The sequence below is a fragment of the Nicotiana tomentosiformis genome, chromosome 11 (assembly GCF_000390325.3).
Source record: "Nicotiana tomentosiformis chromosome 11, ASM39032v3, whole genome shotgun sequence".
Classification (NCBI taxonomy): Eukaryota; Viridiplantae; Streptophyta; class Magnoliopsida; order Solanales; family Solanaceae; genus Nicotiana; species Nicotiana tomentosiformis.
This window is the reverse complement of record NC_090822.1, coordinates 87,896,893-87,968,981: the sequence shown is the minus strand read 5'-3', so window position 1 is coordinate 87,968,981 and position 72,089 is coordinate 87,896,893. Positions and strand designations below refer to the sequence as shown.

Sequence of the window (72,089 nt, the reverse complement as noted above, 5' to 3'; positions counted from 1 at the left end):
TAGCGGGGCTCGCGCTATATGCATGCTTTTTATCCACTCCCGACAAAGAAAACAATATTTTATCTCAAAAATAAAAAAGAGACTCACAAGTAGCATCGGAATTGGGTTCAAAGGGCTGATTAGACTTCGAAAGCCATAGCTTAGCATGCTCAATACATTTCTGAAGAGAGTGCTTGTGTGACAAGGGAGAGTTAACAGGGCGTGAAACAAGCAACCCGCTAAGTATCGAAATCAAATCCAAATCTCTTTCGCCTAACAGATCCATCACGTCGTCAGTAGATTCGTCCTCTGGCATACAGTCGTAGCTCAAACAACACGCTCTCTCCATAGTCCTCGTCAGCATCGTCGCTGTTAAATCACTCTGTTGCAACGACTTCACGTCAAACATGCTACCAAAGTACAACAGATTAAGTAAATCTTCAACACTTTCTCCTTTGTTGTTAGGATCATCAATAGGCGTATCGGCGGCGGATTCTGACGGAGGAACTTGGCGTTGTTGTCCAACGGCGAGGTTGATTTCTTCAGCGACGGCTGCAGCGAGTGGCTGACGAAGCTTCTCGAGCTCGTCAATGCCGACGAGAACAGCGGATTTGGAGCGGAAAGTTTCCTCTTGTTCTTTGTTGAGGATTTTGCCTTTGGATAGAGATTCTTCCATTTGGACAATGCGGTTGTATTTCTTGCGAAGAGCACGGAGGCGTTTGTTGATCACGCTGAGTACTGGTCCATCAGAGAGTTCTGATGCCGGTGTAGATGCCATCGGTGGTGGTTCACCGAGGGATGAGGAAGAAATGAGGAGTGCGCCGCCGTGGACGGCGACAAGGGTTTTTGGAGGGTCTGTGGAGTGGAGAGGCAGAGGAGTTGAGACTCTGAGTGGATTAACCTTTCCCAATTTATAAATGAAAACATCTCTACCTTATTTATTTATTTTGGCTTTCCTGTGAGGTTATTTAATTTGGTTCATCTAATAGGTCCACAAAAATTAAAATGCAGCACAGCTTATAAGGTGAATAATAATACTTATAAATTATTAGAAAAATAATCATAAAAATGCTTATGTAAGTATCCAAGGGTATTTTTTATTTTAAATGCTTTTTTATTCATGTATTGCTAATGCTTATTGTCATTTTTTGTCTTATTGCCCATAAAATAATATTATATAATTGTTTTTACAGAAGTTAGGTGAATGTTTAAGCTTACTAGTTAATACTATCAATCTAATGTTTTACTACCATATTTTTTATGCAATCAGCTGAACATAATATTATAGTATTAGTTTATCTGAGATTTTATGTTGAGATTACTTTGTTTGTAATGGAATATTAATACATATTAGATTATAAAGATATTATCATTAAATCTAAACAGCAGATTATTAAGATATTTAATTTTTTAGCATCTGAACAAACATAATTTATTTTTATTTTAATATTCATGAATATAAATATATTAAAAGTTATATAACATATCTATAAAATATTAGAAAAGAATCTTAATTTATATAGTATTATAAAAAAAAGACTATTTAATGAAACACACCACAAAAGCTAGCGCCAAAGGCAGCAAAAAAATGTGTCTATATCCTTATTTTGAGTTGGCATTCTGTAGTCAATAATCACAACTATTGAAAATGATTATTTTAAAATAATCAATTTTCACACCAAAACAACATAGTAAATACAGAAATAAAGTTCAAATTGTGTACGGGTAAAATTGGGGCCAGGTCTACCCTGATTTTCCGATTAGAAAACGGAAGGCGGGCACAGAGCCGGGAAGTTGCAGTTGAGGTCTAAGGCCTTTCGTATCGAGATCTCGGAAGAGTGAACGGTATATCCGACATCGGACATGGTAAAGCGACGCGCCCGAGCCGAGTGCGAGTTCAAAACCTCGGGAGACACGGTGAACGGTTATGCATAACGGATGAGGGCGGATATCACGGCGCGAAATCTCGCTCGATATCGATTATGGATCAACAATTACCCGAAAAATAAGATTTTTACCTTTTTTAGACTTATACTAGGGTTGAAACTCTCCTGCTACATAAATGAGAAGTTTTTCTTGTATCTGACACATTCTAACACGCTATTCAAGGCAATAAAAATTTATTTTTTACCTCCTTGCTACTGTTAAGAATTTTGCTTACTTTTTCTATTCTTCATTCACGAGTAGGCTCGAACCAAGGGTCCAATCGCGGACAAAGTCATTGTTCAACCTAAGTTCAGGCTTGGTCATAACATTGCAACTAGTTTGATCGTTTATTTCGTTTCTAATTCATTTATCTAATATTCTTAATTATTCGTGTCGAATTAAACCACATATCCTTAAAAAATCGCGTACAAATTTAATTGTTACCTAATTTTAGGGTAAACAGTTTTGCGCCTACCGGGCACTAGAAGAGGTAAAGGGCGACCTAAGAAATATTGGGGAGAGGTGACCAGGCAGGATATGGTGAGGCTCCAGATTTCTGAGGACATGGCACTTGATAGAAAGATATGGAGGTCGAGTATTAGGGTTGTAGGTTAGGAGGTAGTTGAGTCTTGCCTTACTTCATACAATTGTAGGACTAGCCAGGTAGGGTTTTTGTCTAAGATAGCTAGTGGCAATGTTGCATCTTACTATTTCGCTTTTCAGTGCAGGACTTATTTGATAGCTATCGCTTTTGCTTTGCATCTTTCTTCTAGATTTCACGGTGTTCTTAATTTTCCTATGATTGTTGTGGTGATACTAATATGTCTCCTTTTGTCCTTCTGTCTTTTTGTTTTCTTGAGCCGAGGGTCATTCGAAAACAACCTCTCTACTTCTTCGGGGTAGGGGTAAGGTCTGCGTACACACTACCCTCTCTAGCAATAATGTGCTTCCTGCACATCCCAACGGTGTTCCAATTACTGACCAGGTCGATGCTAACTCATAGGTGGCCATCAACGTCAACTTGTCAACTCATCCCGAAAATAATATTCGCGGAGGACCCTGACCAAAGGCTCGAGAAGCGCCCGAAGGCGAAGGTGAGTCCTGAGGAAATGAAAATGCTCTAAGTGTTGACGAAATGGGTGGAGTCAGGTGAGAAAAGGATTGAGGCTAATGACAAGACGGTGGAAACATATAATTTTGGGGTCGATCAAATCCCGAAAGCACACATGATATTGAAGTGGCCGGATTCCAAGAAATTTATCCAAAAGCCTTTTCCTCCGAGCACGGCACCAAAGCCGATCCCAAAGAGGTTTCACACGCTCGACATCCCCAAATACAATGGGACCACGGATCCAAATGAACATGTGACCTCCTATACATGAGCGATCAAGGGGAACACCTTGGAAGACGATGAGATCGAGTCTGTGTTATTGAAGAAATTTGGGGAGACTTTGTCGAAAGGAGCAATGATATGGTATCAAAACTTGCCCCCGAATTTCATTGGCTCATTTGCTATGCTTGCAAATGCTTTCGTAAAGGCTTATGCCGGGGCCATCAAATTCGAGACTAGAAAGTCAGATCTCTTCAAGGTCAAACAAATGGATAACGAGATTCTTAAGGACTTCATGTCAAGGTTCCAGATGGAATGGATGGATCTACCACTGGTTGCAGATGATTGGGTCATTCAGGCATTCACTTAGGGGCTCAATCCTCGAAGTTCCTTGTCCTCTCAACAGCTAAAACAAAATTTGGTGGAGTACCCGGCAGTAACCTGGGCCGACGTGTACAACAGGTACCAATCGAAGATCAAGGTCGAGGACGACCAACTAGGGGGCCCTTCTGTATATGTTTACCCCATCAGGGTCGATTATAGATCCACGAGAGCCATTGATCATGAGCCAATACCAATTCGAGATCGGTATCAATCGTACACAACGGATCAAAGGGGAAATGGATCCATGTGTCACCCCACAAGGAATGAAAAGAGAAGCGATCGAGGGCCTAGTGGCTGAGGTCTGATGAGCAAAAATGGGTTCGATAGGCCGCTCAGGAGTAGGGAAGCACTAAGATTATTGGAGTACAACTTCAACGTGGATGCTGCCAGCATTATGTTAGCCATACGGCGCATCAAAGAGACCAAGTGGCCCTGACCATTGCAGTCCGACCCTACACAAAGAGACTCTGATTTGATGTGTAAGTATCATGGCACTCATGGTCATAGGATCGAAGATTGCCGACAGTTGAGATAATAAGTTGCCTGATTATTTAACAACGGGCACCACCAATAGTTCCTGAGCGAGCGAGCAAAAAGCCACTTCAGGTATGCCCAAACAGGTTGAACAAGTGGAACCTCAGCACATGATCAATATGATAATTGGAGGGGTCGAAGTCCCCCGGGGACCAATGATGAAATGCATTGAAGTATCTATCATAAGGGAAAAATATACTCGAGATTATATTCTGGAGGGAGCTATTTCGTTCAACGACGAAGATGCCGAGGGAATCGCACAACCTCACAATGATGCACCGGTAATATTCATACTTATCAATAAATCTCGAGTTAAACGTGTTTTTATTGATTCAGGTAGCTCGGCCAACATCATCAAATCAAGGGTCGTAGTGCAATTGGGTTTACAGGACGAAATCGTACCAGTCCGAGTATTGAAAGGATTTAACATGGCGTGTGAGACCACGAAAGGAGAGATAACCTTGCCAGTAAACACTGCTAGGACAATCCAAGAAATGAAGTTCTACGTGATCGAATGGTACATAAGGTACAACGCTCTGTTCAGAAGGTCGTGGCTTCACAACATGAGGGCGGTACCCTCAACCTTGCACCATACATTGAAATTTCCCATACCGAAGGAAGTCAAAACGGTCTATGGAGAACAGTCGGCCTGAAAGGAGATTTTTCACATTGACGAGGTAATCCCGATGCCCGCAATTTTGACGTCAAGAAACACGGGATCGGCCAGAAAGGAAGAGATTAAATAGCAATCACTGATACCGGCCTCGATTGAACCAGAAAAACAGGGAGACGAGGAGCAGATGAGGAGGACTATTATGGTGTCCCGAGATCATTCATAGCTCCTGATGACACTGACGCCACCAAATCAACGGTTGAAGAGTTGGAACAAGTCATATTAATCGAACATCTATCAGATTGAAAGGTATACCTGGGCACGGGATTAACCCCCGAGATTAGGAAAAAATTTATTAATATTCATAAAGTTAACGTCGATTGTTATGCTGGTCCCATCTTGATATGACAAGGATCCCACCGAGGTAATCACTCACAAGCTCAGTATGGACCCGAAGTTCCATCCGGCTAAGAAGAAGAAGAGACCATAATCCGAGATCAAGCACACATTCATCAAGGATGAGGTATCCAAACTTCTAAAAATAGGATCCATCTTTAAGATGTGTGGATTGGCTAGCTAACGTAGTGGTAGTACCTAAAAAAGGAAATAAACTTAAGATGTGTGTGGATTATAAAAACCTAAGCAAAGCATGCCCTAAGGATTCTTTCCCTTTTCTTAACATTGATCGAATGATTGACGCGATGACCGGGCACGAGATACTCAGTTTTTTCGATGCCTACTCCGGGTACAACCAAATTCGGATGGACCCGAACGATCAATAAAAGACTTCTTTCATAACCAAATTTGGTATATACTGCTATAACGTAATGCCGTTTGGATTAAAGAATGCTGGTGCCACCTACCAACGCTTAGTGAACCGGATGTTTGAAGAACAAATAGGGAAATCAATGAAAGTTTATATTGACGATATGTTGGTCAAATCCCTGTGAGCAGAGGACAATTTGAAAGATTTGCAGGAAACCTTCGACATACTAAGAAAATACAACATGAAGCTAAACCCGAAGAAACGAGCATTCGAGGTCGGTTCGGGCAAATTCCTCGAGTTCATGGTATACAATCGGGGGATAGATATCAACCCTGACAATATAAAGGCCCTAGAGGATATCACCATAGTGGACAACATCTAGGCAGTTCAAAGGCTGACGGGCGTATAACCGCATTAGGCCGGTTCATCTTGAGGTCCTCGGATAAGAGCTATCGATTATTCTCACTATTGAAGAAGAAGAATAACTTTTCCTGGACTGCGGAATGCCAGCAAGCTTTGAAGGACTCAAACGGTACCTGTTGAGCCCCTCTCTGTTGCACACTCCAAAGGCAGCCGAATAGTTGTACCTCTACTTGGTGATGTCCGAGGTGGCGGTAAGTGGTGTCTTAGTCCAGGAGGAAAAAGGTACATAATTTACTATTTACTATATCAGTAGAACCCTAGGCGATGCCGAATTGAGGTATCTTCACCTAGAAAAGTTAGCACTCGCTTTGCTAAGCGCTTCCAGGAAGCTAAAGTCGTAATTTCAATGCCACCATATATGCGTCGTAACCTCCTACACATTGAGGAATATCATCCATAAGCCCGAGCTATCAGGTCAGTTGGCCAAACTGGCCATAGTTATTAGCGGTTACGATATCGAGTACCGACCCCAAACTACCATAAAATCTCAAATTTTAGCAGGCTTCATGGCCGACTTTATGCCGGTCTTAATAACCGAAGTCGAAAAGGAATTACTACTCACCTTGGGGATTAACTCATAAATCTGGACCCTATTCACGGATGGTGCCTCCAACACGAAAGGGTCCGGGCTTGGTATTGTGTTAAAACCTCCTACGGGAAGTGTAATCGGGCAGTCTATTGGAACTATAAAATTAACTAACAATGAAGCCGAGTATGAGGGTATGATTGTAGGTCTAGAATTGGCTAAGAGCCTTGGGGCCGAAGTAATTGAAGCCAAATGTGACTCTCTCCTTATCATAAATTAGGTCAATGGAATATTCGAAGTAAAAGAAGAATGGGTGTGGGGGTACTTAGACAAACTGCAAGTGACCCTGCACCAATTCAAGGAACGGACTTTGCAACATGTACCCCGAGATCAAAACGGTGAGGCTGATGCACTGGCCAACTTGGGGTCGTCTGTCGACTCTAATGGATTCAACTTAGGGGTAGTGGTACAACTGATGAACTTGGTGGAAGAAGAAGGTCACGTCAAAGTAAATTCGAGAAGTTTAACTTGGGATTGGAGAAAACAATACATAGACTACCTTAAAATAGAAAAATTTGTCATCGGATCCCAAGGAATCAACAGCCCTGTGCACCAAGGCTGGCAGATTTTTTTGCTTAGTCAAATGGGCATTGTTCAGGATGTCCTTCTTCGGTCCACTGGCTAGATGATTAGGGCCGTGAGAAATCGAATATGCCATAAGAGACGTTCACGAGGGCCCTTCTGGGAACCATTCGGGGGCAGAATATGTAGTTCGAAAGTTAATCAGAGTTAGCTATTACTGTATTGAAATAGAGAAGGACTGTATCGAGTTGTCGGAGTAACCGGCAAAGGCTCATATAAACTCGAGGGGGGGAAATGATGCACAAACTCAACGTGTGCCAGAGACATGCCCCGATGATCCATCAACCGGGAGAAATGCCCACTCGTGTCCTGTATTCGTAGCTATTTATGAAGTGGGGAATGGACATCATTGGTCCCCTGCCGTGGGCACCGGTAAGGCTCAATTTATATTATTCATAACCGATTACTTTTCCAAATAGGTGGAGGCTCAGGCGTTCGAGAAGGTCCGAGAGAAAGAAGTTATTAACTTCATATAGGATCACATAATATGTCAATTTGGAATACCAGCCGAGGTAATTTGTGACTACGGGAAACAATTCGTCGGCAGCAAGGTGAGTAAGTTTTTCGAAGATCACAAGATGAAGAAGATACTATCAACGCCTTATCACCCTAGCGGGAACGGGAAGGAAAAATCAATGAACAAAACTATACTCCAAAACCTGAAAAAGAGGTTGATCGGTTTGAAGGGAAAATGGAAGGAAATCTTACCCAAAATCCTGTGGGCATACCGTTCGACTTCGAAATCAACCACCAGGGCTACCCTGTTTTCTCTGGTCTACGAAGCTGAAGCCTTGATACCAGTCGAGGTGGGGGAACCTAGCCTCAGGTTCCAGTATGCTACCGAAGAGTCAAATGGCGAGTCCATGATCACGAGCTTATAACTATTAGATGAAAGGCGGGAGGCCGCCATGGTTCGGTTGGCCGCCAGAAGCAGCGAGTAGGAAGGTACTACAACCAAATAGCCAACCTCCGGCATTTTCAAGTCGGGGACTTGGTATTTAGAAAGGTAACACTACACACCAGGAACCCAAACGAAGGGAAGTTGGGCCCGAACATGAAAGGATCGTATCGAGGAGTAAACGACAAAGACTCATATAAACTCGAGGCGGGAAACGGTGCACAACTACCAAACAACTGGAACGTGGCATACTTAAAGCGGTACTACTACTAATGTACGAACTTAATTCCTTTTTAAGTTTGTTACGTTACAGACTAACGTATGCAGGTGGATGGATATGGCTATTAGGTTTGAAAGCACGTGTTGCACTCTTTTTCCCTTGAACCGATTTTGTACCGAAGTAGGTTTTTCGACAAGGTTTTTAACGAGGCAACAAGAAAATGTGCTACCTTAGATTTGAAGAACAACCTTAAATCGGAATCAATAATCGTTTGCATCAGATCGACAATATAAGAGCCCTCACAAGTTGGGCCTCGGATATTGGGGGTCATTACCACTAGATTAAGATTAAGATCTTTAGCAAGGAAACAAAAAATAATTATGTCAAAAGCTAAGACTTGGTGGTTAGAATCTGTTGTAAGGGTCAAACGGTCATGCGAACCGTGCCCACATAGTACACTCTAGCCACGACACAAGGTTTATGCGCCTCCGATCATGTACCCTGCATATTAAGAAATGAAAGAAATTTCTTCTTACCTTACACTTTATTATTGTGCATTTTACTTCTTCGATCCTGGATCCTGTAAAGCCCACTGGCTACCCCTACTGGGGGACTGTCGACCGATAAATATTTGGACGAACCGGGCTACCGAATTCTGGAGGCACAAAGCCTATTAGGCTATGCCCGAACACGAAGGGCTACGACCACCCTAAAAATGGCTCGGAGACGTCCGGAGTCCATACTTAAAAAGTAAGGCCCTTACAAAAATTGAAACCTACTAAAAGGTTACCCTCGTCAAAAATATCATCTAATACACTTAAGTATCTTAAAGGCATTCAATTTTATCGAAGATTCGAAGCCATAAGTAATCCGGAGCCACAATTAAAATCAGGTCCCATTCGGGCCTCCGAAGAACGGACGCTCTAGACTACATTTGATTTTATGATAAGGTATTAAAAACGATACGCAAATAGAAAATTGCAAATATATGGTGGAAAGTAAAGATTCGGTATTGCCAAAAGAGGGAAATTTCATATATTCCAAAAAATATTTACAAAGGCGCGACAAAACGGCCTCAAAATAAATAAAAGAGAAAATACATAAGGAAAAACTAAGGCATTTATGCCTGGTCTTCATCATGACTTGACTCGTCACCGGAACTGTCGGAACCCCCGGAACCCTCGGAGCCCTGAGGCTCATAGAGTTCCTTCGCCTCGGCTTCTTCAATCTTGGCCGAGATGTCAAAACCTTGGGCATGGACCTCCTCGAGGGTCTCTATCCGGGATGGCCGCTTTACGTACTGAATCTTTGTCTTTAAGAGGGCCTCGTCTACTTCCACATCGGCCTTATACTGGGCCAACATTTCCTCAACGTTAGAGGAATCAACAGAAGTTGCCTCCACTTGGACCTCAACATATTATATTCTTGGCCGATGGCACCGTCGCTCCATGTTTTCTCGCAAAAGCGGGTTTCGACGTGTGACAACTCTTTTAAATGGGTATTAAAAGACAAGAGCAACCACTTAATGATTTTGAGATGCGTTAGGGCACCTATTTGCAAGTAACTCTGTTTGACTAGTCCGTGTCACCAAATAACGGTAAGGGCTCAAATTACCTCAAAGAGAATGTGTTAGCCACTCTTCGAGGTCCACAACTGTGGATCCCGGTCGAACTTTAAACTATGTGGATTATGTAATTAGACTAGGTGATCAAATAAATAAAGGGAAATTTAGAAGTTGAAGAGTCTTATTAGGGAACGTGGGAATCGACACAAATCTTAATAACTATAGAGATACAACTACATTGATCCATGTTAAATGACTAAGTATAAATAACAAATACATAAAGAAAAAGGGGGGTCCTAAGTTTTTTAGCCTAAAGTATCACCCCGTACAACATAAGTAATACTTCGCAACTCCTTTGAGGTAGGTGTTGCTCATATTATTCAGCGGGCACAAACTATCATCTCCTGCTACCCGATTACTATGTTAAAGATGTTTACCTAAAGGCGCTCTAATTCAATTCTAGATCGTACCCTATGCGTGCACTACCCGTCCCATACCTATGGTCCATGAGGCTTTGGACCTCTATTTGGGTGGTTCTATAATTCACTTAGGATGCTCAAAATGATAAAACTAGCGCACATTCAAAAACATGTAGGACTACACATAAGTACAATTAAAGGCTCAAGTTAATCTCCGGACATAAATAACAAATGCACGCGGGCAGTTAGGCAGTAGAAAATTTCAGACAAATTAGAGTCATTAAGTCCTATAAGCATGTTTCTATGTGATTCTGATTTTCAGCGTTGTAGCTCTCAACTAACAAATTTGCAGATTAAAGGTATTACAAACTTATAGGTATGACATCTACATTGATAGTGCTATGAGGCAGTAAGGCTATTAAAAAACTCAGGGTTTACGACACTGATTTTATAAACATGTTTCTTAGGCAGGTGACAATATCCTATAGACAAGATTTGTAACAATTGACAAATGCTTTATCCCTAGAGGCATGTCATCTAAGGCGGGGCAGTGTGATGAAAGTAACGGAGGTAGTCGATTGATTGATTAAGGTCTTATAGTCATGATATCTAGGCGAGCAGTATACTAAAAGCAATAGAGGTTACTGGTTGATTGATTAGTTGGATCCTTAGAGACATGGTATATAGACTAGCCAAGCACATTCCATTGCATTCTACAGTTGTCTAAACATGCATAATGAGAAACACGTACAACAAATGCTTAAACTAACATGCTTTGAGTGGTGTACAAGTATTAGACAAGTTAAGTAAAGTGTGTGATTTCCTATAGCCATGCTTTCTATTAGTGTACAACACACTAAACTAAATAACATATAGGGTATGCTGAACGAAATAATAAATATAATACATATACCCTATAGGCATATTTTCTACCCTTTTATGCAAGCATTAGAATACCTCAGCCCTTTCATTAACTTCCCCATCCTTCGTTATTCGAAGTTATTACTACCCGAATGAAATAATACAAATTAAATATGAATAGCTGCAGAAGAAGACAACTATAGGCCCAATGATAGGACCAACACTGATAACCCAGTGCTTCTCCTAGGCAAACTCCAATAGACTCAAAACCCAGCTCATACGACCAACAGTAAGTCTGAATCCAACAGCCAAGACCAATATCACATAGAACAGACACCAAGCCCAAATGAAGGATTCACACATGATTACAAGCAACAGACTATATGTTGAACTAACTAAATAAGGAAGGAAGTCTGCACACCTATTTCTTAGGATTGTAAAGCTAATTATCACCAAGACGTATAGACAAATTCATGTGACATGTTGGCAGGACACACACAAGACGAGTTCATACTTGTATTTTCTAAGTTTAGGGGACATGGTTGATTATAACAGGATAACAAACTACTTCTAAAGAAGTTTCAGACATTAATATGGTCAAAAATAGCTCAATGCAATTTCAAGCAGGGGATCTAATTATGAAAGTTGAAGGATCAACAAAGAACAACCTTAATAGAGTCGTTTTAGCATAAAGACTAACAATATAGGTTCATAACAAGTTAAAGGGTATATCATGTGCAACATTAGCAGAGTTGAGGAGGCATATCACTTAGGTCAACATAGTAAGCATACATGCTTAGTTTTCAAAACAACAAGATTATAGTAAAGCATGAATTAGCCTAAAAGAGACTCAAAACTAGGAATTTATGGCATGAAGGTCTAACACAATCATTGTCAAAGAATGGCAAGTAAACAAGCAAGTAGGCATAGTCTATAGCAGCTAATAAGAATCTTAATTGTGCTGAGTGTAACATAGAGGTTCCCAAGTTAAAAAAATATCATGGTAGAAGGTGTTGCCAGCTTAAGGTCAAGTAGAGCAGATATATTTCAGAACTTAAACTAGTCAACCAGGAACGATAGAAAAAAAACAAGTGTATAAGGATTCAACTGGGAACCTAGGCAATACTAAAGAGCACAGAGTTTGCTACACACCACATTACAATTCTTAAAGCCATATGTTTGGTTAAACATTACGACAACAATTACGGTTTATGTAAGCAGATATAAAAATAGAGTTCACATAAAGGAGTTATCAATAGAAGTTCATTAAGGCAAATGCTGGGTAAGAGATGACTCCATATGAATCTCAATGCGAGAATCCAAAACAACAACAACAACAACAACAACAACAACCCAGTATAATCCCACTAGTGAGGTATGAAGAGGGTAGTGTGTACGTAGACCTTACCCCTACCCTGGGATAGAGAGGCTGTTTCCGATAGACCCTCGGCTCCTTCCCTCCAAGAACTCCCCACCTTGCTCTTGGGGTGACTCGAACTCACAACTTTTTGGTTGGAAGTGGAGGGTGCTTACCACTAGAGCAACCCACTCTTGTCCGAGAATCCAAAACAAGGCATTAGAAAAACTCATAATAAATAGCAGAACAACAAAGCAAACTTAAAGATACAAAGTCATTCAAGCTGAACACATAGGAGTTTAAAGAATTAGGCAGGTTGTGACACTAGGAGATTCAGAACTGCAGAATAGCTATAATGCAGATAAAACTACCAATGATTACAACACAATATTGGAGTCATATTGGTTCAAACAACATGGATATGTGAAGCACTAGAAACAAGCAAAAGAGGATAGAATTGCAAAAGTCAAGACACTCACTAGCTTGCAGATTCAATAAACAAATAGAAGAGAAGGCTGAGTGTCATAAACAACTCAAATATAACCAGCAAAGAGAACAGATAAAAGACCCAAATCCTAGTGCGTTAGAGTTCACATGAGCCTCAAATGAGCTTCGAGCAGTGCTCGCACTAGGGAGGTCGTTAGAGAGGGTTCTGATGGCCTTGGCTTTCAGCCGGCCAAGAGTAGTAGATTCAGAATAGTATCGAGTGAGTGAGAGTATGAGAGAACAACCTTAATAGAGTCTGTTAAAGGGGATTAGGGGAGGGGTTTATATAGTAGTAAAATTGAACGAACAAATAAGGAAATACGGTCGATCAAACATAATAAAGGAAATAATAGCATGTAGAATCAATTTAGAATCGGATTAGGAGAAATATTAGGTAAATTCTAGTTCAATATAGAGAACCAAATAGTTTAAAACATCTCATTAAATCGGACCCATATAACCTGGTAGTGAATGTATCAAGTCAAGAACATGGCTATAATACAGAATTAGAGTCAAATGGATGCATGTTAATGAACTTCCATAAATAAATCAGTACCAAACACATTGTAATGCTTAAGAGATAGTAAGAATCTTTGTGTATGGAGGAAAGGAAAGGAAACAAGGAAGATTTTCATGTGATATCGGATTAGGGCTATGATTTAAGTGAGGCGGCTAGGGTTTGTGAAGTGAGGGGAGGGTTTGAGAGAGCATAGATAGGCTTTTATAACTCTTGTAGATTAAGTAATGATGCAAAAATTATATTTTTAAAGTATATATACTATTTAAAAAATATGAGGGAAAATTGGGTATCTACAACTGCCTCTCTTTACCCGGGAATGATGAAAGAGTTGTCGGGTAAAGAAAATGATGACCAATTTTATCCGAATTGAGTGAGGAATGATGTTTTTTGAAAAATGGGGGTAAACCCTAGTCCTTGAGTTGCCTACATATCCCTGGTGTTACGGGAATAATGCCGTCTGTAGTTCTGGATCCAACGACGAACGAAACTGATAGAGTTGTTATAAGAGTGGTCATATGCTCCGAAAAGGACCTTTTGGGTATGATAGCGTCGTAAGTAATGGATAGGAGCTATGAATGTGAATTTGAACATTATGGATGTATGCAAATATTTGAACGGTTATAGAACAAAGGGTAATCAATTGTTGATCATCAGTTACATTTGAGGTGATCGAAGGATGTGAACGCTGTGAACGGAAACCAGAGCGAGAATTGCTCCTGTTTGTAGAACGGTTACCTCCCGAGTTACTTGCAAAACTTAAAACACGGTGAAATAAAATATATATGGGTTATTGCGACATTTTAAACATGATGCAAATTCCCTTTGGACCATGAAGGTCGCCTTCGAACGATGAGAATGATGTCCTTAGACCATGACGTCTTGGTCCATGAGGTGTATGACAAGGGATTCACCAGCCATGGAATGGTGTCCTCGGGCCATAAAGATGGTACCTCTGGACCATGACGCCTTTGAATAATGATATGCAATTGCGAGAGATCCTCCAGCCATGGTATGATATCTTCAGTCTGTGAGGATGATACCTTCAGACTATGACGCCTTCGGAAAATATGGTGATGTTTCAGCCCATGAGATGCAAAGATGTGTTGATATCGATCGTTTGGGATAGGAAACAGATAATGTTTAGTCATATACGAGAACGAGACGAGACAAGGTTTACTCTTGTGTGAGAGGAGGGCAGTGCTTAGCCCGATGCGAAGAGCGGAGACAATGTTTAGTCTTATGCAAGGAAAGGCAATTCCTAGCCTAATGCAATAATTGAGGCAATGCTTAACCTCATGTAAGGAATGGAGACAGTGTTTAATCTCATGCAAATAAAGGCAGTGCTTAACCTTATGTAATCGTGGAGACAATGCTTAAAGAATGGAGACAACGCTTAGTCTCATGCAAGGAAAGGCAGTGCTTAGCCTTATGCAATAATGGAGGCAATGCTTAGCCTCATGCAAGGAATGGAGACAGTGTTTGGTCTCTGGCAAGGAAAGGCAATGCTTAGCCTTATGCAATAACGGAGGCAATGCTTAGCCTCATGCAAGGAATGAAGACAATGTTTAGTCTCATGCAAAGAAAAGAAGTGCTTAGCCTTATGCAATATTGGAGACAGTGCTTAGTCTCATGAAAATAATGGAGACGGTGCTTAGTCTCTTGCAAAGAGAGGCAGTGCTTAGCCTTATGCAATGTGAGGGCAGTGTTTAGCCCTATGCAAGGAGTGGAGACAATGCTTAGTCTCATGCAAAGAAAGGCAGTGCTTAGCCTTATGTGATGATGAGGGCAGTGATTAGCCCTATGCAAGAAAAGAAAATGGCTAAATGCGAGATAATAAAGCATTTATTAGCTTGATGTGTTTGCTGTTGGCGCCATTTGTCGATATGAAGATAGTGATCTTGCTGTGTGTATGTATTTGCGGACGTTCCTGTTATGTTCATTGTGCCTGCATTCAAAGAAAAGTCATGAGTTTTGCGGGGGGAAAGTTGGTTCGTGCTCTCGATTCCTTCCTTCGCCTTTGGTTTTGTCTGGAGGCCCTGCTTGAGTCACCCCGAGTAACGTCTAGCTGCTATAGAAATACAATTTTCGAAAAACATGCATTTGATAAATTGTTTATAAAAACGTAGTTGTTTGAAATATATGATAATACACAAGAGCAAGTAATTTTGTTGAATTGATGACTGTGACATGCTTTTGAGACATCGCAACCTCCTTAACTCGGAATTTTGAGGATCCTCCTCAAAATTCTGCCCCAGTTGAAATGCGTACTTCTGGCGATACATTCCTTGGCAGTTCCAAACATGATGAGATCGGGCAAACTCGAGTTCTTGCCCCTATTTCTGACCATAGGGGAAATGAAGATTTTATTATGATGTGACCGAATCCACAGGGCTACCTACGTATCCCCTCTTAAACGGGAATCAGGTCAAGCGTAGTTTAGTTATATCAAATAGAAAGTGCGAACATAATCTTAAACGTAGTATCTCTTGACTGCATCTGAATTGATAGGTTTTGGCCAAATCTCTCCATCCATTTCTGCAAGTATAAGTTCTCCTTCTGGTAATACTCGGTGAACCATGTAAGGGCCTTGCCAGTTGGGTGAGAATTTCCCCTTTGCTTTATCCTGATGTGGGAAGATCCGTTTTAGTACCAATTTCCCCGGTGTGAATTGCCTTGACCGCAACTCCTGAACGTTCATATCAATGGCCAACCTAAGTCCCAGGATGCAGGCCTCATATTCTGCCATATTATTGGTGCACAAAAACCTGAGTTTTGCGGATATCGGATGGTGTTGACCGATTTCTGATACTAAGATAATTCTGATACCCACTCCTTTGAAGTTTGCTGCTCCGTCGAAGAACATCTTCCAACCATCGTATGCCTCGGTAATATATTATCCTACAAACGATACCTCCTCGTCGGGAAAATACGTTTTTAATGGTTTGTATTCTCCGTCTACGGGATTTTCTGCCAAGTGAACCGCCAATGCTTGCCCTTTGACTGCCTTCTAAGTTACATAGACGATGTCGAACTCACTTAGTAATATCTGCCACTTTGTTAACTTAACCGTTGGTAGGGGTGTTCATAAAAATCCAAAAAACCGAACCAAACCGTAAACCAAACCAAACCGACCAAAAAAACCGATATTTTTAGGTTTGGTTTGGTTTTGGTTTTAAATTTTAAAAATCGATCAAATTTGGTTTGGTTTTGGTTTTGGTTTTAATTAAAAAAAACCGAACCAAACCGACTATAAAACTTGCTATTTAAATTTATTATTACACCTATATATATGTATATTTTTATATGAAGTTTCTAAAATTTTATGGTACATATTAGTCATTTGTATTTGTAGTCTAGTTCTTTGCTATTATAATAATCTAATTCTTTGCCTTCTAGTTTGATTGGTAGCTTTCTTTTATTAAGTACAAGAATTTATTTCATGTTAAAAATAATCAATTTTTAATTGAGTACTTAAGTTATTCATCATTATTTGAGTCAATTATCATCAATATATCTTGGTAAATGATATATTTCTCAAAGAGCAATTGGTTTGATAGCGTTACATTGAAAATGTATTTGCCGGAATATGCGTTTGGTAGTGTATGTCTCATATTTAAGAAAAAACCGACAATAAACCAAAAAACCGACAAAAATTGAATCGATAAAAAACCGACTTAATTGGTTTGCTTTGGTTTCAATATTTGAAAAACCGACTTACTTGGTTTGGTTTCTTTTTAGGGAAAAACCGACCCAACCGAACCATGAACACCCCTAACCGTTGGCATGGGTTTATGAAAGATATATTTTAGCGGATCCATCCTTGATATGAGATATGTAGTGTACACACAGAAATAATATCTCAACTTCTTGGCTATCAATGTCAAAGCATATCAAGTGCATTCTAATAAAGAGTACCGGGCTTCGTAAGGCATGAACTTCTTACTCAGATAATATATCGCATGCTCCTTCCTTCCAGTTTCATCATGTTGTCCTAGAACACAACCAAAGTCTCCTTCCAACACAGTTGATAAAGTAGTAGAGGTCTTGTTGGTTCTAGTGGGACCAACACAAGCGGTTTAGATAAATACTCCTTCATTTTATCGAAGGCTTTCTCGCATTCTTCAGTCCAACTTGTTGCAACATCTTTCCTCAGCATTTTGAAGATTGGCTCACATATCACCGTTGATTGTGCTATAAAATAACTGTTTAATTGAGGCGCCTTAGAAAACTCATCACATCTTTCTTATTCTTTGGCGGTGGAAAGTCCTGGATAGCTTTGATTTTTGATGGGTCTAACTCGATACCTCGGTGACTGACGATGAAACCTAACAACTTTCCAGTAGGGACTCCGAAGGCACGTTTTGTAGGGTTCAACTTCAAGTTGTATTTTCGAAGCCGATCGAAATATTTCTTCAGGTCTGCTATGTGATCTGGACTTCTTTTAGATTTGATGATAACATCATCCATGCACACCTCTATTTCCTTGTGTATCATGCCTTGGAAGATAGTCGTCATGTCCCTCATGTAGGTGGCCCCAACATTCTTCAAACCAAACATCATCATTTTGTAACAATATATTACCCATGGTGTGGTAAAGGCGGTCTTTTCGGCATCCTCTTCATCCATCCAAATCTGGTGGAATCCTGCGAAGCAATCCATAAAGGATTGGAGCTCATACTTAGCACAATTGTCAATCAGTATGTGTATGTTGGGTAGAGGAAAATCATCCTTAGGACTTGCTCTGTTCAAATCTCGGTAATTGACACATACTCTAACTTTCCCATCTTTCTTTGGAACTGGCACAATATTGGCTAACCAGGTCGGGTATTCGACCAATCGGAGAACCTTGGCTTTGATTTGCTTGGTAACCTCCTCTTTTATCTTCAAACTCATATCTGGCTTGAACTTTCTGAGCTTCTGCTTTACGGGTGGACACATGGGATTGATGGGTAGCTTGTGTGCTACTATGGATATGCTCAAGCCGGTCATATCGGCGTAGGACCATGCAAAGATGTCCTTATACTCCTTTAGGAACCTGATATATTCTTCTTTCTCTGACGGTGATAGATGAATGCTTATACGAGTTTCCTTGACTGTTTTAGAATCCCCTAAGTTAACGACCTCAGTTTCTTCCAAATTAGACTTCAGTTTGTTTTCAAAATCCTCTACTTCTTTGACGATTTCCTCAGGTATTATATCATCCTCCAAATTTTCCGAATCACTGTCCTTATGTTGCGTTGTCTTAATACATGTCATAGTCGTAGGTTCATCGGGATATGTAATAATTATGCTGAAAAGAATGTAGAAAGATAATAATAAATATGAAAAGCAGTAATGCATTAATGCTTTTAAAATGTCAACAAGCACGACTCAATGGCTCGAGTAATTATTTCAAAACAAAACACTGAAAATGTCTTAAATGCTCAAAACTATTTGAAAATAATTCATGCTAATTTTCCAAGATACACAGGAACTCGGCGAGCCCGAGACGATGCAACGGTCTAGTTTTTTAGAACAACTCCCTCTTCCATTGTCTGAATGGTAAGGTCTTCCTCCTCCCCTTCCTCCCCCCTCCCCAACAATTGCACTGCAGTCCATGTCTTTTTCATCTAGAAACAACTTCCTCATATCAACCAAAACCTCATCTTCTTCGGTTCCCCACATCATGTCAGCTTGATGGAATGTTTGGTGCAGCGGTGGTATGGGTTTTTCTAGTGGATAATAAGGGGCACACCATGGCGGTGTCTAATCCTGATATTCTTGCCATGTATATTCATATCCGAGTCCAAAGGTCGTTCCATGATACTGTAGTTGTACAGGTTTGGTGATCCCCTTAAGTTTTTTGCCAAGACCCTTGCCTGGTTCATATCCCGTCCACAATAATATACTTTCTATCTTCTTGCTCCACCATCGATACTTTCCAATTACATTCACCCGTTCAATACGGTGATATATTTCTTCACCTAACTTCCTTCTGTTCTCGATGACTGGAATGGTCTGATTGGTGTAGATGGGGTTGCTTCCATCTCCATGAATGATCACCTCCTGATGATTCCACTCGAACTTCACAACCTGGTGCAGAGTTGAAGCCACTGCCCCGACTGCTTGTATCCATGGCTGTCCCAACAATACATTGTAAGTAGTAGATATATCTAGCACTTGGAACTCAACATCAAACCAAGTTAGACCCATTTGTAGATCGAGGTTGATTTCTTCGATAGTGGCTATCTAAGATCCATCGAACGCCTTCACATTCATGCTTCCCATTCGTATCTTGTGCAGGCCTTTACCCAATCTCTTTAGAGTGCTCAGTGGGCATATGTTCAGACTCGAACCTCCATCTATCAAGACCCTAGATATGAACGTGTCCTCGATTTGCACTGTGATGTGCAACGCCCTATTGTGACTCAGTCCTTCTGGTGGTAACTCATCTTCGTGGAAAGTGATTTTGTGGCTCTCCAATACCTGTCCGACCATATTATCCATCTCTCCACTAATTATGCCGACGAGTACATAAGCTTCACTTAAAACCTTCATCAAAGAATTCTTGTGCGCGTCTGAGTTTTGCAACAGTGATAAGATGGATATCTGAGCAGGAGTCTTGTTCATGTAGTCAATAACAGCGTACTTCATTGCTTGTATCTTCCTCCAGAGATCGTCAGTGCCAGTCTTAACAACAAGCAACTTAGGTGCAACTTCCTTGCTCGTTCCTCCTAGATTCTCACGTGTGTAAACTCTGCCAGTCCTAGTCATACCTTGCACGATACCTGTTTCTTCCATTTTGGCTTTTCCCTTTCTCCTTGCTTTCGCAACATAATCCCACGGGATGGCATCAAACTTGTAAGATGGTGTGGGAGCTACCATTACAGTGAAGGGTATAGCTACCTCAACTTCAAATGGTTCATGGGTTTGCACCACAACTGACGTGAGGGTGACCAGAGATGTTTTAGGAGCGTCTCCCTCTCGAATGAGTCTAATGGACCCTTCCTATCATGACCCAAAATCTCACATGTCGTGATGACGCCTATCTCGATACTAGGCAAGCTGACAACCTCAATAAACCATAATTTATTTTAAGTTTTAAAATATAATATTTAAGGTCAATACAAAATCTCATTAATACCGACATAAAACACTCCCTAAACCCGGTGTCACTGAGTACATGAGAATCTAAATGATAACATAGTCTGACGGATAGAACATTATCTGGAAATATAGAACAGTACAAATAAATGAAAGGAAAAAGAGTCAAAGTCTGCGGTTGCCAAGCAGCTACCTCGATAGTCTCCGCAGATAAAGCTTCGAATAACTAAAACCGCCGTGAACGGAGGTACCTGGATCTGCACACGAGGTGCAGGGTGTAGTATGAGCACAACCAACTCAGCAAGTAACAATACTAAATAAAGAACTGAAGATAGTGACGAGCTTCACAGTTAAGTCCAATTACAGTAATTTCTAACAATAGAAGGTAGGCATGCTTTCCAATTCAACATTTAAAACTCAACAGTAATTTCATATCAAGTTCGACTAGAATAAGAGATAATATCTTTCAGAAGTTTCCAAAACATTGATATATGATAGCTAAAGTGCAACAATAATGAAATCAATGCATCTTCTCAGAAAAATAGTCTCTCAGTCCTCCCATTCACTCCAACCTCACAATCACTCTTTCCTCACAATCACTTATTCTGCTTAATCACTCAGCACTCGATACTCACACTCAATAGGTACTTATGCTTCCTCTTAATCACTCAGCACTCGTCACTTGGCACTCGCACTCAATAGGTACCTGTGGTCACTGGGGGTGTGTACAGACTCCGGAGGGGATCCTTCAGCCCAAGTGCTATAACATGCCAATCATGGCATAAATCAATGAAACATGTTGCACTGTGCAGCTCGATCTCATAAATATCCTCACAATCAGGCCCTCGGCCTCACTCAGTCATCAACCTCTCTAGTCTCTCGGGCTCAAGATGTCATAAAAATCAGCCCAATAATAATAATATGATGTATCAATAAATAGAAACAGAGATCGAGATGTGATATGAAATAAATGAACATGACTGAGTGTGAAATTACAATTTGAACATATAATTCAACCGCAAAATGACCCTAGTGGGTACCAATAATAACAGCATATGCCTTAGCATGATTTTTAATACGAGTCTCAGCTCAATTTCTCTAACGCGTGGAAAATGTACGGATATCAATAGATTATTCAACTACACAATTCCATGAAATTGACCAAGTCACAATTCCTACGGTGCACGCCCACACGCCCGTCACCTAGCATGTGCGTCACCTAAAAACCAATCACATATCACAAAATACGGGGATTCATACCCTTAAGACCAAATTTAGAACTGTTACTTACCTCAATCCAAGCAATTCTTTATTCCGCTATACCTTTGCCTCGCGAATGGGCCTCCGAATGCCTCAAATCTATTCATAATTAATTCGATTCATTCAATACATATTATATGAATTAATTCCATTTGAAAATACTAATTTTCCAAAATAATCCGAAATTAACTCAAAAATCGTCAATGTGGACCACATCTCGGAACTCGACAAAAGTTACAAATGTGAATGCCCATTCAACCACGAGTCCAACCATACCAAATTTATCAAATTCCGACATCAACTCGACCTCCTAATCCTCAAATCAAATTTTTCAATCCCTACGCTCAAACCTTTGAATTTCACCCCAAAAATAAGTAATCTAGTCGGAATATTCGATGATAATTACATATTATTGACTAACAATGACAAAAAGTGACTTACCTCAAGTTTTCCTGTGAATTCTCGCTCAAAAATCACCCAAAAACGAAATTGAAAACTAGGGTATGGAACCTTACCTCTTAGATGAAGAACTTGAGGGATTTCTTGTTGGATTTCAAGGCTTGGACAAGATTTTGATGAACAAAGCACTTGAGCTTCTTCTCTCTCTAGAACACTCTCACTTCTCTCTAAAATATCAGATATTCCCTTCAAAAATAGTCCCTTACGTCTACTTAACGAGATAAGGTCGGATGTAAAGATAGATTAATGGACCATCCAAATTTTGGCCCGGGATACAGACCAAGCTAGGCACGCTCTGTAGCGAGCTACAGACCAGGCTTCCCGAGAGATATAGCACGGTCTAGCGCACTACTGACCTGGCTTCGCAAGGTATATAGCATGGCTTTGTGCGCTACAGACATGGCTTCGCGAGGTCAAAATGATTCAACTCCCAAATGCACTGTTCAACCCAAAAGTTCGAAAATGCAATACAAACTTAGTCGAGGCCTCAAACCATGTCAAACAACATCGAAAATACGAATCGCGCATCGAATTGAATTATGAGTTTTCAAATCTTCCAAATTTTATATTTTTTTGGCCGAAACGTATCAAATCAAGTCCGATTGACCTCAAATTTTGCACACAAGTCATAAATGACATAACAGACCTATAAAAATTTTCAGAACTAGATTCCGACCCCGATATCAAAAAGTCAACTCCCCGGTCAAACTTCCAAACTTAAATTTCTCATTTTCGCCATTTCAAGCCTAATTTAGCTACGGATCTCAAAAAAAGTATCCGGACACACTCCTAAGTCCGAAATCATCATACAGAGCTATTAGAACCATCAAAATTCCATTTTGGGGTCATTTACAAATATTTCATCATCCGGTCAATTATTTCAACTTAACCTTTTATCCATAAGACTAAGTGTCTCAATTCATTCTGAAACTTCACTAGACCCAAACTAATTACCCCGGCAAGTCATATAACAACTGTAAAGCCCAAAATGAGCAGTAAATGGGGAAAAAGACTGAAATGCTCAAAACGACCGATTGAGTCGTTATATTCTCCCTCTCTTAAACAAACGTTCGTCCTCGAATAGGTTTAGAATTATACTTGGTGCCTCAAATAGGTGTGGATATTTGTTCCACATTTCCCGCTCAGTCTCCCAGGTAGCTTCTCCGATTGGCTGGCCTCTCCACTGCACTTTCACTGAAGTTATGTTCTTTGATCTCAACTTTTAAACCTGCCGGTCCAAGATGGCCACCTGCTCCACATCATAAGCCAAATTACCATCCAACTAAACTGTGCTGAAATCCAAAACATGAGACAGATCCCCAACATACTTCCGGAGCATAGATATATGAAATACTGGATGAACCCCCGATATACTAGGTGGCAAAGCAAGTTCATAAGCCACATCTCTAATCCTCTTAAGTATTTCAAACGGTCTAATATACCTACTTTTCAACTTGCCCTTCTTCCTGAATCTCATAATACCCTTCATAGGCGAAACTCGGAGTAGTACCTTCTCTCCTACCATGTAAGCAACATCACGAACCTTTCGGTCGGCATAACTCTTCTGTCTAGACTGCACCGTGCGAAGTCGTTCCTGAATCAATTTAACCTTTTCTAAGGCATCCTGAACTAAATCTGTACCTAATAGCCTAGATTCACCGGGCTCAAACTAACCCACTGGAGATCTACACCGTCTCCCATACAAAGCCTCATACAGAGCCATCTGCATGCTCGACCGATAGCTGTTATTGTAAGCAAACTTTACAAGTGGAAAAAATTGATCCCAAAAACCCCCAAAATCTATAACACAAGCACGTAGAATACCCTCCAGTATCTGAATAGTGTGCTCGGATTGTCCGTCCGTATGAGGGTGAAATGTTGCACTCAATTGAACCTGTGTACCTAATTCTCATTGCACTGCTCTCGAAAACTATGATGTAAACTGTGTGCCAAGAGTTGTTCCTAAACCTTCGAATCCATATTCCACCTTATCACGCACATACCTGGGGGTGATACCACACCACCATATTCCATATAGGCCTGACAATACCACGTAATTGAAGATTATTACTTCAATCTTAGCCCATAAACCTTGGAATTCAATTTCCAACATTCAGAACTTCTTTTCAAGACCCGAATATCACATTTATACACTGTATAAGTATGAACAAAATATATCAAGCCATAGCCATAACTCCAGATATAATCGCATAACATACTACACAATTCGCATACTCGAAGCACCATTCTCGATCACAGTAACTACTCAAAACCAACCCGGTACTAGAATGTGATGACCCAAAAGGTCATCTTATATTTTAGAACTTGAATCTGCGCTCTTAAGCCGTAAAAATCTCATTTTTACCCTCCTCGATTTGCGTGTGCAATTCGGACAGGTTTCCGGAAAGCTTTTATGTTGAAAACTAATAAAAATAAGAATTTTTACCTTAAAAGTTGATTTTAGTTGACTTCGGTCAATATTTTTGGTAAACGGGCCTGGATTCATGCTTTGATGGTCCCGGTAGGTCCGTATCGAATTATGGGACCTGGGCGTATACCCAGAATTGAATTTAGAGGTCCCTACCTTGAGTTATGAATTTTTGATTAGAATTAAAAGTCTAGAAATTATTTATTTTTAAGAATTGATTGATATTTGGCATTGCTAGTATCAGGTCCGTATTTTGGTTCCAGAGCCCGGTACAGGTTCATTATGATATTCAAGACTTGTCTGTGAAATTTGATGAGAAACGAAGTTGATTTGACGTGAATAAGACGTCGAGTTGAGAAAATAGAAAATTTAAAGTGTTCTTGAGAATTTTATTTGATTTGGTACTAAATTCATAGTTCTAGGTGTCATTTTGGCGATTTGATCGCGCGAGCAAGTTCGTATAATATTTTTAGACTTGCGTGCATGTTTGGTTTGGAGCCCCGAGGGCTCGAGTGAGTTTCGGATAGGCCATGGGATGTTTTGAACTTAGAAACTTTTGCTAGTATAACTGAACCTATTGCAGGCCTCTGATCTCGCAATTGCGAGATCAGGCATCGCAAATGCGAACCAAGAAGGTATGGCAATTGCGAGGTTTTTATCGCAATTGCGAAGAAAGCCTAGGCCAGCAGTTCTCGCAATTGCGAGTTTTCTTTCGCATTTGCGAAGGGAGTTGGGGAAGGACAGTGATCGCAAATGCGATTATTTAGTCGCATTTGCGAAGATTCAGTGGTCGCAAATACGACACTTTCCTCGCATTTGCAAAGGCATCGGGACTATGAAGGGAATCGCAATTGCGAGTGTTCCTTCGCATCTGCGAAGCTCAGGTCGCAATTGCGACACCTGCAGCTAAGTAAAAGGGACTTAGACGGGATTTTTCATCCATTTTTCATATTTTCAAAACCCTAAACCTTAAGAGGCGATTTTCCAAAGACCAAATCTTTCCCAAATCATAGGTAAGTGATTCCTAACTCTTTTCTTTCACTCTTTTACATCTTATAACAAGATTTCAACCTAGAATCTAGAATTTTTATGGTAAAATTAGGATTTTTGGGTAGAACTTAGGAATTTCAAAATTTGAGGATTTAGACCTCAATTTGAGGTCGGATTCCAAAACTAATTACATATTCGGGATCGGGGGTGAATGGGTAAAAGGATTTTGGTATGAACCTTGTGTTTTGACCAAGCGGGACCAGGGTTGATTTTTCGACTTTTTGGAGAAAAAATTGGGAAATTTAATTTATGCAATATAATTGATTCCTTTAGCAGTATTTGATATTATTTAGTCATTTTTGAATAGATACGAGTGGTTTGGAGGTGAATTCCAAAGGAAAAGCTGTGATTGAGAATTAATTGGCATGCAGAGCGAGGTAAGTGTTGTGTCTAACTCTGACTTGAGAGAATTAGGAACCTTAGATTACTTGCTAAGTGAAATTCATGTGAGAGGCATATATGTGAGGTGTCGAGTACTTATACGCCACCAATTTACCTGTTTTCCATGTTTCTCAGTTTTTCTTATATTGTCTCATTCCTATGCCTAATTGTGATGTGTTATTCTAGTGTTGTTCAATTTATCGTTCTTATCATGTTTACGGATTTTCTAGTGATAATTGAGTTTTTATTCCAAGGCTGAGATTGATGTTATGGAACCAAATGTTGAAGTAAGGTTTGTACTTGTTATTCTATCTCCCTTTTGATATGTATGCATTGTATTATGGTAAGGGAGGGTGTTAATGCACGAAGGGTGATGCCGTGCCATATTGTGAGTGTTAATGCACGAAGGGTGATGTTGTGCCATATTGTGAGTGTTAATGCATGAAGGGCGATGTCGTGCCATGATATGAGAGTTAATGCACGAAGGGTGATGTCGTGCCGTTTGTATTAATTTTATGGTGAGATTGAGAGTAAAAGCACGAAGGGTGATACCGTGCATCTTTCCTTACTGTATTCACTATTCCTGTTGATTCATGGTATATTGTATCATCCGGTGATCATTCTGTTGTAGTCCTTTATCTTGTATTCCCCTCAGTATGTTCCCCTCCCGACATTTCATGTTTAGTTCTTCATTTCTGTTATGTGTATATACACTGTTAACTTGTACATGTTGATTTGTAGGTGCCTTGCCTTAGCATCGTCACTACTTCGTCGAGGTTAGGCTCGACACTTACCAGTATATGGGGTCGGTTGTACTGATACTGCACTCTATACTTTTTGTGCATATTTTGATACCGGCTCGGGTTGATCGAGATTTTACTATTGGTCCGCTGTCCGAAGACTCAAGCTAGATCTGTCGGCGTACACAGATCTTGAAGTCCGCGTCTATCTTTTCTATTCTATTGTTTCTTTCATTCAGACAATTGTATTTCTTTTAGACTATTACTTGTAGTAAATTCTAGAATGCTCGTGAATTGTGACTCCAGATCCGGGTGGCAGTAATTAATATAGTTTTTATGATATTTCGCACTTATTATATTTCATCTTAGTTAAGTATTGTTAATTACTGAATGGAAATAAGGAATTGGTTTAATAATTCTCTAATGTTGGCTTGCCTAAGAACTGAAATGTTAGGCGCCATCACAGACCCGTCGGTGGGAAATTTCAGGTCGTGACATAGTATTAAACCCTATATCAAATAAAACCTCGTTCTAAAACCTTCGTACACTGCTGATAATGAAAGAAACACGTGAAATCTCATAACCCCTTATCAGATCAACAAGTCATGGAGCTTTCTCGCCCCAACCAGAACCATAATCACTTTCTAAGATGACTTTCAGTATTATCCTCCCAATATACCGTAATAAAATCTGATAGTATCTATTCTAGGTCCAATAACCATATATTATTAAGCACAACTATCCCACAGACATGCCATACTAATACAAATCAAGCCGCAACTGCGCAACCTTGTACCCAAAATAGAAGATGTCTCAAAGAAGAGAACCGTATTGGAAGTTCAACAAGCACCACCACAACTACAATGCAATAAGATCATTATATGTAGTAGAACCAAGACACACGAATTTAATAACAGTAGCCAGCTCTTCTAGAGCTCACATTAACATCACTCGCACGGACAAATCACATACCATAGTATCAATATCTAGACCCGCACATACAACTAATGTGCCAATAATTTCAGTATGTGGATCCGCACGGACAACTCACGTGCCAATAATATAAACCGCCTGGCATGGTCACAGGCCTCCAGTCCAAGCATATCATACATGAGAAATCAAATAAGTACACATGTATATGATAAATGAATTAAGATTCTCATGCTCCTGGACTGGTATAAATAACACGCCACAGAGTAGGCATGTGCAAAATGTGCTATCACAACTCAATTCAGCAAGTTAACGCAGGAATGGCAACTACCAAGGTTATTCAGGGAATTAGCCTTTTTAAAACCTCAAGTATAGCCGAGGTAGTTCTCGAAAAAGCTACGAATATGAGAAACGTTATAACCTTACGCTTAACAGTCAACTCTAGTCATATCTATATCTAAGCATTCTTCCGAGTATGAATACTTTCCCTGATGCCCGTACATGGCTCAAACCTCCCATATGTATGCACGCATGGAGCGCAACTATCACAAATAATTAACGCAATTAGTGCCTCCACTGAGTTTAAATAAAATACTCACCTCAACCAGGTTGCAACCTTGAAACAATTTGTTTCTGAGAACTCCCAGTCCCCCAAATTCATAGAACACATGAACCACTGTAACTGATCACAACTCCAACACTCGAATGACTATCATATCCTTCATGTACGATCGTCCCACTAGGAATACTTCCATAATTCTTCCGTGTTGCATAGCGATAATTGGAATATTAGCAGCGTATCACCCAGGTGAGTACTGCAATACCGATAAACATCCGTAAGTCAAAACACAATGCGCATTCTGAAATACACACCCTTCTCAGGGATTACCGAGCAGTTATAACATAAATCTAAATATTTGAAACTGACCATTCTGTCCAGAATTCGTGACCTTCCCTTTAAGAATAAATTGCCACCATGTACATGTAAATCTTAATCCCGCACAACATACCACATCTATCATGCCATCATGTGACAAGAACGAGAATCTCATTATCAACTCTGAGTCACCAGCAAATTACATACCCGGTCAGTTAGCAACCTCCCTCTTGCTTCATTCTAGGAGGAATTCACAATACAAAACACGTTTTCCACACCGGTAGGCTCAAACCATGGTAGAAACCATCAAGAACAGTTCTCCTTGTCAGAACACTATGATCCTTACCCAAAGTTCACTACAAGATATCATAACATAAAACCATACCGCCCTAAGGCCCATAAGCCACTGTATTCTTCTTAAGCACCACAAAAGTACCACAACCGAGACCCCCACACAGAAAAAGACCTTATGTGGACTTAAAATTATTCCTTTTTACCTTTCTTGCACTGAAATATATAATCCATAGTCATACATAATTACCGCAAGTCCCGGCACCATCCAGTGTAAATAACCGGTTCTGGCAATATACAAATTCTGAAAAAATTTCAACTGACACATATACGTTTTGAATCCATTAGAACCCTTTCTAAAGTCATTCATTATGCTCAAATCTAAATAGCACCGCCCAAACGAGCCAAAAGATATAAGCCCCATTAGCACAACAGACCCCAAAGAAGTAACCTTGCCTTAACACCACTAATCAGATTCATACTTCGTGCGCACTACATCCTTCAAAATAACAATTTTATCATTTTATTATTTTTCATATTTTCATAAAGTGCAATATAACCCACATTCAAGAAATTTTCTTACTCGAGTCATCCCCGATCTCAACCTCCACAAGTCATAACTAATCAAGAAGTATGCCTCGGACCAAAACCAATACCGCACATAATCGTGCAATCAAATCGTAGATAGCAGACTCCCCCGCTTGGCTCAAAACCATACAAAAAAACATCTGATAACTCACCATACCCATAATCTACTATTGTCATAATCTCGCAGTCAATTCCATGTAAATTCGTGACAAGCTCAGGTAACACAAACCATAAAGTACCTCAAATCATCTACTAAGCTCGCCTTCATCCCCGTGACAGTCAAGTCAACTTTCTCAACTAATCCAAACTCAAATCTCAACACATATACCCCGCTGGGAGAAAAGATACCCTCTACTCAACATTATAAGGAACACACATACGTAGATTACTCCGTAGGAGATAACCCACCTGCTTAGCCTCAAATTGGCATCTTACTATACCCTTTCACAACCACAATTACTATGGAATCACTTAATATTTTTGATTTTAAACTCATCAACATGACAAGAAAATCTACTTCTTTCTATAATTAAACAACATGACAGATCCCTCAACGCACTCACAACTCAAGACCTCACATCAAAACAGGAATCAAGTACCCAATAGCAAACTCTTGAGTCACAAGTAAACTTTGTTTGTTTCATTTAACCCATCTGAACACATCCCGCATTCACATTATATTCAACATATAATCATTCAACCGCTCATCGACCCATAAATTCCACTCATAGGGATACTACCAAACACATAAGTCCAAACGTACAAGTTCTCACAATCGAAACTACAGAGCTTAAGCTGCGGTCTAACCCCGGCCTCAAGTCCTCCAGACTGGCCTATCACCAAAACACAGAATACTTATCTTGTACCTCGTTCATGGAATCACAAGATGGTGATGCACAGACGATACCGAGCACTCACAGGCGCACACAAATGCGTGGAAATGATTCAAAGAGTTATGTTTCAAGCTGAATCAATGTCGCACGATAGAATACAAGAAAGTGAAATTTTCTAAGGGTACGCCAGCCTCTCGAAGATAAGTACAGACGTCTCTGTATCGATCCGCAAGACTCTACTAAACTTGCAAGTGACTTGTGAAACCTATGTAACCTAGGCTCTGATACCAACTTGTCACGACCCAAAATCTCACATGTCGTGATAGCGCCTATCTCGATACTAGGCAAGCTGACAACCTCAATAAACCGTAATTTCTTTTAAGTTTAAAAATATAATAATTAAGGTCAATACAAAATCTCATTAATACCGATATAAAACACTTCCAAAACCCGGTGTCATTGAGTACATGAACATCTAAATGATAACATAGTCTGACGGATAGAACATTATCTGGAAATATAGAACAATACAAATAACTGAAAGAAAAGAGAGTCAAAGTCTGCGGATGCCAAGCAGCTACCTCAGTAGTCTCCGCAGATAAAGCTCTGAATAACTAGCAACCGCCGTGATCGGAGGTACCTGGATCTGCACACGAGGTGCAGGGTGTAGTATGAGTACAACTAACTCAGGAAGTAACAATACTAAATAAAGAACTGAAGATAGTGACGAGCTTTACAGCTAAGTCCAATTACAGTAATTTACAACAATAGAAGGTAGGCATGCTTTCATATTCAATATTTAAAACTCAACAGTAATTTCATATCAAGTCGACTGAAACAAGAGATAATATCTTTCAGAAGTTTCCAAAATAGTGATATATGACAGCTAAAGTGCAACAATAATGAAATCAATCCATCTTCTCAGAACAACAGTCCCTCACACCTCCCATTCACTCCAACCTCATAATCACTCTTTCCTCGCAATCACTCATTCCTCTCAATCACTCAGCACTCGACACTCGGCACTAGCACTCAGTAGGTACTTGCGCTCACTAGGGGTGCGTACAGACTCCGGAGGGGCTCCTTCAGCCCAATCGCTATAACAAGATAATCATGGCATAGATCAATGAAACATGCTGCAGCGTGCAACCCGATCCCATAAATATCCTCATAATCAGGCCCTCGACCTCACGCTGTCATCTACCTCTCCAGTCTCTCGGGCTCAAGATGTCATGAAAATCCGCCCAAAAATGATAATATGATGTATCAATAAATAGAAATAGAGACCGAGATATGATATGAAATGAATGAACATGACTCAGTGTGAAATTATAATTTGAACATATAATTCAACCGCAAAAATGACCCAAGTGGGTACCAATAATAACAGAATATGCCTAAGTATGATTTTTAATACGAGTCTCAGCTCAATTTTTCTAACACGTGAAAAATGTACGGATATCAACAGATTATTCAACAATACAGTTTCATGGAATTGACCAAGTCACAATTCCTACGGTGCACGCCCACACGCCCGTCACCTAGCATGTGCGTCACCTAAAAACCAATCACATATCATAAAATCCGGGGTTTCATACCCTCAGGACCAAATTTAGAACTTTTACTTACCTCAATTCGAGCAATTCTTTATTCCGCTTTGCCTTTGCCTCGCGAATCGGCCTCCAAATGCCTCAAATCTATTCACAATTAATTCGATTCATTCAATACATATTATACGAATTAATTCCATATGAAAATACTAATTTTACAACATAAATCTGAAATTAACTCAAATATCGTCAGTGGGGCCCATATCTCGGAACCCGACAAAAGTTACAAAATATGAACGCCCCTTCAACCACGAGTCCAACCATACCAAATTTATCAAATTCTGACATCAACTCGACCTCCAAATCTTCAAATCAAAATTTTAAATCCCTAGGCCCAAACCTTCGAATTTCACCCCAACAACAAGTAATCTAGTCGGAATATATTATTGACTAACAATGAGCACAAGTGATTTACCTCAAGTTTTCCCGTGAATTCTTGCTAAAACATCGCCCAAAATAGAACTGAAAACTAGGGTATGGAACCTTACCTTTTAGATGAAGAACTTGAGGGATTTCTTGTTGAATTTCAAGGCTTGGACAAGATTTTGATGAACAAAGCACTTGAGCTTCTTCCTCTCTCTATAACACTCTCACTTCTCTCTAAAATATCAGATATTCCCTTCAAAAATGGCCCCGTACATCTATTTAACGAGAAAGGGACGGGATTTAAAGAGAGAAGAATGGACCCTCCAAATTCCGAACAGGGCTAGAGACCAAGCTAGGCATGCTCTGTATCAAGCTGCAGACCAAGTTTCGCGAGGGATATAGCACCGTCTAGCATGCTACAGACCTGGCTTCGCGAGGTATATAACATGGTCTAGCGCGCTATAGACCTGGCTTCGCAAGGTCAAAATGATTCAACTCCCCAATGCATTGTTCAACCCAAAATTTAAAAATGCAATACAAACTTAGTCGAGGCCTCAAACCACGTCAAACAACATCGAAATTATGAATCGCGCATCGAATCGAATTATGAGTTTTCAAATCTTCCAAATTCTATATTTTGGACCGAAACGTATCAAATCAAGTCCGATTGACCTCAAAATTTTCACACAAGTCATAAACGACATAACAGACGTATAAAAATTTTCAGAACTAGTTTCCGACCCCGATATCAAAAATTCATTTCCCCGGTCAAACTTCCAAACTTAAATTTCTCATTTTTAGCATTTTAAGCCTAATTTAGCTACAGACCTCAAAATAAATATCCGAACACACTCCTAAGTTCGAAATCATCATACGGAGCTATTGGAACCATCAAAACTCCATTCCAGGGTCGTTTACACATATTTCATCATCCTGCCAACTATTTCAACTTTACTTTTCATTCATGAGACTAAGTGTCTCAATTCATTTTGAAACCTCACCGGACCCAAACCAATTACCCCGACAAGTCATATAACAACTGTAAAGCACAAAATGAGCAGTGAATGGTGAAACAGGACTGAAATGCTCAAAGACCGGCCGGGTCATTACACTTCCTGATCCCACTCCTCATCAGTTTCTATCACGCTCATTCCCATGCCTATGTGATCCGGGAGAGGTTTGTTGAGAACATTTAGTGCAACTTACTTTGCTTGTATAACATTAGTATCGATCAATGTCTGAATCTTGTCTTTCAACGTGCGGCATTCCTCAATGGTATGACCCTTAATGCCTGAATGATAAGCACATGTTTTGTTGGGGTTGATCCATTGGGAGGGATTTTCCACAACAACAGCAGGAATGTGGGTGACATATCTGGTGGCCTTCAGTCTCTCATACAATTGTCTAAGTGGTTTGCAGTCGAAATTTAGACATGGCTTTGGGTAGTTTTAGCGGGCGGGTGGAGGTGAATAGTAATATGCAAGTTGAGTGTTGTAGGAATGGTAGGTGGTGGCAGAGTATTGGTATTTTGGTGGTAAAGGTTGATATGTAGGTGGATGTGTTTGGTATGTGAGGGGAGACTCAGGGCCCTAGGCTACCATCACGGCACCCACTTCTTTCTTCTTTGAGATACCTCCGGATTGCAAGGCTTTATTCGTGGCTGTAGCGCCTCGAAATTTGTTACCATCCCACTCTTGATTCCTTCTTCTATTCTTTCCCCTAATTTGATGATGTCGGAGAACTTGTAGTTTTTGATGACCATCAGCCTTTCGTAATACTACGGATCTTGAGACCTAACAAAGAACTTATTAATTTGTTCTTATTCAAGTGCTGGCCTTACCTTTACTGCCTCTGATCTCCAACGAGTAGCATACTCGCGGAAGGTTTTTGTCGGCTTCTTCTTGAGGTTCTGAATGTAGAAAATGTCTGGCGTGTTTTCCGTGTTAAACATAAATTTATCCATGAAATCTGATGCCATATTCACCCAATTAACCTACTTCTTTGGGTTTTTACTGATATACCAAGACAAAGCGTCTCCTTTAAGGCTTCGCATGAATAGTTTCATGCATATTTATTCACTCATGCCCACTCCTACAAGCTTGTCGCAGTATGTTCTCACATGCACCTTCGGATCACCAGTACCATCGAACATTTCGAACTTGGGAGATTTTTAACCCTCCGACAGTTCCACATCCGGCTGAATACACAACTCCTCATAGTTTAGACCTTCAATGCCTTTCCCACCTTCAATGCTCTCGATTCTCCCTGTGAGTTTCTTGAGTTTCTCTGTCATGTTTCTAATGAACAGGTCCTTCTCAGTTAGTTCGGGTATGTATAGGGTTTGCTGCGAGGTATGGGGTAAGGTTTCCACATATATCATATTGCTTTGATGAGTTCCTGGAACTTGGGTATACGGGTGGTCGTTGGTCGAGTTTTGGGGATCGGGAGTAGGTTGTGGTGCATTTTGGGGAGTGTGATAAGTAGTGGTTTAAGGGTATTGATTTGGATGATGGTGGTGTTGTTGAGGGGTTGGCACTGGTGGAGGTTAAGTTTCTGGAGAGGTGCGAGATTATGATACTGGTATTATGCGGGAGGGTTCCAAACTATGGGTAGTGGATTATGATTTTGTGCATTTTGTGGTGCTGTTTGGTTCTGGGTAGTCGGGTTTTGATGGTTGATGTCGGGAACATTGAGGGTAAGGAAGAGGTTTGCCAGATTTCGGACCTTCTCAAGCTCACCCTGTAATTCCAGGATTTTCTGCTCCAAACATAAGACCAACTTATTCTACCCCGGAGTACTTCTGCTATTTGAAGTTTCAACGTTTTCCGCCACAACAACATTGTCTTTCCTTATACCACTTAGATCATCCGTTTTCCCTTTGCCCTTGCTTTTCGGGTTGCTAGGTGGAGGAGGAGGTGGAAGACCTCTGGATCTGGTGAGGTATGCTGGTGATGCCAGTATGCACGAACCAACCTTTAGGAACGAGAGTAATCAAAAAGAAAGAAAAAGCAAAAGATATACCAAGTCAGTAAGGTGAAATAAAAGAGTGTTCGCAATATTTAAACATGTTTCACAAAGTCATGCAATAATTCGCGTCCTAATTTGGGGACCTCATTGTGCCTGATGTAGGCCTAAGGGACACATAGACTTGGAGAAAATTGGTGCCAACATTAGCTTCATTTCATTAATGCGAAAATGAGCCAAAACAAAATTTTACTAAATCGACAATAATATAATAGAGTTACTAATGGCATTTAGCCTTATTACATAGAAATATAATCTAAGCTAGAAAGTAGTAAAGAACATCATCTCCTAATCTACCGGGTCCCTGAAGGACCTTCTCCATGCTTGGCTCTTTTGACCCCATCAATCAGATTTCCTAGATCGCGCATATCTAACAGTAAGTAAGCTTTTGCCAGATTTCCACCTTTATCGTCGTCCATGCCTTGACAATCCGAGAGTCTCTTTCTCATCTTCCCTTATAGCTCCATCAGTCCTTGTTCCAGGTATTCCAATCTTTCTGTTGACTTAGTGGCAATCTCCATCCATTCCCTTATTGCTTCTATGTTTACTTGGTGTTGCTCCAAATGTTTAGCTTCAGACTCGAACACCCTTTTGCGTAGCCTCTTGTACTTAACTTGTGCCTCGACCACTTCATCTATGATCCTATCCTTCAGATTGACTCCTGGCTTGATATCCCTGCTACATCATCTTCTAGCCATGACATATTGTAGTATATATGACCGGCGTAATACCTGTCTGGCTCAATAGTTTCCCCTTCCACAATGATCTTTGGCTTCCACATGTATTGTGCTTCGAACTTCAACGGAATGATATCTCCCTTGAAATCTGCCTTGTACTAGACTATATTGGAAACCCGAAGTATGACTTGTTTTCTTCCAGCTTGTCTCATTACCCTTATTGGAGCGTAAGGGTAGATACCTCGCAACCTGATCAGCACCAAGTGAGTAGTCCCCTTCGATCTGATGATGAATAAACTACTAGGAAACCATTCAAACATCCAATGTACTTGATCGTCTGTCAGTCTACTGAAGAAACGCACCCAACTTACAATATTTCCAGGCTTTGCAAACTTGTCTGGAATAAATGTCACTTTCTTTGGGTGATGGTTGGATATGTAGTCATTCAATGGCCTTCGCAGAAGCTCTTGATGGTACCCTCATCTCTGAAAGTGTTCCAATAGCCAAACTTGTAGCAATAGATTACAACCCTCAAAGTATCTGAATCCCTGCTTGCACCGATCTAGAGCACTGTACATCTCAGATAAGATCATGGGGATGATAGTGTAAGTTTGTCCCTTGATGCCACCTATTAAGGTCCTGGCGACCATGGCTAAGCGAGTATGAATCCTTCCTCCTTTAATTGGAAATATCAACAACCCAAGAAGCAGACAATGAACACGTAAACCCGGCGGTGCACCCATCCTAAGGAAGTAATGGCTAGTTCATCATGGTGAAGATGATATGGCATACTATGCCCATAACGCTCGTAGAGAAACTTAAAAGGGATGTATGATTTCTTTAGACAGAGCAGTTCATCATTCTTCTTAAAACCCAATATTTTCAGAAACCCGTGGGGAGTACGATTCGATGTACCAGTAATCCCTGACTATCCCATGGAAACTTGGAGAAACCTCCTATTTCTTCTAGGAGAGGAGTCATTTCTATATTGCCAAATTAGAAAACATCTATTTTCTCGTCCCAGAACATGGTGACAACTTCGATCATCTCCTTATTTGGTTGAATGTTCAACAAAGAGGGCAGGTCACAAAGTACTCTCCTCACATGATTCTTGTCAAAAGGTGCAAGGTCTTTCATCAGTCAAGTAGCAAAGGTGGTATATTCTGGACCATACCGAACCTGGGGATTTCGTGATTCATTTTCTGCAAACAAGAAAAAGTTATCCCTTTCCCCCTCCATATTTGACTACTTATGCAATAATGATCACGTTGGCACATTTTCTCCAAGTAATGCACATTATATGATAGTGTCCACTATGATTGTGGAAATCCCGCCAGACTTTGGACAAGGCTCATCTTAGCTGGTTGTTATGTTAACAACACTTCAACCCATACTAGGTTTAGCGTGATGCATGTACATTTCAAATTGGAGTAGCATTTCTTGAAGGGTCTAGACTGGTACTCCCAAGTGGATAACTTGAGAGGGAAAGTCACGGGACCATCGACTGCACTGCTGATCGACTAGTCTACTACAAATAAGCCTTTCCGATTTAAAAAGGGCAACTACAGGAAAGCGCAGACACTCATCAAGCGCCACTATGTTGATAATTGGCACGAGTGGTGTATGATGGGAGCATGATTTATGCAAAAATACTAACACATTGCCAAGTATTTTCATGATAAAAGTACGTAAAGCAGTAAATAGTAAAAGTGAACATAAGGAGAAAAGAAAAGAAAAGAAAGACAAAAGAGAGAAGTTAGTTTAGCTCATGAAAAATGTGCGAGAATGTAATGAAGCAGGTAGGGAAATAGGGATGTGAGAGTCATAATATAGCAGTCTTAGACAAGATGAAGGTGATGGAGAGAGATCATACATGTCATAGCAAATAAAGGAGAATAAAGGAAGGGATGTGCATGTAATAGCAGTTAAAGAAAGTAATCCACATAAGTCAAGTTCATTATGGTAAGAGCCTAAGTATTTCCCAGCAGATTCGCCATGCTGTCGCACTCCGTTTTCTCGCGAAAGCGGGTTTTGACGTGTGACAACTCTTTTAAATGGGTAACTAAAGAGAAGAGTCTCCACCTACCTATTTTGAGGTGTGTTAGGGAACCTATTTGCAAGTAACTCTGTTTGACTAGTCTGTGTCACCAAAGAATGGGTAAGGGATCAAATTACCTAAAAGAGAAGGTGTTAGGAACTCTTCGAGGTCTATAACTATGGGTCCTGACCGAACTTTAAACTATGTGGATTATGTAATTAGACTAGGTAATCAAATAAATAAAGGAAAATTTAGAAGTCGAAGAGTCTTATTAGGGAATATGAGAATCAACACATATCTGAATGGCTACAAAGATACAACTACATTGATCCATGTTAAATGACTAAGTGTAAATAACAAATGCATAAAGAAAGGGGGGGGGGGTCCTAAGTTTTTTAGCCTAAAGGATCACCCCGTGGAATATAAATAATACTTCGCAACTCCTTTGAGGTAGGGGTTGCTCATATTATTCAGCAAACACAAACTATCATCTCCTACTACCCGATTACTATGTTAAAGTTGTTTACCTAAAAGCGCTCTAATTCAATTCTAGGTCGTACCCTATACGTGCACTACCCGTCCCATACCTATGATCCAAGAGGCTTTGGACCTCTATTTGGGTGGTTCTAGATTTCACTTAGGAGGGTCAAAATGATAAAACTAGTGCACATTCAAAAACATGTAGGAATACACATAAGTACAACTAAAGGCTCAAGTTAACCTCCACACATACATAACAAATGCACGCGGGCAGTTAGGCAGTAGACAATTTCTGATACATTAGAGTTATTAAGTCCTTTAGGCATAGTTTCTATGTGATTCTGATTTCCAGTGTTGTATAGGCAACGTTGCAACTTTCAACTAACGAATTTGAAGATTAAAGGTATTATAAACCTATAGGCATCGCATCCACATTGTTTGTGCGATGAGGCAGTAAGGCTGTTCGAAAACTCAGGGTTTACGACACTGATTTTATAAACATGCTTCTTAGGCAGGTGACAATATCCTATAGGCAGGATTTCTAACAACTGAAAATTAAAATTGATTTTAAAATGCTTTATCCCTAGAGGCATGTCATCTAAGGCGGGGCAGTGTGGTGAAAGTAACGGAGGTAGTCGATTGATTGATTAAGGTCCTATAGTCATGATATCAAGGCGAGCAGTATACTAAAAGCAATAGAGGCGACTGATTGATTGATTAGTTGGATCCTTAGAGACATGGTATATAGACTAGCCAAGCACATTCCATTGCATTCTATAGGCATGCTGTCTATAGGCATGCTTTCTATTAGTGTACAACACACTAAACCAAATAACATATACAACAAATGCTTAAACTAACATGATTTGGGTGGTGTACAAGTATTAGACAAGTTAAGTGAAGTGTGTGATTTCCTATAGGCATGCTTTCTATTAGTGTACAACACACTAAACCAAATAACATATATGGCATGCTGAACGAAATAGCAAACAGAACACATAAACCCTATAGGCATGTTTTCTACCCTTTTATGCAAGCATTAGAATACCTCAGCCCCTTTCATTAACTTCCCTATCATTCGTTATTACAAGTTATTACAGCCCGAATGAAATAATACAAAATAAATATGAATAGATGCAGAAGAAGACAACTATAGGCCCAATGATAGGCCCAACATAGATAACCCATTACTTCTCCTAGGCCTTCGATAGCTCTAGTAGATTCAAACCCAGCTCATAAGACCAGCAGTAAGTTTGAATTGAACAGCCAATCCCAATATCACATAGAACATACATCAATCCCAAACGAAGGATTCACACATGATTACAAGCAACATACTATATGTTGAACTAACTAAACAATGAAGGAAGTCTGCACACCTATTTCTTAGGACTGTAAAGCTAATTATCACCAAGACGTATAGATAAATTCATGTGACATGTTGGCAGGACACACACAAGACGAGTTCATGCTTGCATTTTCCAAGTTTAGGGGACATGATTGATTATCACAGGATAACATACTACTTCTAAAGAAGTTTCAAACATTAATATGGTAAAAAAAGCTCAAGGCAATTTCAAGCAGGGGATCTAATTATAAAAGTTGAAGGATCAACAAAGAACAACCTTAATAGAGACGTTTTAGCATAAAGACTAACTATATAGGTTCATAACAAACGAAAGGGTATAGCATGTGCAACATTAGCAGAGTTGAGGAGGCATATCACTTATGTCAACATAGTAAGCATACATGCTTAGTTTTCAGAACAACAAGATTATAGTAAAGCATTAATTAGCCTAAAAGAGACTCAAAACTAGGAATTTAAAGCATGGAGGTCTAACACAATCATAGTCAAATAATGGCAAGTAAACAAGCAAGTAGGCATGGTCTATAGCAGCTAATAGGAATCTTAATTGTGTTGAGTGTAACACAGAGGTTCCCAAGTTCAAAAAATATCATGGTAGAAGATGTTGCCAACTTAAGGTCAAGCAGAGCAGATAGATTTCATAACTTAAACCAGTCAACCAGGCACGATACATAAAAACAAGTGTATAAGGATTCAACTGGGAACCTAGGCAATACTAAAGAGCACGGAGTTTGCTAAAGACCACATTACCATTCTTAAAACCACATGTTTAGTTAAACATTGCGACAACAATTACGGTTCATGTAAGCAGATATAAAAACAATGTTCACATAAAAAAGTTATCAATAAAAGTTCATTAAGGTAAATTCTAGGTAAGAGATGATTCCCTAGGAATCTCAATGCAAGAATCCAAAACAAGGCGTGAGAAAAACTCATAATAAACAGCAGAACCACAAAGCAAACTTAAAGATACAAAGTCATTCAAGCTGAACACATAGGAGTTTAAAGAATTAGGCAGGTTGTGACAGTAGGAGATTCAGAACTGCATAATATCTATAATACATGTAAAATTACCAATGATTACAACACAATACTAGAGTCATATTGGTTCGAACAACATGGATATGCGAAGCACTCGGAACAAGAAAAAGAGGATAGGATTGCAAAAGTCAAGACACTCACCAATTTGTAAATTCAACAAACAAATAGAAGAGAAGGCTAAGTGTCAGAAACAACTTGAATATCACCAGTAAAGAGAACAGCCACAAGACTCAAATCCTAGTGCGTCAGAGTTCAAAGGAGCCTTAAATGAGCTACGAGCAGTGCTCGCACTAGGGAGGTCATTAGAGAGGGTTCCGATGGCCTTGTCTTTCAGCCAGCCAAGAGCAGTAGATTTAGAGTAGTGTCGAGTGAGTGAGAGTATGAGAGAACAACCTTAATAGAGTCCGTTAAAGGGGACTAGGGGAGAGGTTTATATAGTAGTAAAATTGAACGAACAAATAAGAAAAAACAGTTGATCAAACATAATAAAGGAAATAATCGCATGCAGAATCAATTTAGAATCAGATTAGGAGAAAAATTAGGTAAACCCTAGTTCATGATGAGAACCAAATAGTTAAAAACTCTCACTAAATCAGACCCATATAACCTGGTGGTGAATCTATCAAGTCAAAAACATGGCGATAATACATAATCAGAGTCGAATGAACGTCTGTTGATGAACTTCCATAAATCAGTACCAAATACATTGTAATGCTTAAGAGATGGTAAGAATCTCCGTGTATGCAAGAAAGGAAAGGAAATATGGAAGATTTCCATGTGATATCGGATTGGGGCTGTGATTTGAGTGAGGCGGCTAAGGTTTGTGAAGTGAGGGGAAAATTGGATTAGGGGAGGGTTTGAGAGAGTATAGAGGCGGTTGTTGAGGGGAAAATTGGATTAGGGTTTGGGTGAGGGGATATAAGGAAAGGGGTTGGTTTATTATGGGTCGTTGATCATTTGAGATCAAAGGCCAGGATCAAAGGGGAATCGGGGCGAGTTATTTGAAGGGTTCCGACCAGGTTGGCATAAAGGGACGCTTGGTTTAGGTTGTGGGAGTATTGGGCCAACTTTTGGTTCGAAAATTGGCCTAGTTTTGGGCTAGATTTTAAATATAAGAAATTAGGGAAAAACAATTTGTTAAAATAACTAAATAAATATAAAAATTACTATTTGTGAGACTCAATATTTTAAAATAATAGTTGAAGATTACAAAAATATAAATTTTTTTTTTACCCTGAATAAAATGATAAATGCAATTAAGGCTATTATTGCAAAATTATATAAAATAGCTTTAAAATACAACTATAATTATATAAAAATATAATATTATATTATGAGGCATAATAGTGGATGCATATGAAAACGTTGGATGATTAAGTCATCATAAAATAATTTAAGGGGTAATTAATGCATATTCAAGTAATTTAAATGTAAGGAAATCAATTTTAAAGCCTAAAAACAATTATTAAGATACTTGTATAACTATTGTAGATTAAGTAATGGTGCAAAAATGATATTTTGAAAGTATATATATTATTTAAAAAATATGAGGGCAAAATTGGGTATCAACAGTCATCCCGTTCCGTGACGGTCGAGTTCAGCTGTACCCAAAGTTCGTTGATTAGCCGAGACCACTTGTCGGCCTTGTCCTTTGCGACCCGGAGTTGGTCCTTGGTCGATGCCAACTCCTTTTTTCGCAGCCTCAGTTTTCGAAGCCAACAAGTCCATCCTGCCTTTCCACGCTTCGATCGTGGCCTTGACCTCATCCATCTCATTTCGAAGCTAGTCGATCAGGTCTATCTTCTCTTGGACCTGCGAAGTTGCGTCGTTAGTCACCACGAGTAGCTTCTCGTTTTAGCCTCAAAGATCCTTACCTTCTCGATCAGGTCTACGTGCTCCCTCTTCAAAGTCGAGGCCTCCTTCCGGGCCTTTTCCAGCTCCGCTGAGAGAATCGGGAGGTCGTTGAGGGCCTCGTCTTGTTGTTCACTAAGAGCTTTGTACATGTCCTTCTTCCAGACTTGCTCTTTGAGCTCGGACTCAAGCTAGCTGATCTCCAAGAGGGATCGAAGGAAGCTTTTATGATGAAGCACTGAAGCTTGAAAAATAATGAAGACATTAGAACACGCCTAAAACTAAGCAAGGTTCGCAAAGGGATACAAAGGATAGACGCCTTACCCGGTTCAGTGCATGTTGCACCTCAATGAAAAGGCTCAATGCGCACACTTCGTTCATCTTTGCTTGATCCTCCTCGGTCACTAGGCACTGAAGGTGGCTGGCTACGCCCACTGGAGCTGAGATGACCTGGGCGTCCGTTAGCATAGTAAGAATGACTGTTCTCTTACGGTCGGGGTCCACACTGGTGGCAAGGAACTACTTCACTAGTTTCGGGCTCGAGCTTAGCTTGCCCCCCCCGATAGCACATCCTTTTTTTGGACCTCTAGGTGGCCAAGCCCGAAAAAGTCCTCAAACGCAACTATGTCCATGCCATCAAAGAACGTGTTGAGGGCATCATCTAGGCCCTGCGCCGTCTCGTTTGACTTCTCCTTACATGTTTGGGCCTCTTCAAGCATGGACTTAGTATAGGACGGCGTCTCCACGATGTCAATGACACCGAGTACCTCCTTCGGGACAGGAGCGGCTTCTCGAGAGGCCACGACCTCCGTCTCTCCCACTGGCTCCCGAGTTAAAGGGGGATCAACCTCATTGTCTTCTTTCCCGACTGCCGTCTATTTCCCCTCGTTAAGGGTTGACCCATGAGCAATGAACTCAAGGTCATCGTCCTCAGGATAGTCCCTGAGCCGGTAGAGGGAATTTGGTGCTCTTTTTGATTTTTTGGACCCGGATGGTCACCTTCTTCTTTTTCGCCTCGGGGTCCAGGGAGCCCGAGGACTTCCTCTTCTTCTTATTTTTCTACTCTGCGGCAGCCCCGGGCTATCCCAAAGAAGAGGGTTCGGCAAGCGAGGATAGATCCTCATCGTCACCCAATGGCCCGAGCTCGATGGTCTTAGGCAAACCTGTAAGAAGAAAGAAGAATTAGCGATGTGTAAGCCAAGATTATGAAGGTAATCATTCGGGAGGGAGACTCACCACGAGAACGAGCCTCCCACTTGCCCTTTGAGAGCTTGCGCTAAATACGCTCGAAATAAGGCATCTGTTTGCAGATCCCCTCAATCCACTCCTTAAAACGGGGGACTGCATTAGAAATCTGGGCAACCGATGCACAACAACGAACACGAGCAGTTAGAAAAGGAATGAAAGGGAATACAAAATGTTCAATAAGAGAAACACTTATGGTATGCATTCCACTTTTAAAGGAATGGTAGAAATTCGGAGGGGATGAGGTCTTTGGTCTTAACCCAAATGAACCTCCCTTGGCAGCCTCGATCTTAGTCCTCCTCGATGCTCAAAAACAAATACTTACTTGCTCGATGAACGAGCTTGATCAAAGCCCTTCGGAAGATTCAGGACTATATAGACAAAGAAAATGGTCGAGAGTGAACCGAGGCGCTTCAGTGTTGTTTACAAAATATCGAAGGAGGATTACGATCCTCCAAAATGATGGATGGATCTGTTTGAGGCAGACCTCGTACCTTTTACAAATATTGAGGACTACAGATTCTACCGGGGCGAGCGTGAAGGGGCAAGTATAAACACTCGGGTACCCCTCCACGTGCATAGTTATGTCCATGCTGGGCTCGGGGATAACCACCTCCTTGACATCCCAGTTACAATCTACCCAAACTATGAGTAGTGTCTCCTTCGTAACGGGGCAAATGTACTTCCATGCTTCCTCGCCTCGGTCTTGTTGGATGGAGGCCTTCTCGATGTGGAAGTCATTCTTGATATAGCAGCCCCCAGAGACGAAGCTCTTCAAGGGAGGCTCCTGGGCCACCTCAGGACTGATTACCTCGGCACTTGTGGCCGGGTTGGAAGACAAAGGGAGGGTATTCTGAGGCACAAATTTGGAAGTTTTCACCATCAAGTTCTAGGAATATGAATATTTGAAAGAAATTTATCAAGACTAGAAGAAAATCTTAGAAGGTTTGAAGATGGGAGGAAGATATGAATATCTGGGTTATAGATTCAAAAAAAATGTGATGACCCAAAATATCATCTTTAAATTTAATAATTAATTCCGTATTCTAAGACCTCAAAAAGTACTATTTATCATTCCTCGACTTGCGTGCGTAGTCCGTAAAATTTTCCGGAAAGTTTTTATGTGAAAAATGGATTAAAGTATGAATTAGAGCTTTAAAACTAAACTGAGTTGCCTTTAGTCAACATTTTGAGAAAACAGACTCGGATCAGTGTTTTGACAGTTCCGGTAGGTCCGTATCATGATTTGGGACTTGCGCATATGCCCGGAATCAAATTCCGAGGTCCCTAGCCTAAGATATGGAATTTTGATGAAAAATTAAAAGTTTAAGTTCAAATAGTAATCGGATATCGAACTATGTGCAAACGACCCCGGAATAGAATTTTGATGATTCCAACAACTCTGTATGATGATTTTAGACTTAGGAGCTTGATTGGAATTTTATTTGGAAGTCCATAGTGAAATTAGGCTTGAAATGGCTAAAATAGGAATTTAACGTTTGGAAGTTTGACCGGGGAGTTAACTTTTTGATATCGGGGTCGGAATCCAGTGATGAAAATTTTCACAGCTCCGTTATGTCATTTATGACTTGGGTGCAAAATTTGAGGTCAATCAGACTTGATTTGTTAGGTTTCGACATTGAATGTAGAAGTTGGAAATTCTTAAGTTTCATTAAGCTTGAATTGGGGTGTGATTTGTGATTTTAGCATTCTCTAATGTGATTTAAAGTTTCGACTAAGTTCGTATAATGTTTTAGGATCTGAAGGTATATTTGGTTAAGGTCCCGAGGGTCTCGGGTGAATTTCGGATGGTTAACGGATCAAATTCGGACTTAGAAGGAATCTGGGAAATTTTTTTGTCTTCTGGTGTAATCGCACCTGCGAGAAATTGACCGCAGGTGCGATGCCGCAGATGCGGCTCATGTTGTGCAGAAGCGAGAGGAAGGGCGCAGGTGCGGGCAGGCCCGTAGGTGCGATGGAATTTTCCGCACCTGCGAAGGCGCAGATGCAGTCCAAAGCTCGCAGAAGCGCAGGAAGCTGGGCTGAGTAATTTCCGCAGATGCGGGACGGCAGGTGCGAGAATTTTGTCCACAGGCGCGAAAGCACTGGGCAGTGTACATAACAGAAGGGTCTGAGAAATTTTGTCATTTTTGATATTTCCAAAAGCAGGTGAGGCGATAATTGAGCGAGAAATTACGGAAAATCTTGAGGTAAGTCACATGTGATCATTATTAGTCAATTATATTGGATTATCATTGAATATTTCGAATAGATTACATGTTTTTGGGGTGAAATTAGAGGATTTGGGCCTAGGGATTTCAAAATGAGAATTTGAGATTTGGAGGTCAAGTTGATGTCGGATTTTAGTAAAAATGGTATGGTTGGACTCGTGGTTGAATGAGGGTTCGTATTTCGTAACTTTTACCGGATTTCGAGACGTGGGCCCCACGAGCCATTTTTGAGTTAATTTTGAATTTTATTGAAAAATGTAGTATTTCTTTATGGAATTGATTCTATAATTTTTGTTGACTGTATCGAATTAATTATGACTAGATACGAGTCGATCGAGGTCGGAAAATTGAGAAAAAGGCATACTACGTGATTAAATTGGAGCAAGTCGAGGTAAGTGACTTGTCTAACCTTGTGTGGGAGAAAATTTCCCCTAGGATTGGTATTGAAGTGATAAATTGTAATGTGTTGAAAGACGTATACACGAGGTGACGAGTGTGTACACGGGCTAAATGTGAAAGATTATATTTTTAAATTATGTAGATCATTGTTGCGCATTTATTAAATTATTTTATCTTGTTATATTCTTCATCATTGATCTGAGATATATACTTTAAATTTGTTTGACCTTTTTCTGCTAATTATTTTACCTGTTTAGTTGAAACTTGATTTCTTTTATACTGTGCATTTTTTTAAAGTTGATTTTCTTTAAATTAAATATTATTAATATGAAGTATTTGATATTTTTAAATTTGATATTGAAGCAACGTATTAAAGAGTTTGAAATATTATTTTCCTGAATTATTTATTCTTGAATATTTTCGTAAGATTTTTGTACTCATTGTAATGGAGCCGTGAGCTCTTTATTGTGGAAAAATATTGTTGTTGAATTATTTTGGCAAGTTAAATTATTTGAGCAGTAGAGGTGCAAATTGTGATATATTGTGATATGGATACACATGTGGTGGTATAAGGTCTGGGTATTGAAACGCATGCAGTGAGATAAGGGTGGCTTGATACGTGTGGCTGGTAGGGGAAACTACTAGAAGTCATACGGTGCGATAAGGATGGCTAAAACGCGGGATGCTATTTCGGAAAAAAATATTTTCTTTAAAATAAATTATGAAGGCTCCCACGGTGAGATAAGGAAATGAGATATTGTGAATTTATTTATGATTTGGGACTACGAGGCGGTACTTCGGGAGTGCCCTTGTTGATATTGATTTATAGCCGCAGTTGCCTTTGATTATTTGTTGTGATTTTCTTGAAGTTGAAAGGAAATTTTGTTTTGTTTCCACGATATATTAATTGCCATTATTTGGTGTAATTAAATGTGACATACTATTTGATTCATTTCCATTGTCATTTTATCTTATTATATTGTTTAAACCTTTTACCATGTCATTATTTATTCTCCAGTAGGGCCTGACCTGACCTCGTTACTACTCTACCGAGGTTAGGCTTGACACTTACTAGGTACCGCTATGGTGTATTCATACTACGCTTCTGTACATCTTTTTGTGCAGATCTAGGTACATCTTATCAGACCAGGCATCAGTAAACTAACTGTACGAGGAGACTTTGAGGTATATCTGCAAGCGTCCGCAGACTCTGGAGTCCCCTTCTATCTTACTATGTTGTCTCCCTTATTTGTTTTAGACTCTGATGTATCGAGACATGGAGAATAAATTCTTAGAAGCTTCTGACTTATTTCTACCGGGTTTTAGGAGTTGAAATTATTTGAATTGTAGTTTATTTATTTAAGATATTTATTATTATTTCGCATTGATAGGCTTACCTAGTCTTAGAGACTAGGTATCATCACGACATCCTACAGAGGAAATTTGGGGACAGAAAATCTATGAAGATTTCAAGAGAATCTATGAAGATATGAAGGAGTAATGAATGAAGATTTGAAAAAGTTAAAGTCAAATAGGAAATTCGAAGGTAAATTCAAGAGTTCTGGAAAGTAGGGAAGTGAAAGGCCCCCAGAGTTTTTATAGGGGGAGAGCAATCAATGAGTGACGTTTCACATTCAAGCAATAGTCAACCGGCGGCTGACACGTGTCCGAAGTCAGAACAACACGACTGATGGGACACTTTCGTTGACCCAACAACTTGGTCGTGACGTACGAAGGAAGGAACTGGGGTTCATTTATCGCTTCTCGTCGTTTTGATAATCTACTCTCTAGAAAATTAGGGGACTATCTGTGTACGAGTAAAATCGGGGCAAAGTCTATCCCGATTTTCCCATTATAGAATGGGAGGGGAGCACAAAGCCGGGAAGTCGCAGTCGAGGTCAGAGGCGTTTCGTATCGAGACCCCGAAAGAGTGAACGGTATATCCGACATCGGACGTGGTAAAGCGACGCGCCCGAGTCCAACACGAGTTCCAGATCTCGGGAGACACGGTGAACGGTTATGCATGACGGATAGATTGCCGTGATACCTGCTCTCAATCGGATATTACGACGCGAATCTCGCTCGATGTCGATTATGGATCAACAATTACCAGGATTTGTTTTTTACCTTTTTAGACTTATACTAGGCTAAAACTCTCCTACTATATAAAGAGGATGTTTTTCTTGTATCTCACACATTGTAACACGCGATTCAAGGCAATAAAAGTTTATTTTTTACCTCCTAGCTACTGTTAAGAATTATGCTCACTTGTTCTATTCTTCATTCACGACTAGGCTCGAACCAAGGGTCCAATCGAGGACAAGGTCATTGTTCAACCTAAGTTTAGGCTTGGTCATAATATTGCAACTGGTTTGATCATTTATTTCGTTCTAATTCATTTATCTAATATTCTTAATTATTCGTGTCGAATTAAATCACATATTCTTAAAATCACGTACAAATTTAATTGTTATCTAATTTTAGGGTAAACACAAATGCGGAGCATAAAGTTCATTACTTTACTGTGATTAACCAAAAAAAAAACTAAACTTGATACCAATTAAAACCGGAGACAATCGTCTTTGATATTAGGCTCTAATAGAACTTAACTCCAAACACGATTGTGTGACGTTTTGAACAATATTTGAGATTTTCTCACCTTCACATTTATAATTGCATTGCCCCTCAAAATACTACATCAAAATTGTATATAGTATCATAAAACTAAAAATTTAAGGTAATATTAAACCCAATATAATACCTGTTTTATTACTTATCAAAATAAAATCTATTTTGAACTATAACAATATAAATAATATAGAAACATAACAGAAATAGTCAAATCTATTTAACTAGTTATCAATGATTTTGCATGCATGCTTAACTTACGTGGAAAAAATCACAATCTAAAAAATGTACATGTTGGGACAAAATATAATGTAGTAAAAAACATTCCAGCCATATTGCAGTCATGGATGCAAAAATAGCGAAATTTTCTCATGCATGAAGAAAGCGAGACGATGCTCTTGGTGGAGAAAGAAATCAGTGCACAAAATGGAGAAAGACATGTAGTTGATGAATAAGATACAATCTTTCCAACTTACATGTCTTTTTCCTATTTAAGAACGATCTTTACAAAAAATTTACATAAGTGTTCACTTATAAATTAAAGAGAGATTTTGGTAATTGCAGTAGAAACTCAAGTTGAGACGACAACGACATTAGTCTTCATTGCATCATTTTGAACTTCTTCTCTCCACTCTTAGAAAGATCCGTATACGGTCAAAACTGAGTTCGGCCTTCGAGCGACTGGTCGAGATGGGAACATAATGGACCGAAGAACATCTTCATAATATCGGGATGAGATCCGAAGACCGAGCTTCGAGTTTCAGGGACCGATCAATACCGAGCTCGAAGTCATTATCTATCTTTAAGTCATTATAAAGCTCGAATCGAAAATCGAACTATGATGCAAAGCGACGTTATCGAGCTTAAGAGTCACAGACCGACCAATACTGAGCCCGAATTAATGCCGGTCCCCGAGTTAAAATCAAGCTCGAGACAATATCGAGCTCAAGTCAAAATCGAGCTCGAGTCAATATCGAGCTCATAGACAAGAGCCATTACAGCCGCATTAAGAAAGGGAATCTCGACGGAAATTAGGGAAAAACGAATTTATCATGGGTTCCCCACTATATATTTTTAATTCTATCCAAAGTAGGATCTCTCCACTATAAGAGGGATGACTATTATTCCTGTAAAGAGGGAGCGATCAAGTCATTCATACACTGTAACTAAAATACTATTGATACATTCCTATATTGGAAGATTATCCTTTGGAGCTACACACATTATTTTATCTTGCTTGTTCATAAATCATCCTCTTTTCAACTTTGCTTATTTTTCATCCTTTACAGTCAATATTTGATATTTTTATTTTCCTTTATGATTCATGACAAGTTATACCACGTATCCTTAGAACTACATACAAATTCAACTCTATCCGTTTTTCGGGTGAACAGTTTGGCGCCCACCATGGGGATAAGGATAACAGTGGTTATTTGATACGAATCTGCAAAACACACCATTTTATGTTTGTTGTTGAAAGTGTCTTTGATTTCGGATTAGCAACGACGAACTCTCAATTAATGGCCTTACCTATCGACAACGAAGCTGGTCTTCAAGGTGAGAACAACAACTTGACGCCCAGGGCCGAAAGGCCGCTTATCGATACTGTTGGGGCTCTAGTCGAAGTACCATTAGACGTTAATTCGTATGTAGCAATTGAGCAAACCAACATTCTGAACCTGAAAATAGCATTCATGGTGGTACTCGATCTGCAGCTCGATACACCCATAACGTTGAGGAAAATGGAATCAGCTTGCGTATGATTTTTGAAATGTTGCAAGCTCAACAGGTAGTGATAGCTCAATTGCAGAGTCAAACCCAGATACCGAGCAGGCCGGAGCCCTGTCCACATCGAGAAGTCACCCACATAACGGATCCAGCTATAGTAAGGTCAAATGAGCAAGAATCGGAGACTAATCCCGAAATTACTAAAATGTTTGAAGAACTAACCAAACGAATAGAATCAGGAGAAAGGAGGATCGAGGCAAACGAAAAAAGGTAGAAACATATAACTCCAGGGTCGATCAGATCTCGAGGACACCACTAGTGTTGAAAGGTTTGGATTCAAAAATATTTGTGCAAAAGCCTTTTCCACCAAGTGTATCTCCAAAACAGATCCCCAAAAAATTCCGCATCCCCTATATTCCTAAATATAATGGAACGACCGACCCCAATGAGCATGCCACCTCTTATACATGTGCCATTAAAGGGAATGACCTAGAAGATGATGAGATTGAATCTGTACTACTAAAAACATTCGGAGAGACCCTTTCGAAGGGAGCAATGATTTGGTATCACAACCTGCCACCAAACTCCATCGACTCATTCGCCATGTTAGGAGATTCTTTTATAAAGGAACCTGCAGGTGCCATAAAGGTCGCAACGAGAAAATCAAACCTTTTCAAGGTGAGACAAAGGGGTAATGAAATGTTGAGGGAGTTCATATCTCGATTTCAAATAGAACGCATGGAATTGCCACCGGTCACAGATGATTGGGCCGTTAAAGCTTTCACCCAAGGGTTGAATTTGCAGAGTTCGATAGCATCACGTCAGTCGAAACAAAGTTTGATCGAGTATTTGGCCGTAACCTAGGCAAATGTGCACAACCGATATCAATCGAAGATCAGGGTCGAAGACGACTAACTAGGGGCCCCTTCCGGTTCAGTACATCCAAATAGGTCGGTAGTAAAAAAGTAGAGGGACATCGACAGGGAGCCAAGGTTGAACAGAGACCAATATCAACCATATACCTTGATCGAAGGAACAATGGTTCAGGACGCAATTCCGCCCAGAACAATCGAAGAAGTGATCGAGGACAGAGTGCTCGGGAACTTATGAGTAAAAGTGGTTTTGACAAGTATGACGATCCTACAGAGGCACCTCGGTTATCGGAATATAACTTTAGCATCTATGCATCGGGCATTGTATCGGCAATCGGAAGGATCAAAGATACTAGGTGGCCCAGCCCCATACAGACCGATCCTTCCCAAAGAAACCCAAATTTGATGTGCAAGTATCATGGCATGCATGGTCACAAGACTGAGAATTGCAGACAATTAAGGGAAGAGGTAGCTCGTCTATTCAACGAAGGCCACCTTCGAGAGTTCCTCAGCGATCGAGCCAAGAATCATTTCAGAGAAAGAGATGTCAACAGGAAAAATGAACAGGAGGAACCCCAACATGTCATTCATATGATCGTCGGTGGGGTCGACATTCCATAGGGACCCATGTTCAAACACACTAAGGTATCAACCACTAGGGAAAAATGAACCCGAGATTATATGCCTGAAGGCACTTTGTCATTCAACAACGAAGAAGCAGAAGGCAATTCTCAGCCCCATAACATCGCTGTGGTAATTTCTATCTTATTAAGTAAAGTTCAAGTTAAGCGTGTTTTAGTGGATCCAGGTAGTTCGGTGAATATCATCCGATCGAGGGTCATGGAACAACTCAGCCTATAGAATTAAATCGTACCCGCAGCTCGGGTTTTAAACGGCTTCAATATGACCAGTGAAACAACTAAAGTGGAGATTATTCTACTGGTGAACGTGGCTGGAATAATTCAAGACACCAAGTTCCACGTAATCGAGGGTGACATGAGATATAATGCCCTGCTCGGAAGACCTTGGATCCACAATATGAGGCAGTCCCTTCGACCCTCCACCAAGTGATGAAATTCCCGATGTCGGACAGTGTAAAAACAGTATACGGGGAACAACATGCTGCAAAGGAAATGTTTGCGGTCGATGAGGTAACACCGATATCGACACTATCAACCTCGGAAAGGTCGAGCATCAAAGGTAAATAGGAAGTCAAATAGCAATCACAACCATCAGCCTCGACCGAATCGGGGAAGCAGGAGATAGAAGAAGAAGAGGAGGACTTTCTGATCCCTCGAACTTTTATTGTTCCCGAAGATTCCGACGCCACCAAATCAACGACTGGAGAGCTGGAACAGGTTATATTGATCGAGTAACGTCCTGAGTGAAAGGTATACCTGGGAATGGGATTAACCCCCTAACTCAGGAAAAAGGCTTATTCAATTTCTTATTGATAACATAGATTGTTTTGCTTGGTCCCATTTAGACATAATAGGGATCCCACCGGAGATAATGGCGCATCGGCTAAGCCTGGACCCCGGGTTCAAATCGGTGAAGCAAAAGAGGAGACCCCGGTCCGAGATAAAGCACGCATTCATAAAGGATGAGGTAACTAAACTTCTCAAAATAGGATCCATTCGGGAGGTGAAATATCCCGAATGGTTAGCCAATGTAGTTGTAGTCCCTAAAAAAGGGAACAAACTTAGAATGTGTGTAGATTATAAGGATTTAAACAAGGCATTCCCAAAAGATTCTTTTCCACTGCCTAACATCGATCGCATGATCGATACCACGGCCGACCACGAGATCCTTACTTTTCTAGATGCCTATTCCGAGTACAATCAAATCCAAATGAACCTGTAGGACCGAGACTTTATTTATCACCAAGTATGGAACATATTGTTATAATGTAATTCCCTTCGGGATTAAAAATGAAGGAGCTACTTACCAACGCCTAGTAAATAAAATATTCGAAGAACAAATAGGTAAATCAATGGAAGTTTATATTGACGACATGCTAGTTAAATCCCTGCGCGCAAAGGAACATTTGGTTCATTTGCAGGAAACTTTTGAGATTTTAAAGAAATACAATATGAAGCTCAACCCCGAGAAATGTGCTTTCGGGGTCGGTTCAGGAAAGTTCATTGGCTTTATGGTATCGAAACGAGGAATCGAGATCAACCCCGATAAAATCAAGGCCATTAGAGACATCACCGTCGTGGATAGTGTAAAAGTCGTACAGAAGCTAACCGGATGGATAGATGCCTTAGGCCGATTCATTTCGAGGTCGTCGGATCGAAGCAACCGATTTTTCTCTCTACTCAAAAAGAAGAACAATTTTGCTTGGACCCTGGAATGCCAACAGGTATTAGAGGAATTGAAGGGATACCTATCGAGCTCACCGCTGCTTCACACTCCGAAGGTAGATGAGAAACTTTACTTGTACTTGGCAGTATCAGAAATAGTGGTAAGTGGTGTCCTAGTTCAGAGGAGCAAGGTACACAATTTCCCGTTTATTATATAATTCGAACCTTAGGGGAAGCAGAAACTAGATATCCGCACTTAGAGAAATTGGCACTTGCACTAATAAGCACCTCTAGAAAGTTAAGACCATACTTTCAATGTCACCCCATATGCATATTAACCACTTACCCACTTTGGGCCGATTGGCCAAATGGGTCGTCGAACTCAGTGAGTACGATATCAAATATCAACCCCGGACGGCCATCAAGTCTCACATTTTAGCAGATTTCGTGGCCGATTTCACACCAACCCTCGTACTCAAAGTTGAAAAGGAACTCTTGTTAAAATCGGGAACATTATCAGGGGTATGGACCCTCTTCACAGACGGTGCCTTGAATGTGAAGGGGTCCGGGCTAGGCATCGTTTTGAAGCCGCCCATGCGTAGCACTATTAGGCAATATATCAAAACTTCTAAGTTGACTAACAATGAGGCCGAGTACGAGGCCATGATTGCAGGTCTCGAGCTAGCTAAAAGCTTGGGAGCAGAAGTCATTGAAGCCAAGTGTGACTCTTTACCGGTGGTAAACCGAGTAAACAAAACCTTCGAAGTTTGAGAGGATAGAATGCAAAGGTATTTGGATAAACTGCAGGTAACTTTGCACCGTTTCAAAGAACGAACTTTACAGCATGTACCTCGAGAACAAAATAGTGAGGCCGATGCACTTGCAAATTTGGGGTCATCGGTCTAGGAAGATGAGATCAGCTCGGGGACTGTCGTTAAACTCTCGAGATCCATGATCGAGGAAGGTCATGCCGAGATAAACTCTACAAGCTTAACCTAGGATTAGAGGAATAAATATAGTGAATACTTGAAGAACGGAAAGCTCCCAATGGACCCTAAAGAATTGAGGGCCCTACGAACCAAAGTTGTTCGATTCACATTGGCTGAAAAGGACATTCGATAGACCATTGGCAGTGCGCTTAGGACCAGGGGACACCGATTATGTTCTATGAGAAGTCCATGAAAGCACTTGTGGGAACCACTCCGGCACCGAATCACTGATTCATAAAATCATTAGAGCAGGATACTACTGGGATAGCATGGAAAAAGACACTAAGGAGTTTGTTTGAAAATTTGATAAATGTCAAAGGTTTGCACCGATGATCCATCAGCCCGGAGAACAAATTCATTCAGTCCTATCCCCATGGCCGTTCATGATATGGGGAATGGATATCGTCGGCCCTCTGCCATCGGCCCCAGGTAAAGCTAAGTTCATTTTATTTATGACTGACTATTTCTCTAAATGGGTTGAGGCACAGGCGTTCGAGAAAGTTAGAGAGAAAGAGGTTATAGACTTCATTTGTGATCACATCGTATGTCGATTTGGGATACCCGCCGTAATAGTATGTGACAATTGAAAACAATTTATCGGTAGCAAGGTGACGAAATTCCTCGAAGACCATAAAATAAAAAGGATATTAACAATGTCGTATCACCCTAGTGGGAACGGACAGGCCGAATCGACGAACAAGACTATCATTCAAAATATAAAGAAAAGGTTGAACGACGCTAAGAGAAAATGGAGAGAAATTTTACCCGAAGTCCTTTGGGCATATCGAACAACATCAAAATCCAGTTCGGGGGCATCCCCGTTCTCCATAGTATATGGCTCTGAGGCCTTAATTCCAGTCGGGGAACCCAGTGCCGGGTTTCTACATGCAACATAAGAGTCAAATCACGAGGCTATGAATACTAGCCTCGAATTATTGGATGAAAAAAGAGAAGTCGCTCTCATCCGATTGGCCGCCCAAAAACAGTGGATCGAAAGATACTATAATCGAAGAACCATCTTTGCCATTTTAAAAACAGGGACTTAGTGCTAAGAAAAGTCACCCTCAACACCCAAAATCCAAATGAAGGAAAACTGGGTCTGAACTAGGAAAGACCGTATCAAGTACTCAAAATCGTCGGTAAAGGATCCTACAAGCTCGGTGTTATAAACGGCAAACAACTACCATGCAATTGGAACGTGTTGCACCTAAAACAATACTACTGCCAAGGTACGACCCTCCCATTTCAGAACTAACCCTTGCAGGAGTTCAGCCAGGAACAAGGATGGATTATTCAACATAAAGCCTTAGGCCTGAAAGCAAATATTGCACTATTTTTCCCTTAGACCGATTTTATCCCAAATGGGTTTTTTGGCAAGGTTTTTAATGAGGCAATCATTAATCGTGCTAACTTAGAATAATTCAACAGTATCTGAGGCCTCTTTACAATCAACCTCGAATACTGGGGGGCATTACCCTCAAATATATCAAGTAAGTTCGATTATCAAGTTCGATGTTCGATTATCAAGTTCAATGCAAGAAAGTTACTTCATAACAACATGGTTTCGACAGAAAAAATTGTAAGCGCCAAATGGTCAAAAGGAACCATGCTCGTGTAGGTTGCTCGATCCCTGGTAGAAAACATGAACATATGTACAATGACATAAAAAAAAACTTCTCCTTTACTGAAATCTCATGTCTCAAAACCCATCCTTTATTTCATGATCTATTATGCAAACAGGTTCGAGGATCAACTATTACCCCATTAATCGGGGACCGCCAATCAAAAAATCAACGAGGCCAAGCCCCACACTAAGCCTACGAGCTACCTTACTTCGAGTTCGAGCAAAGCACTCACTCGATTAATAAAGCCTACGTGCTACCTTACTTTGAGTTCGAGCAAAGCACTCACTCGACTAATAAAGCCTACGGGCTACGTTACTTTGAGTTCGAGCAAAGAACTCATTCGACCAATAAAAGCCTAAGGTCTACTACTACTTCGAGTTCTAGCAAAGCACTCACTCGACTACTAAGCCTACGGGCTACCTTACTTCGAGTTCGAGCAAAGCACTCACTCGACTAATAAAGCCTACGGGCTACCTTATTTCGAGTTCGAGCAAAGCACTCACTCGACTAATAAAGCGTACGGGCTACCTTACTTCGAGTTCGAGAAAAGCACTCACTCGACCAATAAAAGCCTAAGGGCTACTACTACTTCGAGTTCGAGCAAAGCACTCACTCGACTACTAAGCCTACAGGCTACCTTACTTCGATTTCGAGCAAAGCACTCACTCGACTAATAAAGCCTACGGGCTACCTTACTTCAAGTTCGAGAAAAGCACTCACTAGACTAATAAAGCCTACATGCTACCTTACTTCGAGTTTGAGCAAAGCACTCACTCGACCAATAAAAGCCTACAGGCTACCTTACTTTGAGTTCGAGCAAAGCACTCACTCGACTAATAAAGCCTACATGTTACCTTACTTCGAGTTCGAGCAAAGCACTCACTCGACTAATAAAGCCTATGGGCTACTTTACTTTGAGTTCGAGCAAAGCACTCACTCGACCAATAAAAGCCTAAGGTCTACTACTACTTCGAGTTCGAGCAAAGCACTCACTCGACTACTAAGCCTACGGGCTACCTTACTTCGAGTTCGAGGAAAGCACTTACTCGACTAATAAAGCCTACGGGCTACCTTACTTCGAGTTCGAGCAAAGCACTCACTCGACTAATAAAGCCTATGGGCTACCTTACTTCTAGTTCGATCAAATCACTCACTCGACCAATAAAAGCCTAAGGTCTACTACTACTTCAAGTTCGAGCAAATCACTCACTCGACTACTAAGCCTACGGGCTACCTTACTTCGAGTTCGAGCAAAGCACTCACTCGACTAATAAATCCTACGGGCTACCTTACTTCGAGTTTGAGCAAAGCACTCACTCGACTAATAAAGCTTACGAGATACCTTACTTCGAGTTCGAGCAAAGCACTCACTCGACCAATAAAAGCCTAAGGGCTACTACTACTTTGAGTTCGAGCAAAGCACTCACTCGACTACTAAGCCTACGGGCTACCTTACTTCGATTTCGAGCAAAGAACTCACTCGACTAATAAAGCCTACGGGCTACTTTACTTCAAGTTCAAGAAAAGCACTCACTCGACTAATAAAGCCTACAGGCTACCTTACTTCGAGTTTGAGAAAAGCACTCACTCGACCAATAAAAGCCTACAGGCTACCTTACTTCGAGTTCGAGCAAAGCACTCACTCGACTAATAAAGCCTACGTGCTACCTTACTTTGAGTTCGAGCAAAGCACTCACTCGACTAATAAAGCCTACGGGCTACTTTACTTTGAGTTCGAGCAAAGAACTCACTCCACCAATAAAAGCCTAAGGTCTACTACTACTTCGAGTTCGAGCAAAGCACTCACTCGACTACTAAGCCTATGGGCTACCTTACTTCGAGTTCGAGCAAAGCACTCACTCGACTAATAAAGCCTACGGGCTACCTTACTTCGAGTTCGAGCAAAGCACTCACTCGACTAATAAAGCGTACGGGCTACCTTACTTCGAGTTCGAGAAAGGCACTCACTCGACCAATAAAAGCCTAAGGGCTACTACTACTTCGAGTTCGAGCAAAGCACTCACTCGACTACTAAGCCTACGGGCTACCTTACTTCGATTTCGAGCAAAGCACTCACTCGACTAATAAAGCCTACGGGCTACCTTACTTCAAGTTTGAGAAAAGCACTCACTCGACTAATAAAGCCTAAGGGATAACAATTATTCTGAGTTCGAGCAAAGCACTCACTCAGTTATAAAGACTACAAGGTCTGAATTCGATCAAAATGCCTAAAGCCTCGAACTTGTGAAAACTTTCATAAGGCATGAAGGAAACAAGATCTTCACAAGGCAGAAAATAAAACAGACAAATCAGGAAAGGAAAAGATCTTTATATATATACAAGAGTGTTTACAGCGTTCGAACAGGACCGTATACAAAAAATAAAAATAAAAACTCTAAGTCTCCTGGTTATCTCTGGAGGCGGTCTCTTTTCCATAGGGCTCCTCCCCGCTCTTAGACCTACTCTTGCTCTCATCATCATCATCATCACCGTCTTTGAGCTCTTTAGCCCTTTTTATCTCTTCGGTGAGATCGAAACCTCGAGCATGGATCTCCTTGAGGGTCACCCTTCGAGATTGGCATTTGGAAAGTTCAGCAACCCAATGTGCTCGAGTTTTAGCGGTCTCGGCTGCCTATCTTGCTTGTACCTGAGCAGCTTCAGCATCGGCCCGATAGACGGCCACGAATGCATTCGCATTGGCCTTTGCTTTTTCGGCATCATATTTTGCCTTGGCAAGTTCGGAGGCCGACCGAGCCTCGATCTCCTCTATTTTTCATGCTTGAACCGAGCTCTTCTCCTTCATGCTTTGAAGTTGGTTTTCGGCTGATGAATTGGGCTCGAGAAGTTTATTTTTCTGCGGCGAGACGGTCCATGCCATCTTTCCATCCCAAGGTATCTGCCCTTATCATATCGACCTCCCCATGAAGCTTCCCAATCACCTCAAGCTTTTGATGCAGTTGTGAGATCAAAATATTAGCCACCGTTCCAGAATCGAGCCCATGGGTTTTTAAGATTATCATTACCTACTCGGTCAGGTTGCTCTGGTCTTGATGAGCCTTGGCCAATTCAGCTCGGAGGTCCTTTATTTCTTCTTCCCTTTGCCCGAAGAGGAGTCTAAGGGCATTCCTCTCCTCCGTGACCCGTCGGAGGTCGGCCTCGTACCGACGCAGCTCAACTCGAGACCGAGAACTTGCTTCTTGATGAACCACTGCAGCCTACGAAGAAAGAAGAAAATAAGTTAGAAAATAATAGCAAACATAAAATTGGTATCAACAAAGGGAGTTAGAGCTTACCCGATTCAGATCTTGTTGCACTTCACAGAAAAGGCCCGACACATCACTAGGGCCAGCAACATCCTCGACACCAGTAAACAAATCAAGAAAGGGGTCCTCCCCTTCATGAGACCGGTCTACCTCGAGGTCCCCCAAATCTTGGGCTTCCCGAATTGCCCCTTCGGAAAAAGCAGGGAGAGTGGGCGAGTTTCTGATTACTATTGCCCCAAGCGACTCGCTTGGGGCATTCTCCTCATTTTGGAGAGCTTCAGGACCGACCCCTTCAGATATACCCACCGTTTGTTGACTTCGGTGGGAAACATCCTCAATCTCTAATGATTCAGGGACTCTGCCCGAATCTTTCTCCGATATCCCCTCAGTTCGAGGCGGAGCTTCATAAACCACCATCGATCCAGCTGCCTTTGGGGCATCGATGGTTTTCTTCACTCGGGCCACTAGTACGGACCCGTCTTCTTCTTCTTCTTCTTCTTCTTCTTCTTCTTCTCCGTCTTCATCTCTCAGACGCCAAACGGATTCTTCGTTCAGAGGGATAATTTTCCTCCTCGTCTTACGAGCCGTCCTTGTCTTAGTTTCTGGATCCTCAAAAGTAGAGGCCTTTTTTTTCTTATTGTCCTTCGTCGGTTTCGGAACTGGGACCGAAGTCATTTCCTCACCAGACGGGGGCCTCATGACCGCATCTTTACCTAAGCCTACGTACAAGAGAATTAGTTAAGTATATGGAAAGCATTCTGTTCGAACCAACAAAGGCATAGGAAAGAGGCTTACCATAATTTTTGGCCTCCCATCGGCCCTTTGACAAATCACACCATGAGCACTCGGCGTATATAGAGGTCGAAGCCAGGGCATGTACCCAGCTCTTAAGGTCAGGAACAGCACCGGGCATCCAAGCAACCGCTATATCATGAAAAATGATATCGGTGAGAAAGAAGCGAAGGAGCAAAGCAATAAGAGCTAACAGTCGAAATATACTTACGCTTAATGTTCCACTCCTCAGGGAATGGTATCTGCTCGACCGGGATCAGATCGGAGGTCTTCACTCGAACGAACCTGCCCATCCAACTCCGGTCCTTGTCCTCGTCTATGCTCAAGAAGAGCACTTTGTTAGCCCGACGCTGGAGTTTTATTAGCCCACCTCGATAGAGGTGGGGGCTGTACAATCTGATAAGATGGTCGAGGGTGAAAGGCATCCCCTCGATCTTATACAAAAAAAGCGGATCAGGATAATGATCCGCCATAAAGAAGGATGGATTTGGCCTAGGGTTATTAGGTATTGGCGAAAAAAATCGATAATGATAGGGTCAAGGGGGCCCAATGTGAAAGGGTAAGTATACACACTTAAAAACCTTTCACATAAGTAGTAATATCTTCTTCGGGAGCCGGAATTATCTCTTCTATTTTCTCCCAGTTACAATCTTTTCTCAGCTGCTCGAGTTGTCCCTTAGTTATCGAGGACATATACCTCGATACTGGTTCACATCGACCAGGAATCGATGGTCTTTATCGACCTTAAAATCAGAGGTAAGAACACACGCCCCGGGAACACACTCCTCAGGCAGTGGTTCCACCGGTGTTTTGACGGCGGCAGACTGTAAAGAAGAAGCTTTTTCTTTGTAAGGAACGGTTTTTGTTGTTTTCGCCATTTTGAATTTAAAGATCGAAAAAGGAAGGAGATAACAAAGATCTGATGTTTTAAAGAAATATTTTGCAGTAAAAATCACAGAAGAAATATTTTGCAGTGAAAAATCACAGATTTACAGATGAACTCAGAAGATGCAAGAAAGAACTTTAGAAAATTTGGAGATTGGAGATGTAAAAGTGATAAATAGTAAAGAAATGGCCTATTTATAGATTAAGCAACGTCGGTTCAGTATCAACACTGGTCGATCATCGTCTAACACGCATTAAATGCCTTGGTAAACTGAACTGACGGGACAACTATCACGTACGTCATGATCCGACTCGATGCAAACGTCAGTATATATCTAATCGTATTGTTGGAAAATCATGTCGTTTCTCACTACATCTTTCCCGAGAAATAAGGGGACGATCTATATACGGTCAAAATCGAGTTCGGCCTTCGAACAACTGGTCGAGATGGGAACATAATGGACCGAAAAACGTCTTCATAATATCGGGATGAGATCCGAAGCCAGGTTACCGAGCTTCGAGTTTCAGGGACCGATCAATACTGAGCTCGAAGTCATTATCGTGCTCGAATCCAAAATCGAACTATGATGCGAAGCAACGTTATCGAGCTTAAGAGTCAAAGACCAACTAATACTGAGCCCGAATTAATGTCGGGCCTCGAGTCAAAATCGAGCTCAAATCAATATCGAGCTCAAATCAAAATCGCGCTCGAGTCAATATCGAGATCGAGTCAAAATCGAGCTCGAGTCAATATCGAGCTCGGGTCAATATCGAGCTCATAGACAAGAGCTGTTACAGCCACACTAAGAAAGGGAATCTCGGCGGAAATTAGGGGAAAACGGATTTATCATGGGTTCTCACTATATATTTTTAATTATATCCAAAGTAGGATCTCTCCACTATAAGGGGGATGTCTATTATTCCTATAAAGAGGGAGCGATCAAGTCATTCATACACTGTAACTAAAATACTGTTGATACATTCCTATATTGGAAGATTATCCTTTGGAGCTTCATACATTATTTTATCTTGCTTGTTCATAAATCATCATATTTTTAACTTTGCTTATTTTTCATCCTTTACAGTCAATATTTGATAGTTTTATTTCCCTTTACGATTCATGACAAATTATATCACGTATCCTTTAAAACTACGTACAAATTTAATTCTATCTGTTTTTCGGGTAAACAATGGCATATGTAGCAATGAAGTCGACCGGGCCTCGTGTTAAGGAGCCACAAGAACATATTCACAAGAATAATCGCTCTTTTATCATAGAATATTAAGAATCTGGTATTGAAGTTGAGGTTACTACTAGATTCATCTTCTTCCTTAGATAAATTAATTACTCTTTAACTAGATGATATGGCGGTTTGGTTTGGTATGCAGATTTATAGTAACTTTTTGGAATTACGTCGATTCTCTCTCGCTCTCCACTTCAATGTCTTCATTTGTACTTTGCTTGTGGTAAACTCTCATTAGACTTTTGAGTTTTGAGTGTTCGGAGCGATTTTAGCAGCAACATATTTTGGAAACATTCGTGCAACTCATATTTTATCATTTAAATCTATAAATGAGTAAAGAAACTTAATTTGTTACGAAATGTAACATTGTATACAATTATGTAACTCATAGTTGTTACCGTTCTGACTTCATTGTCCTTATTTTAGGAGGAAAATGAAAAGTTATTTTCTATTTTTATGAATGTTTGTATGATTTTAACTCCTTAAAATTTTAATTTTAAATGAAAGAAATTCAAAATTGTTAAAACAGGAGAAACCCATGAAGGACTGAAAGATGTGCCTTGCAAGAGGTTTGATGAGATTTGCTTTATTTATAGTGATGTGTTGGTACTATACTAGATATGTGTTGTATGTGTACGACGAATAGCCGCATATTTATTTATATTGAAATTATAATATTGAGATTAATTAAATGCAGGATAAAATCAATCATCGGTTTACATTATTTTATAATGATCAGTGTCTATGAACGTGCGTTGCACGTTAATAATGGCACGTGATGATTTAAATATTTATTTATATGAAGGAACAATAAAATTTAATTAATAAGAGAAATTTATGTATAATAATACAACAATCATCTAAATGCTAAAAAATATTATTATATTAGCATAATACATGAATTTAAAATAAAAGGACATCATCAAAACTTACACAAATGATCAATTTTGTCATGTTAGTTAGATAATTATGTATTATAGTTTAAAAGTATTTAATGTGATGGCATCTTAACGAACACTTCTTTGTGGATAATATTTTTTTGTGTATGTTTCCTCCTAATGCTTTGGTTGCTCTTCCTTAACGAGAACTCTTGTTGTCGATCTTGATATCCCTCTTGAAAGTGCAACATACAGTTGTTCGTGCAAGAAAACATATTGCGGTAAATATAGTCCAATATTTAGGATGTTTGTCTCCTAAGCCGATGATCTATTGGAAACAACCTCCATATCCTCACAAGGTAGGGGTAAGGTTTGCGTACACACTACCCTCCCAAGACCCCACGGTGTGGGATAAGATTGGGTATATTGTTGTTGTTGTATTTAGGATGTTTGTCCTTGTAATTTATTTATTATATTTATAAAATATAAACATACTAAAAAATATTTTCACACTAATTTAAAAAGATATTCCTTAGTCCCACGGTGTCGGATAAGACTGGGTATGTTATTGTTGTTGTTGTTGTTGTTGTTATTGTTGTTGTTGTTGTATTTAGGATGTTTGTCCTTTTGCTTTATTTATTATATTTGCAAAATATAAACATACTAAAAATATTTTCACACAAATTTAAAAGGATATTCCTTAATTTCGGAAGACGAAAGTTGAATTCAGGGATAAGAATATACTTAGAAGCACATTGACTAGTATCATAATTTTTGCATGTATGACGTTATTGTCAAAACTTCTATATACCATCTGTATGATATTACATAAGCTATTCGACATATTTAAGTTTTTCACTAGCATAGCGGGCATAATTTTCTTCAAAATCAACCTATATGCAATGGAAGATCAACTTAGTCTATTATATATACGGTGACACTAACGTAGGTAAGAAATAATAAACTTGACAACAAACATGTATGGTAGAAGGTCATTTAGTATTAAAGTATTTAAATATTCTTCTTGGTAGTAATTATTGGTATCATTTTCTGCTGAGTCAAAAACAGAAAAATATTTTGTTCTTACTATAAAATTTTGCAATCAACCTTTTATTTAGTTGATCAACATATTCATTTCTCCTAGCTAAGATGCCTTTTTAATTCTATCATGCGATTTGCATAAATTGCGTTTTAATCTAATGATAGAAATATTTCTCTTATTAAATGCACTACTATTACAATTGGGATTGATAACCACGTGTTCAAGAAGAACCAAATTATCTTTTATCGGATGCTCTTATTCGTTTCCGACACAAAGCAAGAAGATACTTAATACTGAATTTGTTCTTACTTTATATTTCTTGTCACTTGAATCTTTTTCATTTGAGGCCAGAAGTATAACTTTGGCAAGCTACTTTTTATAGTCTCTGCTTTTGTCGATTTTGGAACTACTGGAAGTACTTGACATAAATTATGTCACGACCCAAATTCACCTATAGGTCGTGATGGAGCCAATCACTACAGCTAGGCAAGCCAACTTAATAAATTAAGCATATATTGACAAAATATAAATCAAAAATAATAATAAAATACCAAATTTTACCAATGTATGTGCCAAGACCTAATGTCACAAGTGTATGAGCATTTAGTAGATTATACAAAGCCTCAAATACTGTCTGAAATAAAAATAGACAGAACAAAAAATACAAGGAAAGACATTAGTAGTTGCAGAACGGCTCAAAAAGGTAACTCACCACTATGCCCCTGGATAACGTGGGTGTAAGATGATAGGTCCCCCACTAGTACTTGCCTCAGGTCCTGCACAAAAAGTGCAGCAAGTGTAGTATGAGTACGTAAACAACGTGTACCCAGTAAGTATCAAGCCTAATCTTGAAGTGGTAGAGGCGAGATGGCCGACTTTGACACTCACTATGGGTCAATAATAATAATTGAAATACAAATAGAATATCTATATCAACATGATTCACAGAATTTATAATAATTTATTTAACCAGCGGAAATAATCATATTCCTTCAAATGCAACAATTCTCAATATATTAATTAAATTACTTAAATTCAAAAAAGAATAATTCAAATTTATCAATTAATCTCATTTACAGGAATAACAATTAATTCTTCAACAAGTAGGCATAATAATTCATTAAATTTCAAGGATTCTCAAATTTATTAATTAGCTTCGCAAGCTGGAATAAGCTATTAAGGTATCGTGTAATTATTATTATTAAGCACGATTTCTGCCGAGGACATACGGTCCGATCCAGAGTGTCGTGTACACTGCCGAGGAACGTGCGACACGATCCATAGATGCATCTATCCTGCCGAGGCGTTCGGCCCGCTCCACAAGAAAGGAGGACATTTTCTTATGTACGTCCGGAAGGAGAGTATATTTATTATAAGATAAATTCGGGAAGAAGAATAATTTTTTTAATAATTAATTAATTTAAACAAAAAATTAAGCATATGAGATTTACATCCTTTAATATCTTTACCTAACAATTCACAATATATTCATATACATCAATTAATATTAATTAAACAAAGAATACAATGTACACAAGTAATTCATGCTTTGAGTCCTAATCTACCCGGACTTTAGCATTAATAGTAGCTACGCACGGACTCTCGTCACCTCGTGCGTATGTAGCCCCTCCTCTCCCCGCCCCCCAATTAGCAACAATTATTCAATTTAATCCCTATGTGGTAATTTCTCCCTCACAAGATTAGACAAGAGTCTTACCACGTCTCAAAGTCCACTTTTCGATTACCACGTCACGTTGAATTCTTGATTCGATGCCGAAATATCCAAAACTATCCAAATATTATACACAATAATTAATATATGCTAAATGATTCGAAATTTATCTATTAAATAAATTACCTTATCCAAAATGGTAAAATTCCTAAAATTCACCCGGGTCCACTTGCTCGGATTCTGGAAATTTTCGGATGAAAACGTTACCCATAATCTCAAGAACTTAAATATATAATTTCTACCCAATTCGATAACTATTTTCGTGGTTAAAATCTCACTTTTATAAAAATCTAGGTTTTTCACCTGAACCCTTAATTTCTAAGATTTACTAATTATAATCTACCTATAATCTATGTATTTAACTCAAGGTGTGTAGAATTATCTTACCTTCCGATTGCTAGTTGAAACCCCCCTCTCAAAAGCTCTGAAGTCGCCCAACAATAGATGAAAAATAGAAAGAAATGGGCTGAGTTTTCGTTCGTTTTAAGGTTTTGCCTAGGCAGGTTTTTCGCACATGCGGAAGGAGTACCGCATATGCGGCTTTCGCACCTGCGGAAATTCCTCGCAGGTGCGCATTTTCCTTCTTTTCCTGATTTCGCACCTGCGGAAGAAGTGCTCGCTTCTGCGCAAGCGCAGGTGCGCCCATTCCTTCGCACCTGCGCATTCCTTCGCACCTGCGCGTTCGCAAGTGCGCCAAAATACCTCACACTTACGATGGCTGGGCAGGCTCCTCTCCTTCACACCTGCGATTGGTGGCTCGTACCTGCGAGCTCGCACCTGCGGCTGTCCAAGCGCAGGTGCGATTATGACAGTAGTTGGGAGCTTCAGTCCTTGCTCAATTTTCCAAAATTGTTCCGAGCCTCGTCCGGTTAACAGTCGGTACCCCCGGGGCCCCGCCCGAACATACCAACGGGTTTAAAATCACAAACTGGACTCGCTCGAACTCTCGGAACGCGTAAAACAACATCAAATCTAAGAATTATACCCTAAACCAAATTGATTCAAACTTAAGAATTTCAAGTTCTTCAATTTACTTCCAATGCGCCGAAATATACTTAAACTACTCGGAATGACACAAAATTTTGCGTGCAAGTCTTAAATCACTATACGGAACTATTCTCAAACTCTGAATTCCAAACGGATTTCAATTACTCAAAAACCTACCCCAAACCAAATTTAAAAATTTTTAAACCTTCAAATAGTTGATTTTTACTATTAAGCGTCAAAGCACTCCCGGGTTATCCAAAACCCGATTCGGACATACGCCCAAGTCTAAAATTATCATACGAACCTATTGGAACCGTCAAATCCCGATTCCGGGGTCGTTTTCTCAAAATATTGACCGAAGTCAAACTTGTCCATTTAAAGCTAACTTAAGGAACCAAGTGTTCCGATTTCAACCCACACACTTCCAAATCCCGAACCAACCATCCCCGCGAGTCATAAATTAATAAAAGCATATTCGGAGAGTTTTATTTTAGGGAACGGGTTTTTAAAAGTTAAAATGACCGGTTGGGTCATTACAAATTACCTCCCAAACCATTAATATTTCACTAAACGGTTCATTAATATCCAATATATCTCTAGAACTCCATTTTATACTTAGCCATAAGTGCTTCATCCCATATTATCAATTTTGCTTTCTTTATAAATTTTGCATCATTGCTCTGCTTTGATATATTTGTGATGGTTATTTAAGTTGTTTGAAGAGGTATATCAAATTTAAAGTGGGTGGTCTCACAATAAAATCGTTGTTGGTTCACCACTTGCTATTATTGCTAATAGTGGCATGCCTCTTGATATGATATTTGTAAGTCATGCATGACATAGAAATATTATTTCGATTCCGCCGGAGGCATCTGAAAATAATCTCGTTACAGCAGAGTCAACTCTTTATAATATAATCTTGAGAGCTTGTTCTTGTTTAATATTTAGTTTTGATTGTGCTTCCTCAAAGACTTGTATAGCATTTTGATTCTTAATAATAAATTAACCTTTTTACTTTGTGTTCTAATGCTTTTTTTATGAAATAAATTTATGTACCCTAAGATTTGTTTTAACTAGAATAAGAATTTGACTCATGTGATGAATCTTAAAAAATAATTGAATTGGATTCTCTTGCTAAATAATTAATTAAAAGATTTAATTATTTGATTTTAACATAAAAAATAATTTATTCTATATTGATTTAGATCTTAATATTAGTTCATCTCTTGTTTTAAATATTTAGTCTTAATTATAATTTTATCCACCATAAATTTTATTTTCAAAGAGTAAAAGATTGATATAACATTTCACTTTTAGATATTTATGCATGTAGAATCATTAGTGGTATTGACTCTTACCAATCATTTTTTCTCTTTCTCACACATTTATATTCTTAAATATTTTTTTAGTTGTAGTTTAATAATTGGGTATTTTTTAATATTACACGAAAAATTGATAAAATAATATTATTTGAATAAAAAAATAGTTCAAATATAATATAAAAATATATTATCATGGGTTTTTTTTTTCAATGCCAACTCTTTATGCAGTCCATTTAATTTTATTGTTTTTGGTATTGGACATTATGGAGTGGTAAAGTATTGCCAGTAAGGAGGAGTCTAATGAAATTAATTTTATTACACCTTCTTACATATTTTTAATAATAATTTAATAAACAAATTTTATTAATTTTAAAATATTAAATATTAAAAATTAGCATAGATGGTATTGTAGTTCAAAATATAAGTTATTGCAGTTATGCCCTTTCCCTATAGTTCTCCCGTTTAATATATTTGGGCTATTCTGGTATATTAATATTGTATTTATGCTTTTATAATAACATAGACTCTCCTTTTTCTAAATGGATTTGGATAATATAATACATTCTCAAATTAAATTAGTAATAGGACATTATAATACGTTTTCAAATTAAATTAGTAATAGAAATTTTTAATAAGTATATCCTAAAAGTAATAGGATTACATGACTAAATATATTTACTTGTTCAATTTTATACGAATTAGACAACCGGAAAGTAATTATACCAATAGGATTCTTAAGGTAATCATGTAGGATTCCTAACGTATAGTATTATGTCCTAAAACTAATAGAATTATAAGGCTAATATCTAGAATTCCGGTTATGTCATTTTATTATAAGTTATTATTATAAGGTTATTTTTGTAAACCGACATTGTATTCATATTTTTATAATAATATAGATAGATTTGGGAAACTCTAATCGATAATGTCATGGTTGGAATTTTTAACCGAGATTTAGTTGGTTGGATAGTAGGATTTACTTCATTCATAAGAGGTGTTAAGGATATATAAAAATGATAACTTTTTGTATTTTTGGATTTGTAACTTATATTTCAATCAAATGTTTGTAGAATATGTATATTTGAATTTGCAACTTAACCATTTTAGATTTAGATAAACATTATATAAAATTAATATGGGATACACGTGCACGTGTCCATAGATTAGTAATGTAATAAACATCAATTCTTACCTTCCCAATTAAGAATTGAAGAGTATGATTACTTTTTAAAATTATACCTAATTCCATTACACTTGGCTTTTCAAATTCCAAATAAGCTCTAAACAAAATGATTTTGAAGGCATAGGGGTAAAAGGGTCTTTTGAACTCAATATTAGCGCTATATCGCTATTTGTGCACAATAATTAAAAGAGTTGGATACGCCATGAAAATTTCGTAAAAATAGTACCGCTAGCCAGTTTGCGGACTGATAATTAAAAAATAGTCAACGTTTTCAATGTCATTAAAATATAACCACTATTTTGCTGAAACACAGAAAGTCTCACCATAATATGTTGGATTATGGAGCTCTTGCGTATGAACTTCCAGCATATTATGTTGGAACTCAAGCACACAGAAAGTTCCAGCATAATATGATGGATTATGAATCTCATGCGTATAAACTTCCAACATATTATGTTGAAACTCCACCACATTATAAAATTTCAGCATATTATGTTGAATCTCATATGTAAAAAATTCAAACTCCATCATATTATGCTAGAATTTTTCAGAAATTTTAAGGGTGTATTTGTTCAGATTTTATCTTTACATAAAACAATAGCTAATTTTTGATTACTTTTAAAACTGTTACTATTTTTCAATTACCAGTTGTACATCTGGTTATTTATTATTTTTCTTTCGAAAATCTCATGCTTTGTTTGACATCAGTTATTGCAAAAAATGATGAGTTGTAATATTATTTTTGTTTGAACTTGTTTGTTTCACAGTTTTTGAAAATCTTTTGCGACGTATTTTAAGAATTTTGTAGGATAAATAAATCCTAAAGCTTGGAAATTTCTTTTTTACCATTTTAAATTTGAAAATTTTCATATAAACTTCAACAAGGGATGTTCAAGAAACAAAAAATCTCTATTAGAAATGTGTTTATGTTGGATTATGGGTCGTGGGTCGGTTCATGTGCGTTGACCCGACGCGACTAGGAGAGATAAGTAAGAGTGGTTAAGAGAAGTTATCATAGTTTACCCGTAAAACGATACAGTTGAATTTATACGTGGTTTCTAGACAAGTGAACTAATTTGATCCTGAAATAATATAATAATTGAAGAGATATATAATACTTAGCCTCGAAATATAGATAAAAACAACAGAGATGACAATTCTGGGAACAGTGTTTCCGAGCACATCGATGATGAGATCAAAAAGCGAAAAAGTAAAATTGTATAAAGCTTTGTATAGAATAGAGTATAAGTTCGCAAGTGAATTCGTGTCCTTTACAATGATAACTGAGCTCACTATTCATAGCTATGTCTAGAGAAGGAAGTCCTAGGATCATGTCATCCTTTAATGTCAATTATAAGGGTCATTGATGAAGACGTAACGATTATCATAAATGCCAAATTCTCTGTAATGGACCGTCGCTCTTAATGCTGCAGAATGTTTCCTATTAAATTCTACCGGGCGTAGAGTATTTAACACACCTTTATGAGCGTTATCTTTTCTGGTGACAAGCGGAATGGCTGCGTTCAATCTTCGGTCATTCCTGTCTTTGGTTCCACATGTCCTCTCTTTAGACGTCCACGTGACATATCATATTTCACCTTATACAGATAGTCCCCCTGCTTTCCCGTGATATAACTTTGTATTACCGGAAAGTTGGTAGAAATACCTTTTTGGCGGAAGTTACTATAACTCCCTTTGAAAGTTCCTAATAGTTGATTAGATGCACGTCTCTCCGTATTTAATGCTACAAACACGCGTCATCCCATGATTCAGTACAACTTTTGCCGATTATCGAGGTAATCATGGCCATGAATTTAGCTGGCAAAAGTTTACTTATACGCCACATTCTTTTCCTTTGCGTTTCATAATTTCTCGAGCTCCTAATTTGCATCTTTGTTTTCCATTCTTTCTTTAGTT

General features: G+C 39.5%; 1 protein-coding gene across 2 annotated transcripts in view; it reads right to left on the bottom strand.

The window, feature by feature from the left end:
- The window catches only part of LOC104106247 (uncharacterized protein C12G12.07c-like), a 4,481-nt gene extending 3,588 nt beyond the window's left edge, over positions 1-893 (bottom strand). For both annotated transcript variants that reach the window (XM_009614745.4, XM_009614746.4), the window contains exon 1: positions 88-893. In XM_009614745.4, coding sequence (XP_009613040.1) covers positions 88-757 — 670 coding nt within the window. In that variant the 5' untranslated portion in view covers positions 758-893. The remainder of the gene's footprint in view (positions 1-87) is intronic.
- Between the last annotated feature and the right edge of the window lie 71,196 nt (positions 894-72,089).